General features: G+C 35.1%; 1 protein-coding gene and 1 long non-coding RNA gene across 3 annotated transcripts; one reads left to right on the top strand and one right to left on the bottom strand.

The window, feature by feature from the left end:
* The first annotated feature begins 14,010 nt into the window (after positions 1-14,010).
* On the top strand, positions 14,011-50,485 carry LOC110637666 (vacuolar sorting protein 18). Of its 2 annotated transcripts, XM_021787911.2 has the most exons (23): positions 14,014-14,262; positions 14,353-14,565; positions 14,667-14,806; positions 15,363-15,458; positions 15,745-15,812; positions 16,048-16,149; positions 16,368-16,512; positions 16,730-16,873; positions 16,966-17,085; positions 17,276-17,332; positions 17,840-17,899; positions 18,882-18,989; positions 19,742-19,884; positions 20,961-21,039; positions 21,647-21,709; positions 21,873-22,003; positions 34,109-34,214; positions 34,376-34,564; positions 47,628-47,855; positions 48,151-48,306; positions 48,558-48,719; positions 49,569-49,685; positions 50,028-50,485. In XM_021787911.2, exons 1-23 carry the CDS (start codon positions 14,100-14,102, stop codon positions 50,199-50,201), a joined length of 2,964 nt encoding a protein of 987 aa, XP_021643603.2. In that variant the 5' UTR covers positions 14,014-14,099; the 3' UTR covers positions 50,202-50,485. The 2 variants fall into 2 exon arrangements, with proteins under 2 accessions (XP_058006088.1, XP_021643603.2); XM_058150105.1 differs by lacking the exons at positions 49,569-49,685; positions 50,028-50,485 and having other exon boundaries at positions 14,011-14,262; positions 48,151-48,389; positions 48,558-48,704.
* Positions 41,529-42,194, bottom strand: LOC131181537 (uncharacterized). The gene is made up of 2 exons (XR_009150069.1): positions 41,851-42,194; positions 41,529-41,756 (listed from the first exon to the last, which is right to left on the bottom strand). It is a non-coding gene; the product is annotated as an uncharacterized LOC131181537 (long non-coding RNA).
* Positions 50,486-72,089: the final 21,604 nt, after the last annotated feature.

Genomic DNA, 72,089 nt, shown 5'->3' with positions numbered 1-72,089 from the left:
TTCCAAACAAATGATTAAGTTGGATATGGTATAATTAAAATAATCATAACATGGGCCCTCCATTGAGGCAATTATTTTAAGAAATTTTAAATACTTGCATAAGATGCAATTAATTTAAGAAATTTTCTTAAGAATAATTATTAAGCATGAGATATTATAAATATGTAAATGGTTTGGTGGCCAATATTGGATGTACCTGAGGACATTAAAATTATTTGCATGTTTACTGGCTCAATGGGATCAACTTAACTAATGCAAGATAAGTCAATATTGGATGTACCTGAGATTTTGAGCATTAGGGGCTAGGTAAAGGATTGAACCTCATATGAGATGTAATGGGCAAGGAGTTGCTTACTTATAGTTTATTGTAATTCCAATAATAGATGTACCTAAGGATGACCAATAAGACTATAAGAATTCAATCACCCACTAGAAATCCAACTAACTAGGATTTCCATTTTCTACTTTGGAAGTATAGAATTCGCTAAGTTAGTGGGAGAACCAATTTGATTAAAAGACCATAATCATTTTGGTTAATTACATGATACATTTACTAATTAATCTAGTTATTTTCTGCAGTTAATTTTCTGATAATAATGAGCACAGAACAACCACCACCATCCAATATCCTTGCAAGCATACTTGATCGTAATAGGTTGACAGGACCTAATTTATCTGATTGGCTAAGAAATTTGAAACTTGTCCTGAACCTTGAACATATATGATATGTTCTAGACTCATAGGTTCCTGGTCCCTTACTTCCAGAGGCCACACAAGAGGAACATGAAACTTTAGACAAGTGGAAGGAGCATGATATGAGAGCTAAGGGTTATATGTTTGCTTCTATGAATAATGAGTTACAGAAACAGCATGAGAACATGCAGAGTGCGAGTGAGATCCTCCTTCACCTACAAGAGTTGAATGGTGAGCATAGCAGAAATGCTAGGTATGAGATATCTAGGCAACTATTCCATATGAGGATGTCTGAGGGACAGAATGTTGGGGATCATGTCCACAAGATGATTCGGCTGATTGAGCAGCTGGAACATCTTGACTTTAACATGGATTTCCAACTGCAGACGGATTTGATCCTTTAGTCCCTTCCTGAGTCATTTGGGAATTTTGTGACAAATTTTCATATGACTAAATAGGAATGCACCTTGGTTGATTTACTCAACATGCTGGTTATTGCCCAAAAGAATATGCTAGGCAATAAAGGAAAAGAGGTAGCTTTGATTACATTTTCTTCTGCTGGAAGGTCCAACAAGAAGAAGGGCAATAAGAAAAAGAAACCTCAGATTCCTGGTCCTTCAAGAAAATTGCTAAACAGAAAGGGAATACTAAAGCTGATGGAGGCAAAGGAAAGTATTTCCACTGCCAGAAGGATGGGCACCTGAAAAAGGAACTGCCCATAGTATAGCAATCTAAAATAAAGCAATGTCATGGCGAAAATCAACTCAAGTTCAAAATATATTTGGCACTTAAGGTTAGGTCATGTTGCAGAAGATAGGATTGCAATGCTGGGGAAAATGAGGATTTTATCCTTATTGGGTTTTAGACCTATTCCAACTTGTGAATTCTGCCTTCAAGGCAAAATGACTAGATCACCCTTGTTGGATAAGGACTAAGAGCTAAAAAATATTTTAAATCTAATACATAGTGATGTATGTGGTCCATTTAAGGAAATGGCTAGAGATGTTTTTCATTACTTTATTACCTTTACTGATGATAAATCAATGTTTAGGAATTTGTATTTGATGAAATACAAATATGAATCCTTTGAAAAGTTCAAAGAATTTAAATCTGAAGTAGAAAATCAAACAAGAAAAAGTATTAAAGCTCTTCGATCAGATCGTGGAGGTGAATACTTGAGTACTAAATTTGATGAATACTTGAAAGAACATGGCATTGTTTCCGGCTGACTTCTCTTGGAACACCATAGTTGAATGGTGTATCTGAAAGGAGAAATCATACCTTTTTGGATATGGTACGAAGCATGGTGAGCTATACTGATATCCCAATCTCCTTTTAAGGATTTGCACTAGAATCAGCTTTGCGTGTTCTAAATAGGATTCTATCAAAATCAGTATTTTCCACACCTTATGAGATATGGCATGGAAGAAAACCAAGTCTTAAGCATGTTAAGATTTGGGGTTGTCCAGCTTATATCAAAAAGCTGAACATTGATAAATTGGAAATCAGATCAGAAAAGGGTCTATTTATTGGATATCCAAAAGATAGTTTTAGATATTATTTTTATTTGCCTACATCACAAAAGGTTGTGGTAAGTAGAGATGCCACATTTCTTGAACAACAGTTTGTTCAAGAAGGAGGCAAAGGAAGGCAGATAGAGTTAAAACTGGAGAATTCTGATCAACCAACAGATCAGATGGATATAGATCCATCTAGTCAACCTACACCTATTGATGAAACATCTACATCTGCTCCTCGTAGATCAACCAAGTTATATCACCACCAGTGAGATATGGTTTCCTTCATGAAGAAGAATAAGAGTTGTCTACTCATGAAGAAGTAGATCATGGAGATGATCCACTTACCTATGAAGAAGCTATATCAGATATAGACTCTTCAAAAATGGATTGATGCTATGAAATCCGAGATTGATTCCATGTATAAGAATCAAGTTTGGGATCTTGTTGACCCACCTGAAGGTATTGTACCTGTAGGGAACAAATGGGTTTTCAAGAAGAAAATTGGTTCTGATGGAAAGGTAGAGACCTAAAAAGTAAGGCTAGTAGCAAAAGGGTTTCGTTAAAGGCAAGGAATCGACTATGAGGAGACTTTCTCGCCTGTTGCCATGAATCAATTAGGATTCTATTAGCAATAGCTGCATACTATGATTATGAGATTTGGCAGATGGATGTCAAAATAGCTTTTCTCAATGGATACATTGAAGAAAACATTCTCAATGGATACATTGAAGAAAACATTTTCATGGAACAACCTAGGGGTTTTGAAATCCCAAGATGGTTCCAAAGTGAGCAAGCTAAAGCGATCCATTTATGGGTTAAAACAAACTTCGAGGAGTTAGAACATCCGTTTTTTATGAAGCCATTAAGTCATTTGGTTTTATCAAAAATGAGGATGATCCATGTGTATATAAGAAAGTTAGTGATAGTGTTATCACTTTCCTTGTCTTATATGTAGATAATATTCTATTGATAGGTAATGACTCAGGTATGTTGACAACTGTAAGGGTATGGTTGTCAAATACATTCTCCATGAAAGACTTAGGGGAGACAATCTATATTCTTGGGATTCGAATCTATAGAGATGGAGTGAAAAGAATAATTGGTTTATTCCAAAGTCTACACTTGAAAAAGGTGTTAAAGAGGTTTGACATGCTTAATTCCAAGAGAGGATTGTTACCAGTGAGACATGGTATCCACCTTTCTAAAGAGATGTCTCCAAAGACACCTAAAGAAAGAGATAAAATGGCTAGGATTCCATATGCTTCGGCTATTGGAAGTTTGATGTTGCAATGTTGTGTACTATACCGGATATCGCATATGCTGTTAGTTTGACTAGTAGGTATCAATCCAATCTAGGTTTGGAACACTGGATAGCTGTCAAGAATATCCTTAAGTACTTGAGAAGAACTAAGGATTTATTCTTCATTTATGGAGATGGTGATTTGCAATTGGATGGTTATACTGATTCTGATTTCTAATCATATATTGATGATAGAAAGTCTACCTTTGGATATGTGTTCATTTGTAATGGAGGTGCAGTCAGTTGGAAGAGTTCCAAACAGAGTATGACTGCAGATTCCACTACTGAGGCTAAGTATATTGCTGCATCAGATGGTGCAAAAGAAGCTGTTTGGATATAAGGAACCCCGGTCTCACCAGAAATCCAAACACATAGAAAGGCGCTTCCACATTATCAAAGAGATAGTTGGGCAAGGCGATATAGCCATGCAGAAAATAGCATCAGCTGAAAATCTAGCTGATCCATTCACTAAGCCTATGTCACAAGCTTAGTTAGACTGACATCTTGAGAAGATGAGTCAAGGTATTGTAATGAATGGCTCTAGTGCTAGTGGCAGATTATTAGTAGTATGCCCTAAAGCATATCATTTAGTATATATCTTGTACATATTTTATTAATAAAAGGCATTTTTACTTTTTGTTTGCATAATATATTTATGTGTAATAGAAAATGTCCATTGATATTTTGTTAGAAATATTATTCTTAAATTGTTAAGAATATGAGTGATAGTATTTCTAGCACAAAGTATCATAAATTGGTTCACAATCGAGGATACTTCACAATAAGGACATGACTTATCCAAAAAGATTGTAATCATATTTATTTCCAAGTTATTTATATGAGATGTAAATAAGATGGAATAGTGAGTCTCATGCCATATAACAAACATGATAGGCACTTATACATGATAAGTAGGCTGAACCAGTGACATTTATAACAAGCACATGGAGTTTACTTTTATCAATGTATTATCATAAATCATATCAGGGCATATAATCTTCAGACCTGAGATAGCACAGTTATCTTGTATATAGGTGGTTTGAGTTTCATACTGCTTTCATACTTGTAGTGTGTATGGGTATATAGGCATGTGTTGGCTCCTACTAGTTATATATGGAGATAGTTGTTTATCAAGATGGAATCTGTTACCCTAAGTAAATAGGGATAAAATCCTATGTTCATTTAATTATTCTTGATGTTTCAAGTTCCTGGCCAGGACAAATAGATTTATTCAGAAAAGAGTTTCTGATGAGAAAATCTTTTTAATTAAGAACTGGAATTAAAAGAGAATATAATATTCATAGCAAATGGGGTTTGACATAAGCCAAGACTCCAGCTCGAATTGGGATTTTGTAACAGAGAGATTCTAGTGCATGTTAACATATGATTATAGGTTCATTTAAGGTAAACCTCATTACTAATTGGGTAGCTGTGGCATGCTATGCTAGGTGTTAACCATGGTCTATGAGGTGCATAAAATGATTTAGAGAAATCATTTATGGTAAGAAAGAGTTCTGATAATATTAAGAGTTGATATCATATCTCATTGCCAATTAGTGATGAGCCTAGTAAGTTACACACATACACAAGTAATCATCCAATTAAATATGATTTAATTAATTAATTAAAGAGTTTAATTGATTAATTAAATAGGTTTGATTTGCAATTAGATTGTAAAGTCCCTAGCATGGCTTGAAACTAAATCTAGGTTATTGGATGTATAGTATAAGTTAAATTTATATTTAAAGTGTTTAAATATAAATTTAATTAATGAGAAATTAATTAATAGAGATTAATTAATTAATTTATATTTGATATAAATTGATTAGAAGAAGAGAAATAATTATTTTGTGTTGAGAACTCAAAATTAAGACATAGGGGTATTTTGGTCATTTCATAGGATGACATGTGGCACAATGAGATGGTGACACATGGCACTACACATAATATTGCCATATATCTTTTAATCATGTAGGATGATCAAAGTCAAGATTAAATATAGGTTTGACACTTGGCACAATTTGATTGGGTCAATTAAACCTAGAGCCAATCAGAAAGTGATATGTGGCAAGGGTTTTAAGTGGTGACCTAGCTATATAAGTGTTATTATGAAAGAGTAAAATGTGTGGCTGCTGTTCTTCTTTGGTGCCGCCACCCAAAGTACATCTCCCCTCTCTTCTTCTTCATCTCTCATCAATTCAAAGAGATTAACTAACAATCTCTTGAATTAAAATACTAGAAATCGTTTCTAGTGTCCTATTTACATCTGTAATCTCTCAAAAGGAAAAACTTGATTTTCTAATTGATTGGAAAAGCTTTAGAAGCTATTCAAGGGCTGCCATTAGTGATCTTGGTGTGGACAAGCTAAAGGGACAACATCTGGTGTCCTAGGCGCATCCCGAAGGTGCCAAACACACTGCGGTGCATTAAACAGGTTAGTGCACTTGTTCTTGATCTAATCTAGGGTTCTAATATTAATCTGTTAATTTTAAAATCTTAAATAGCAAATTTAGATCTAAAAATATATTAAAAGATTTTTAATATGTTGTTTATCATTGAAATCAAATAGATAAAAATGAATCTTGCATGATGCATGTGACCCTAGGTGAAAATTTTTTGAATTCAATGATCTAAACTTATGTTTTTCATGCTTCCGATCCTTCATATGGGACCCACTTTCCCACTACACATTAACACAAAATTCTGTTATCACTACATTACACTAAACGAGTATGTGGGACCCACTTTCCCACTACAAAATGACATGAAAAGCCGACTAAGAAGTTACTAATGCTAAATTGCCCAAAGTAAACCTAGGCTTATGTATATTGTATGGATCGATTGGTATACCAATTAAGAAATACAAATAGCAGTACCGCCTACAGGAATAATCACTGATCAACAAAATATATCTAACATAATTGTTCTATAGGCTACATGCCTGACCGTTGGCCATTGTGCCTAACTATATTTCTGGTTTTAAAAGCCTGACCGCTGGCCTAGTGCCTGGCATGACAGTTGTATACATGCAAGACATATGGCTGTCTAACCAGTATACTTCCATGTATCTAGCACTTATAGTCTGTTCTAGGTTACTTGGGCACTGTTATAAATAAATTAAGACTGAAAATATAAGAAATGACTAGAAAAGATACTGTTTAGTTAAATTGCTTCCAAAGTGCAGAAAATTCATAAATAACTTAGAAATTATGGAACTCAGCATAGAATGATTATTTTAATTGTTTAATTACATTTCTTTTAAATTATGCACCGCTAAGCTATCAGCTTAGCGCGTTGGTTTTTCCATCGCGTAGATACTGGAGACCAGGCTCACTCGACACAGCCGCCATATTAGCTTCTAACAGAGCTCTGACCAGATCTGCCACCGTCCAGAGTCACCTCACCAGTCATTTTGTATTTTTAGTGGGGCCCATGTATAGATTAGTATTTTAGTTCATTGTGTATAAACATAATATAATTACTAGTTTGTGATGTAATAAAAATTGTAAGTTTGTATTTTGGATTGTAATTAAAGTTATGAATTTTTGCATATGAATGTTTATATGAATGAATGAATGAACTTGAGATTGTATAAGTAGAAATGAGATTATATGACATGTAGAAATATAAGACAGAAATTATATTATTTTAACAGGTAACTTGTGGAAACTGCCAGATGCCAATTAAATAGAAGGGGCTCTGCCCGGGTATCCACAGAAATAAATTATGAAAAAAAAAAATTCCACACATTTTCTATAAGTTTAAAATTAACAATGAATAGGACAGCATAAGATAGGGTGCTCCAGCACCAAATGTGACACTTCTCGCTCAGCTACACTGTAGACGGATAAGGGGCATCACAGCCTTCCAAATTCTCATTTACAAGGTTGGCAATACACTATTTTTCAAATAAAATTCTCAAAGTCATAATAATCAAAAATTGTTCGCAACATTTATTCAAATAGTTTTTCAGATAGAAACTAAAAATTTTAAGTTTGTTGTGCACAAACCTCTTTTGCTTGCCTTAACTCAATCTACTCTTCCTCCTTCTTTGGAGGGCTCCTTTTCAACTGAAACATATAATTAAAGTATTTCAAATAGTTTTTCAGATAGAAACTAAGATTTTTAAGTTTGTTGTGCACAAACCTCTTTTGCTGGCCTTAACTCAATCTGCTCTTCCTCCTTCTTTAGAGGGCTCCTTTTCAATTGAAACATATAATTAAAGTATTTCAATATCCATCCAAATTATTTTTACTAATTAACCCAACAATTAAATTTTGTATACTTAATTTTACCTATAAATTCTCATAAGGGTTGAGTTCTTTGCATTTGGTGTATTTGAGGTTACTATTCATGCAAAATGTTTACTTTTTCATAATTAATAGATATAAAATTTCTAAACACATGGTCATACTACATTTTGGGTCACAAATTGGTTGGCATTGGTTGCCAATTACAATTCAAGGCTTATTAGGAGAAATTTTAAAATTTTAGATTTCATTGCCTATGTTTACTATTTCATTGAACCAATCTATAGTGAGAATTTGGCTAAACTCTCTTCATCAAAATTATTTCTTAATATCTCTAATTTAATTCTATTTTTGAATCACCCCATTTAGAGTTTTGTAACTCAAGTTATGGTATTTTTACCATAACTAGCCGAATTAGTCATCGTCTAGAATTTATGGGCAAATTTGGTTTTGGCAGTTTTAATGGCTTAATTTTGATTAGCAATTTGATTAGGTTATGGTCAGAATTTGGATTTGTATTCTTCATGAAAGTTGTTCTACTATGTCTAATCTTTCTAATGGTTCAAAAATCAGGTCATTTGGATCTCTCTACACAAAGTTATGACTATTTGAGCATATACTATTCATTTGATCAATTCTGACCAGAATCAGGGCACCAATTCCAAATTCAATCCAATTTTAGACCAACTCATAGTCAGTTTTTGGGCAAGGTTTCTTCATAAAAAATATAATATTATGACCCTAATTTTATCTTCAATTAGTCTCACACCAATTGGAGCAATAAAATCAACTTATGGCCTTTCAACCTAGCTGGACTCATTAGTTACAGAATTCAACAATTTCATAACCACAACTTATCTTAATTCCATTCCTCAATTCCCAATTCAAAACACACTACATGACCAAAATTGAGCATTATACACATCAATTGGTCAACAATTCTAAAAAATCCCCAAATTCCTCCAAAACCCTAATCACTATGAACCCTAATTTTCCAATTGCCACAATTCATGCAATTCAAGTATTCTAATCATATCTACTTACTCATTTAAGCTTGAATACACATTTAGTTCCATCAATTTTCATCAAACCCTAGCCCCATCAAGTTGACCAAATTTTATGGCTTGAGTCTATGCATGAATTTTTTTCAATTCTTAAGTTAATTTCTACTTGCTTAACCTTATTTTCACAAGCATAAACTAGCTTAAGTGAAGATAGAGAGACTTACCTCTATAGTGCTTCTAAACCTTCAATTTCTCTTCCAATTTCTTCAATTTCTCCCTTCATTCTTCTTTTCTAGGACCAATTTGAAGTTTTCTATAATTTACGGCTAGGGTTTATGGGAAGAAATCAAGCTTTGAAAGCTTGAACTCACTTGGTAATGGTGGAAATTTGAGAGAATTTATGAGAGAGAGAGGGACAACAAAATTAGAAGAAGAAGACAATAATTTTTTTCTTTCAAATTTGTCTCATTTTAATGATAATTATCCCCAATTTGTCATAATTTAAAATTATAATTTTAATTAAGTCATACTTGCATCATTGATGATGTCATAATCACTTAATTTTTGGAATTTTCTTTTCCTTTTTCTTTTCTTCCATACACCTCTTTATGTTTTTAATTCTTTTTCAAAATTTTAATTTCTTACATTTTAATGGACATCTAGGCCAAGAGTCACCTCTAATGGTGAATTGACCAAATTGCCCCTTATCGGTCTGATCAGTTTTTCCAATAGCACTAGGTTACTTTCTGAACTCTAATTCAATTATTTGAACTGATTCTCTATTCTTTTATGTGGTTTTCGCATTACCATTAGTTTTGCAATTATCCCTTGGCCTGAGGTGTCATAGGGTCCCGTGTGAAATTAAGGTAGCAACTGAACTCGTAGTCACTTTCTGGTTCGGTCACCCATTGCCAAGACCTCGGCTCATATAACCAATAATGCTTTGTTTTCCTTATTTCTATTTCACCTTCATATAATTTCTTTTAATTTTTATTTATGGCTTTTCTAAATGAGACAGATATAGTTCTAGACATCCTGACTGTCCGGACAGACACTAGTCACCGGAACAGTAGAATGTATAGACTACTTAGTATGGGGATGTTACATTTGGAATTATATAATGCAAATTATAGGCCTATGAATCATTGTTGTCCTAAATTTCTAGTCAAATTCAGATAAACAGGGCAACAAAGTTAAAATTCAGCCAAAAATTCTAGTAACAAGGATTTCATGGCATCTATTTTAGAATTAAACTTTCATATATTCGTTTTAATCTCTACTTTGAATCATTTCAAAATCAGGACTAGAACTCAAGTTATGAATGAAAAAGTGCAAACTGTTCTAAACTCTAGTCATAGTCAGAGTAGTAACAAGAAATGCAAGAATTTCACTATGTAGCCAACAAAATCAATTTTCAGTCATAACTACAAAGTTTTAGGGTATTTATTTAGCTTTCCAATAGTTTAAGAATCACCTTATTTTAAGTTCTGGAGCACAAGTTATGAATTTTCAAATTTAGGTGTCTTGTTTCTAGAAATCATCAGGTTTATTTTTCAGATTTGAGCAATAAAAACTTTTCCCCTCAAACACTATCATAGCAGGGGAATTAGGTCTAGCACAAAACTACAAAGTTTTAGAGCATTCATCAAGGTTTTCATAGACATAAAGATCATAGAAATCTAACTTTCCTAGCTTAAGTTATGACATTTTTAAAATAGCTAGTCCTGCAAGCCTACTGGCAGAACCAGGATTTCATCACCCCTACCAATTATCTTTCTCACTATTTTACATTTCCCCCTTATTCCTAGTGGTATCCTTACTTAAACTTGATAAAAAAAAAATAAAGGTTATAGCACTAACCTTAAGGAAAAACCAGCTGCTACTCTCCCCTTTCTTCCAATTCTCCTCCAAACCCTTTTATGGAATTAGGGTTCTTCAAGCTTGATACACCAATTCTCTTGTTCCCTTCTTGCTTTCCTCCAAACTAGTTTAATCTAGGGTTTTGGCTTGATTCTCTCCGTCAAATTAGAGAGAATATGGCTGTTAGAAGAAGAAAAGATGAAGAGGAGAAGGTTAAACAAGGGTGGCCGGCTAGTTTGGGCTGGAAGAAGATAGGATGGTTATATTTGCTTTTAACTATTGGTTCTTCATCCCTTTATCCATTGGTCCATAGGGTATTTTTTTCTTATTTTTAAATTTTTCCCAAAACTTTATAATCTATTTAAGGTAGTCCTCCAACCTTTTATTTGTTCCGTAACTTATTGATTAATTCACTTTAGTCCTCTAACTCTTAGTGGCCAACTTCCTAGGTATGATAGGAAGCAAGTGTACACCCATTTAGTTTGCCACTTATGTGAATACTTTTACTTCTTTTCATTTCTTTGACTTATTAATTTATAATTATACCTTAATTAAGTCTTAATTAAGATTTTTATAAGGTCCTATACGAATTGAAGGAGTAAACAAACCTAAAATACTGATTTTTAGTCGTTTCCCAGGGGAGTTACTCATCGCTGAGACTTGTGCACATTTAACTAATTTCTAGTCCATTTCTTTTATCTTCCTTCAACCTTACTTAATCTTTATTAAATTAAATTATGACTCCTTACTTTAATTTAAGGGTGGTTCCAGACATTCCAGCCGTCCGAACAGACGTTAGTCGCTGGAATAATAGAATGTATGAAACTACATAAACTGAGGGAATTACAATTACAAGCACGCTTTGTGTTACATTTCTATTATTTGATAAAATTAATGTGGGTGTCTCCTTAGGGTGATTTAGAACTGTGTGCGTGTGTCGACGCGAGTAAGGTGTGGTACTATATATGGGTAGGACGACAAATTGGCTTGAGCTAGCTTGTCAGGGCTCGGTCATTTTTATGATAAGTCAGGGTAAGTATGGCTTTGAATTGATTTCACTGACCCCCGCATTTGGATTATTAAGAGAAAGTCTGGCTCGAGTTGATCTCGCTGACAGATAATGAATTAAGAGAGCTGTATAGAGGATCAACTCCCATATATATATTTGATTGATGTGATACTTGAATGTGTGAGTGCTCCAAATTATTCTTTATGCGAATATAGTTTAAACTTGTTTGAATGTGTTGTTATATGTTGCATTTCATATTTAGGAATGCATTAGCCTAGATAGTTATAGAAATTGTACTTAAAATCAATATTTTACTCTATGAGCCGAACGCTCACTCCTGTTCACCCTATTATTTTTCCAGGTTACAGGAGGTTCTCTTTTTTTGTGATTAACTTGCTTCCTTCATCGTAAATCTACTAGCAGCAAATATCAGTATTTCATAGTATTGATTAAAAATCCAGACTCCGCATGTGCTGGGAATATTATATATGGCGTGGCACTATAAAAGATTATTTATTTTGAAATTGTAAACTTATATTTATACATGTGTTGTTAAATGGGATGAATATATAATTTAGATGAGGGAGCTGAGTTTCCATTTGATATAATTGCTATGTTGAGGATTGTGAGGGCTAGCAGAGCTCCCAAAATTTATATATTTTGTGATCATAGGTCGGGTGAGCTTAAACTCTATGTTGGGTAGTCTAGCTTATAGCTGAACTCTATTCGGTTGATTTCTTGAAAATGGGCTTTAGATATGGGTTGAGTTGGGCTTTAGATATGGGTTTTATGGTTAGGCTAAAACTAGTAAGACTTACTACGAGTTTTGAGGGTCTTATACTGACCCAAATTCTAGTGTCGATCTGGCTTATAATTTGAGTTATGACAAGCTGGATGCTATTTTAAGTAGCATCTGACTACTTGTGTAATTTTTTTACTCTCTCTATTATACTCACAACCATACTATAATTATCTCATTTACATTTAGACCCATACCACAATTATCTCATTTGCATTTAAAAATAATATTTATATTTTTAAATTTTTTTTTCCTTCTGTAATTATTAATATTTTTTATATCACATTATTAGTTAGTCAATAATTAGACTGTATAGGTGTAAGTGCAAGTGAGAGAGTTGTGGTGTGGATATTAGTGTAATGGAGAGAGTAAAAAAAATTATTAAAGTAGCCAGATACTATTTAAAATAGCATTCATTTAACTGCTCTTTTAATGTTTTTTCCCCTACTTTTAGAGATTCTTTTATTTATTAATTTTTTTAATAGTGAGACGCTATGCATATTAGTATTCCTTTCTCTCTCATCTAATTTAGTATAATCACCAATTTTAGTAAATAAATCTAAACTCACCTCATGGTATTTCTTTTTGGATGCACCCTTTTAGTGAATGAAAAATTACTATTTAGTCTCTATATTTTAATAAAATTAATTACTTAATCCTTGTATTTTAAAAAATATACTATTTAATCCCTGTAAAAAGGTTCGTCAAACTATTTAGTCCCTCCGTTAAATTTTTCGTTAGTCAGCATTGGTTAACCAACTATTTAGTCTCTCTATTTTAGAGAAACTAATTAGTTAGTCACTATATTTTAAAAAAACACATTAGTTATTGTATTTGACTCTATTAATTATTTAGTTTCATAATTAATTTTTATACTTAAACTATCATAATTCTCTTTCTCTTATTTCTTTTTTATTCTTTTTTATTTCTCTCTCTATGTTTTTTTCCTCTACACTCATATATTTTTCTCCCTTATTTTCTCTTTATTTTCATCTGTCAATAAAAATGATATAAATGGTCTATATAAAAATATTAATAAGTTTCTTTAAATTTCTAAATGATTAAGAAAAATTATTTCTAATTAGAGAAAAATAAAAATAATATCCTAAGAATTGAAAATTTTAAAAAATATATAAATTAAGATTTAGCCTCCATATAGTAAAATTTTTATTTTTATCTAAAAATATATTTTTCAAAATACATAAACTAAGTAATTAGTTTCAATAAAATAGAATTACTAAATAATAGTATTTTTTAAATCAACTAATTAATTTTTTGAAAATAAAAAAATTAAACAATAATTTAAATAATTTGAATAATAAAAAATTTAACAAAGGAGTTAAATAACTTAATGAAAATTATTATAAAAATTAAATAATATATTTTTTTAAATATAAAATTAAATAATTAATTTTATTAAAATACAGATTAAATAATAAGTTTTCCTTTAGTTAAATGGGGCCATTCGGAGCGTCTAGCTTCTGGCCAGACGCATAATTTGTGGATTCGAGAACGGTGCGTTTTAATAGGAAACCTGGGTAGTAAAGCCAGACACCAAACGACGTCGTAAGCTGGTTGGATTAAGCACACTTGCTGTGTCTTTGTGCACTTTCTCGGTTATCTGCTCAGCTCTGATCAGGAAACTGGTTTTGGGAGCCGAAAAAATGGATCAAGGGAAGCAGGTGTTCACGGTGGATCTTCTAGAGAGGTATGCAGCGAAGGGGAAAGGTGTAATTACTTGCATGGCTGCTGGAAATGATGTAATTGTGATAGGAACTAGCAAAGGATGGGTGATTAGACACGATTTTGGGATCGGTGATTCTTATGGTAAGTAACGATTCTTTTAGCTATTTCGTTGAATTTGATTAAATTAGACTGTAAAATTGTCTAATTTATTGTTGGTGATTTGGAATTTAGATATTGATCTTTCTGGGGGTCGACCTGGGGAGCAATCTATTCACAGAGTGTTTGTTGATCCTGGTGGAAGCCACTGTATTGCTATTGTGGTTGGTAGTGGAGGTGCTGAAACTTATTATACTCATGCAAAGTGGAACAAGCCTCGTGTTCTTAGTAAATTGAAAGGTCTTGTTGTTAATGCTGTCGCTTGGAATAGACAGCAGATCACTGAGGGTAAAATATTTGATTTATTTTATGTTTTCGTATGTTATTTGTTTTCTGGTAAATTTTGGTAAGGGTTTGTGCATATGATTCAATTGTCTGTTTTAATTCAGCTTCTACGAAAGAAGTTATTGTGGGAACAGACAATGGCCAACTTCATGAGATTGCAGTTGATGAGAAGGATAAAAGGGAGAAGTATGTAAAATTCCTCTTTCAATTAACTGAACTTCCAGAAGCTTTCATGGGCTTGCAGGTATTTATTTTTAGTTTGCTTCTTCTTGCAGATAGTTCTTATGGATGCTACTGCTTCTTCCTCTTCATCATAATATATTAAGAAGCAGTAGTACGCCTACTTCATAGTTTTGTTTAGTCTTTTTCTAATATACCCTCCACTCATATTGCTCTATTAAAAATTTAATAATTATGTTACTAAATTATTTTGAAACTAATGGTTTTTATTTGTGCATATTAAATAGGGACATATTAGTAAACTAATAATAAACTACTATTTCAAAAAGAATGTGATATATAACTTGGGACAAATGAAAAGGAAAGTAAACCTATCTTTATGGGCATGGGGAGTTGTATTTTCTTTTTTTTTTTTGGATATCTGATTTGTTTCGGCTATTGGCCAGTGAATTTCATGGATTAATGAATGATTCTCAGAAGTTAATATGGATATTAAAACTTTTCTTTCCCTTATTTCCAAGTCCACGCAAAAGAGATAATTAGGTAGTTTCTGAACGATTGCCTCGTGGATGAAATTGTATGACTTAAAATAAGAAGTTCTTGTGTTATTGTGTGTGCAGATGGAAACGGCCAACTTAAGCAATGGAGCAAGATACTATGTGATGGCTGTTACTCCTACACGACTTTATTCATTTACTGGAATTGGAACACTAGAAGTATGTTTATTTCCAATTCCATACATTGAGGCTTTGAACTGAAATGAGCCTAGTGAAACTATTTATTGTGTACGTTTCTAAAAATTAGTTTTTTCTAGGCCTACAGCAGAATGCTTCAAGCCTCAAACTGACAGAAAGTTCCAATACTTAATTTCTGCTTATATTATGAATATCATTTATGTGGATTATATTTTGCTTCCATGAAAGTTATTAATCCTTTGTTTTTGCTTGATATTGGTAATCATAACATCAATTTAATACTTATTATGTTGCTTTGCATTTGCAGACGGTTTTTGCTAGTTATTTAGATCGTGCTGTGCATTTTATGGAACTGCCTGGTGAAATACCAAACAGGCAAGTGCTTGTCCTCACTTTAATATTATTTTAAGCTATCTAAAAAAGAAGCTTAGATAATCTGGTTATAAGTTATTAATTTATGTAGAAATTATTTTGCTTTTTTTTTTTTTTTTTCCCTCTAATCAGCAATCTGTGGTTTATAAGTGGCTGGAAAACTATTATTTACTAATTTCTCATAAACTTTCTGACATTTTTTTTATTCAAATTTCCTGCCATTTTGATAAACTCTTAGTGAACTACATTTCTTTATCAAGCAAAGAAGAGCCGTGCATTTTGCATGGTTATCTGGAGCAGGTATCTATCATGGTGGTCTAAATTTTGGAGCACAGCATAGGTAAAGGATAACATTATTTTCTCTTTCTTCCTTGATATCCACATAATCAATTTGTCCTTCAGATTCCTTTAAGTTTCACCTTTTTTCTTTTAAAAAAATATGTTGTAGTTCACTATTTGTTCATACATGCAGTTTCTTAGTCCCAAGTGTTCTATCAAAATGTGATTCTGTTCTTAAATATTTTCTTACAATCGTTTTATGGGAAACTCATTTGCTAGTTATCCAAATGGAGATGAAAATTTTGTGGAGAGCAAGGCTCTTCTGGACTATTCAAAACTAAGTGATGGTGCTGATGCAATTAAACCATCTTCTATGGCAGTATCTGAATTTCATTTCTTGCTTCTTATTGGAAATAAGGTTAAGGTGTGTTGTAAGAACATTATGAATAATTTTGCTTTTGATGATGCTAATTGTTTCTCTACTTTATGCATGAAGAAAATGAATTTTCTTTAATTATTTACCATTTAATAAACTATTGCTTATAGCTCCAACTGGCTTCCATTTTATTTTGGATTTTATTTATTATGCATTTTCTCTGCCATTAAGACTGTAAATTTATTTTCTATGTTATTTTTTTTAGGTTGTGAACAGAATTAGTGAGCAAATTATAGAGGAACTTCAGTTTGATCAAACATCTGAATCAGTTTCAAGGGATGTTATTGGATTATGTATCGATGCCACTGCTGGCTTGTTCTATGCATATGACCAAAATTCTGTATTTCAGGTTTGTATGGATTTCATCTTTTCCCGTTTTGTTTTCTTGTTGCAAAAGAATGTAATTTTTCATTCATGCTTCTGAATTGGTAAATAATATAGGTGTCTGTTAATGACGAAGGACGGGATATGTGGAAGGTGTATCTAGACATGAAGGAATATGCTGCAGCTTTAGCAAATTGCCGTGACCCGCTGCAGAGAGACCAAGTATATTTGTTGCAGGTAATTTCAAAAGAACCTCATCGCAAGGAAAGTAAAGCTGTTTTATTTGTAACTTTTGGCTAAAGTCTCATTAGTTTCTTAATAAAAGAAATTCAAATTATGCCAGCTAAAGTTCAGACGCATCTATGCAAAGTTTTACAGTACTTTTCTTGAACCTTAAATTATATAACTAGAGTGGTTTCTGATGCAGGCAGATGCTGCATTTGACTCCAGGGATTTTTTGAGAGCAGCATCCTTCTATGCAAAAGTAATTCTTTGTTTCTTAATTTTAGTTTTTATCATCTTTCTTTCATTATGTTAATATGTCCGTTTATGTGTTGTTGTCCTTATTGAAGTTCTCTTGCTGTAGCTTTATATTAATGAATTATCTCTTGAGTACATGGTTGACATCATGTATGCATGCCTAAACTCAATTCTCTCCTTTCCCTCACTTTTGCATGTTGACATCCTCAATTTGGTCTCTTGGGGCTCAATCAAATAAGATAGGAGTCATAAGAATTGTGCATAAAAGCAACAATCTGTTAAAAGTTCATTTTCCTTTTGTGAGATTCAATACATGAATGCAAGAAGCTTTGTTTAAAGAACTACTGCTTTTCTTCAATTAATATTATAAATATAGTAATGTATGTATGTGTGTGCTGGAGAATTGGGAGGGGCCATTGAAGTATTGTCTCTAACTGTGATTTTGAAGTGGTTAGCCTTTTTTCCTCCTTGTTTGCAATACAAACTTTAACTGATGGGAGCTGTTCTCCAGGTTAATTATATATTATCATTTGAGGAAATCACTCTGAAGTTTATTAGTGCAAGTGAACAGGTAATTGCATTATTATTCATCTTTTCAGTATAATTTGCATGTTATTGCAAATGTAATAAACTGCAGATGCTTTTTACATATTCAATAATATTTTTACAGTATATGTATTACTTAAAGCTAAATTAGGGTTTGAGAAGGATGTTGGTATCGTGATTTGTTTAATAATCCACAAATTTTATTTTTTCAAATTGTCCATACATTTTTGCAATATTGGTAGCAAAATTCATGTTTACCTTTGTTAATGGTTAGCCATATAAAGCTCTTTACTTCTAAGACAGATTGGCGATTGACAAAAAGGTTGATGATGCATGTTAAAATTATGATCTGAATTTCTCATTATAATAGTAATGACCATAGTCTTTGGAACTACTTACATAGGGGGATTGAATATAGATGTATTTTAACTGAAATGTATTTAGCTATATAAAGCTCCTTACTTCTCATACAGATTGGCACTTGACAAAAAGGTTGACGATGCATGTTAAAATTAGGTAAAATGTTCAATTTTGCCCCTATACTCATTAGGCAAGTTCAATGTAGCTTTCTTTAACTTTTTGTCAAAATTAGCACAGAAATTTCAATTTAATCTCAATTTAGCCAAAATATTAAAATTTATGGTCTAAATTTCTTTATTTCTTAATTTAAATTAAAAATTAAGAAGTAATCAAGAAGTTCAATTTCTTGATTTTTAGGCTAAATTTCTTGATTTCTTGATTTAAACCCAAAAAATAAGAAGCTAAATGTCTTTATTTACTTATTTTTTGGCTAAATTGACTTTAAATTGAAACTCCTTGGCTAATTTGGATAAAACGTTGAAAATGGGCTAATCTGAATTTCTCAGTATGATATTAATGACCATAATCTTTGAAACTGCTTATGTAGAATGATTGAATTATGCGTAGTTGTATTTTAACTTAAATGTTTTGTTTTGCGTTTGCATATGCGCATCTGCATATTCTTAGCTCACTTTGCTTACTTGCAGGATGCTTTGAGAACTTTCTTATTGCGGAAACTAGACAATCTTGCAAAGGATGATAAATGCCAGATAACAATGATTTCCACGTGGGCAACTGAATTATACTTGGACAAGGTTTTATTTCTTTCCATGCATTACTTTTGATGAGTAATCTGGTTACCAGTTTGATTTGTTCCGCTCTCTGTATGCTGAATGGCATTGTAAACGTGGAAGATGTTCCTGGCACAAGAATAAAAATTGATTAGGTTTGATTTGTTGGATCCTACAGCACCAGGACATTGAGCCAATTTTTTCTTCAACTTTTCAATTTCCATTTGCATGTCTACATCAATGAAAACTTCAAAAGAAATTAATTGCTGAAATTACATCAGAATACATGAGATGGCAAAGGTGCACCTTTTCTTCTTTTTATATTTTTTTGGGCATAGCTTTTTATGTTCTTGAAATTTTATGCAATTAGACATTATGCTTCTTGGATGGAAACCATGGCATTTACTGTAAACTTCTTTTCTTTCTGTTTTCCACATTAAAAGCCTGTGCATACCAAGCAATATGAGATGATTTTTTCTAGAATGTTAAACAAAAATTAGTATAAAAGCATCAAGAAACTCAGGTAAACAATCTTACACATTTTGGGACATTCCTTAATTACTTGCTTCATTTATTGTACTCTCTGTTGTATATTTTACAAAACATTAGAAACTTCAGTTGCTGCGTAAACTGTATCGCATGAGGGTGTGAATTATTCTGATTCTGAAGGCATTTTCTAATTGGTTCAAGAAACTAAGCCACTGTAATTGATATCTTGTAGTGAATTTAACATTATATTTTATATATGTGTGTGTATATATATATATATATTTAAGATAAATCGGCTACTTCTGGAAGAGGACAGTGCTTCAGAAAATCACAGCTCTGAGTATCAATCAATCATTCGAGAGTTCCGTGCTTTCCTTAGTGACAGCAAGGATGTCTTGGATGAGGCAACTACAATGAAACTATTAGAGAGGTAAAGCATTTTGTAATTTCTGGTTGCATCGCATATGCCAGTTCATATTTTCATTTATCGGTATTGTCTGCTGTAAATTGTTTCATTTTTCCATTAAATTTATTAGTAGTGTAGAAAATTAAGAAATAAAAACAATAAAAACATGATATATACATACATACATACATACATACATACATACATACATATGTATGTATGTATGTGGGTAGGAACATTGGTTTAGTTAGAAACTCTATCTATAGGTGCTGTTAAAAAACCATTTGAAAATAGATGTTTAGTTGTGTTGGAGTTTTTATGGCTAAAACATGTCAAGTTTAACTTTGAACTGATTTTTAACACCCTCTAACTAAGGTGCTTTTCTCAACAAGAGCTCCGCTCGAACAACAATGCCAAATTGACCCTAAGTTGTTTATCTATTCCAGATAAATAAGAGTGTTGTATGATTGATTCTTGGTATCCTAGAACATCGTTTTGGATGTTTACCTTCTTATGACATTTTTTTAAAGATAGGAACAATTATTCAATTTTGTTGAGTTCTTGGTGTAAAAAGAAGTTGTAGACGGGCATATTGATGATTTTATTCTCCTTTCATTTACCATGGTCATTTTTTCTTGAAGATGCTATTGTAAGGCTTACAATTTTGTTATGCTATTATATTTTATGGATGTCTGAATTGCCTAAGCATTCAGTAGCAAGGATTAAGGCTTTTGTCAATTGAGTTGATTTACATTAGAATTATGAATCACAATAAAAGTATTAAATTTGGTTGCTGCATTTTGTTTATATTGTTATATGGCTCAACCGTTTTACTTCAGATGTTTCCCAAATTATTGTACCTTGTGTGATATGTGATATGCAAGGACTTTGTCACTTGGCATGTATTAATTATCTGTTGCAAGGTGGAGGGAAATTGTTTACTACATACGATAGATTTATTTGATCCAAAACCATCTGGAGTTTCAAGATACCATTATACGTAATTGTTCAGCGTACATGTCTCTTTCATCATTTTCTCTTCAATATTCCTTTGTTGAAATATGTTCAAATAAGTTTCTAATTAATATATTCTTCTGCAGCTATGGTAGGGTTGAAGAACTAGTATATTTTGCTTGTCTGAAGGAGCAGTATGAGATTGTAATTCACCACTATATTCAGGTGCTTTAACAATCTTTGCGCGTATATATATATATACACGCGTGCGCGCAACAACAACGTATGCATGCTAATTTTTTGTAGTGTTAGTTATATACTTGAAATTCTCCATTTTGAGTTTATCCATCCAAATCTTGCTCTATGTTGTCTTAAATATTTTTTTGACCACTGAAATTTCTTTCTGCATTTTTAGGTATTCTAATTCAGAGTTTAATCTGTTTTATGTTATGCAAAACAGAAGGTTACCATTTCGTTGGGAATTTTATTACTTATTTCCATTAGAAACTAAAATATTTGGTCCTCCATTTTCATCTATTTCATATTGTCTTAATAAAGTAGGATGGCAACAGAAAAGGCTTCAATGTCATTAGAATAAATCATTTTAAATTCTAAATATTTTCTTTTGTTTTTATGAACAATTTTAGCACTGTATCAGAATTGTATGCTAATTTCTTGATTTTGTACTTACAGTTTTACTTGGTTTTTGACTTATTAGATAACTGGACTTTGTTCTCTCTCTCTCTCTTTCTCTCTCTCTCTCTTTTATTAATCTCTCTCTCTCTCTCTCTCTCTCTCTCTCTCTTTTTGGGGTGGGTGGTGTTTGATTCAGCAAGGAGAAGCAAAGAGAGCACTGGAAGTGCTTCAAAAACCTGCTGTTCCTATAGACCTTCAGGTACATATGAAGTTCACAATTTATAATATGGCCAATTTTCTCAGCCTCAAATTTGGAATCAGATATCTGCAATGCTGTTTTTTATGCTTTAAAGAGTCTGTTGGTTCTTATGTTCAGTCATAATATTTTGAAGGTAATAAGTGAGGTAGTTTTTACTTTGCAGTACAAGTTTGCTCCAGACCTTATTGCGCTTGATGCATATGAAACTGTGGAATCATGGATGGCCACAAAGAACCTAAACCCAAGGAAACTGATTCCTGCAATGATGCGTTATTCAAGTGAACCCCATGCAAAGTAATGTGGATATTTGTTTGAATTTATTATGTATTTCTCTCTCCACTAAGATGAGTGCTTATTCTTGCTCTAAGCATTAGCATGATTTATTTATATTACTATATATTTTGCTTCCTAATTAAACTTGCAAATGCTGCTGGACAGTGTATCAGTTTTGAGCTAGGATTACAGTTTCAAAGCTTTTTATGATAGCATTTGACAAAGTTGCTCATACCAGTTCTCGACTTCCTAATTCGTTGGCCTTCTTACTTGATTCATCATTTTATACATCAAGTTGTGCAGTTTATTGTGATCAAATTTTTAGTGTCATCATTTGCAAATTCTGTTATATTAATTAGAAGGGTGAATTACAATTTCATCCTTTAAGGACTAGGTCCCTGTATTTTGGAAACCAAGTTAAAAGATCCCTGAATATTGATTCTGTTAATACATAGGTCTATCTGTTCAATTTTTTCAGCATATTCTGCTAGTGAAGCCATAAAATAGCTGTCAAATGAGAGAGAGAACTTTTTTATTCTCATAATTGATGATACTCCCATCCTCCCACCCTCCAGATGCTCTGTACAGTATACACCCTAACCCCAACCCTCCCACCACCCCATCTGATGCTATCTACATTGCCCCTTCTCTACGTTGCTCTCTCTCTCTCTCTCTCTCTCTCTCTCTCTCTCTCTCTCCTCCTCCTCCTTAACCCTCACTGTCACACTTCTTTCTCCAGGTTGATTGGATCGAATGGTAGATAAAGTTAGTCTTCTTGCAAATTCATTGTTGCTACAAGCATTCCTCAACGCTAATCCTTGTTTGAGCAAGTTTTGATTCTCTTCGTCTTCCTCTCCCGTCATGATATGAGGGTTAATTTAAAGCTTCAGAATGACGAAGGAACTTGAAACCCGATCTGGAGTGGGTGGAGAAGATTATGGCCATATGTGTCTCTCTCCTCTCCCACAGTTTCTCTCTGTAGCTACTGGAGAGTTTCTTTTTTCCTATAAAGCTCAGATTTGTGCTGAAAATTGCCTCAATTTTCCATTAGGGATTCTAAATAGCCCAACCTGAATCCTTCTCTTCTCACAGCCTAAATTTGTTGAGGCATCAAATAGCCCAGGTTATAGTTTATGATCATCCAACTTTCTTCAGTCATTATGGATTCAGATAATAGGGGATTTTTTTTTTTTATTTTAAATTTCATATTTTGGGTCTTTTCTTTCATTGAAATTTCAAGTTTCCTCTCTTTTGCAATCCCTATTTTTGTTTCAAATTTTGGATTTGTTGATTTGGATGAGGTTGATGGACTTGAGTTGGGAAGGATTTGGATGAGAGATTGGAAGCTTTGATTCTGGTTGATGGACTTGAGTTGGGAAGGATTTGGACGAGAGATTGGAAGCTTTGATTCTCTCTCTCTCTCTCTCTCTCTCTCTCTCTTTTTAAAGGGCAACAAAATTCAAGAGAGGGAGTGGGAGGGGAAAACTATGGTGAGAGAGAGAGAAAAGGAGGGAAAGAGAGACAAAGAGAGTGAGTGATAGAAGAGAGAGAGAAAGAGAGACAGAGAGATCACTGCTAGAGAGAGGAAGGAGGGGGGGGGGGGGGGAAGGGGAGCTATCCTTGGTAAATTTGGTTTAATTATAAGGGTAATAATGTCTTAGCACTAAGCATGGAACATGTGCACTCTTTGGACTGAGGATGGAATCAATATATGGCAATTTACGCATTAATATTGACAAACCTAAGGGACAAAGTTGTAATTTACCATAATTAAAGATGATAGGCTTGCTGATTTGTTTTACTAGCAACATGGTATAAATTTTAGACTAATTATTAAGAGGGGGCACTTGGTGTTTATACATTCTCTCTCACAAAACACACAAGACCCACCTTCCACAATCAAGAAAGAAATTGCTTTTTATTTCTATAGGGAGCACTATTTTTAGTGCTTAGTGCTCCCGGTGTATTTTAGAATCTTCAAATTACTTATTATCTGTTTGTGGTCTAGATGCAATGTCACTCACCACCTTTTCATCTTCCATCAACGCTATAGAGCCACTTACCCTAACAACATCAAATGCTTTGTTCATGAAGATCAGAATGATAAATAGTTTTTTTTAGTTCTCTAGGATAATTCCTTGAGAAAATAAGGTGCAATTTAATTTTTCATATGCTATTCCTTTGATGTGTGAGAATTTAGAGAAATAGAGAAGAAAGGAGATTTTGTGGAAAAATTAGCTTTATTTTTTTTCTCAAGCTATGATTGTACATATATATACGCAATTATAATCTCCTGTTAGGGAAGGAATACACAATTTTAGTAATCAAGGGATTCCTTGATTATAGGGATTTACATCAATCTAATCTAGACATTCCTATTATAAAACTCCCCCTCAAGCTGGGGCATATATATTGTATGCTCCTAGCTTGTTATAGACATACTCAATTCTAGTTTCTCGGAGAGATTTAGTGAGAATATCAAATAACTAATCATTTGAACTAACAAAACTTGTAGCAATACATCTCGACTCAATCTTTTGTCTACAATCTATCTCTATTTGCTTTGTCCTTTAATGAAACACAGGATTAAAAGCGATATGTAACACAGCTTGATTGTCACAAATCAGTTTCATTTGTTTATCACCTCCACATTGTAACTCATGAAGTTGTTTTAACCATATAAGCTTGCATCTAGCCAAAGCCATAGCCTGACACTCTGCTTTTACACTTGGTCTGGCCACCACATCTTGCTTCTTACTTTTCTAAAATGTTAGATTCCCTCTAATTAGAATGTAATACCCTGAATCTATTTGAAGGAAATCCTGCCTAGTCTGCATCAGAATACCCTACAATCTGTGTATGTCCCCTATCTTCATATAACAGACTCTGTACCGGGATTCCTTTAATATACTTGAGAATCCGAACTACTGCGCTTCAGTGACTATCACAAGGGGGTTATAGGAGTGGGCTAACCACACTTATTGCGAAAGAGATATCTGGTCGTGTGATTGTGAGGTAATTGAACTTACTAACAAGCCTTTGATATTGGCTAGGATCTTTCAGAGGCTACCCCTGTCCAGGAACAAGCTTAATATTTGGGTCCATGGGAGTATCAACAGGTTTTAAAATCTAGCATGCCGATTTCTTTCAATATATCCAATGTATATGTCCTTTGTGAACTAGCAATATCATTGCTAGATTGGGCAACCTCAATGCCTAGGAAATATTTTAGCATTCCTAAGTCGTTGGTTTAGAAATGACTGGTCAAATGCTATTTGAGTTGGGCAATGACTTCATGATTATCACCTGTTATAATAATATTATCAACATAAACTATCAAATAAATACACTTGCCATGAGAAGAATGTCTGTAAAAAGCTAAATGGTCTACTTCATTTCAATGCATCCCAAATTGTTGAATAACAGTACTGAACCAACCAAACCATGCTTTCGGGGATTATTCCAGACCTTAAAGAGACCGGAGCACTTGACACACCAATCTAGACTCCCCCTAAGTAACAAACCTTGGTGGTTGCTTTAGATATACTTCTTCAGCAAGTTTGCCATGTAAGAAGGCATTTTTAATATCAAACTGATGAAAAGGCCAATGAAACATGGCTGCCATAGAGATAAGAAGACTAACAGAAGCAATGTTCGCTACGAGAGAAAAAGTATCACCATAATCAAGGCCAAATATCTGAGTATAGCCTTTGGCAATTAGTCGAGCTTTGAGAATCAATTTTCTCATCCGATCCTACCTTAATTGTAAACACCCAACGATATCCAGCTATAGTTTTGCCATGTGATAATGGAACTATCTCCCAAGTACCATTATTATAAGAGTAGTCATTTCCTGAATCATAGCTTGCCGCCAACCATCATGATACATTGCTTCTGACACAATCTTAGGTATTGGTATAGTGGATAAATTGGTAACAAAAGCATGATATGAAGGTAACAAACGATGATAACTCAAGAAATTATAAATGGGATGAGGATTGTGAGAGGATCGAGTACCTTTTTGAAGGGTAATAGACCATCATGATACATTGCTTCTGACACAATCTTAGGTATTGGTATAGTGGATAAATTGGTAACAAAAGCATGATATGAAGGTAACAAACGATGATAACTCAAGAAATTATAAATGGGATGAGGATTGTGAGAGGATCGAGTACCTTTTTGAAGGGTAATAGAAAGGGTAGCATCATTTGTAAAGGGCTCGAACGGTGTAGGAGATGGAGTAGGCAATGAGTCACTGGAAGTAATCTATGGACTTGTATCATAAGAAGAAACATCAATTGGGTTAGTAGACAGAGGATTTGATTAAGGTTGTCTTGAGTAAACCTAAAGTGGAGGAGAAGACTTTTGGTTAGGAAGAATAGGAATAGGAATAGGAAGTGCCATGGAAATGGAAGTTTGGTTAGCTGTATTTGGTGAAAAGTATGGAGAAGTCTTGAAAAAGGTTACATCTGCTGAAATAAAATATTTATTGGTAGTTGGATCGTAGCATTTGTAGCCTTTTTAAAGACGATAGTACCATAGGAAAACATATTTGATAGATTTTGATTGAAGTTTGTCTTTTCCTAGGTTGAGATTGTGAACAAAACTGGTACAACCAAATACACGTAGCGTAAGAGGAAATGGATTTTGATTTGGATAGAGAACTGAATGAGGACTTTGATGCTGCAAAACAAAAGAAGGCATATGATTAACCAGATAGCAAGCAATAAGGACAACGTTCCCCCAAAAACAAAGGGAAGCAAAGTAAGAGTTGTTTCAATTAGATGTCTATTCTTACGCTCAACTACTCCATTTTGTTGAGGAGTATGAGCGCAAGAAGATTGATGAATGATACCTTGAGAAGACATAAGGGTTTAAAAAGGAAGAGAAAAATATTCTTGTGCATTATCACTACGGAACACTTTAATAGAAGTACAAAATCGAGTAACGTATCTCAGCAAACAATTTTTTGAAAAATAAAAAATAACTCAGAACGATTGTTCATTAAAAATAACCTTCATTAAAAATAACCAAGTGCAACGAGAATAATCATTAATAAAGGTGACAAAATAATGAAAATCCAAAGTTGAACTGACTCGACTTGGACCGCATATGTCTGAATGAACAATGTCAAATGTGGACATAGCCTGATTATTAATGCTTCTTGGAAAAGAAGAATAATTTTGTTTGCCAAGTTGACAAGATTCACAATTTAAAGAGGATAAGTGGGAAAGAGAAGGAACCGGTCTCTGGAGTTTGGAGATATTTGGCCTAAACGATTATGAAGAAGATTAGGAGTGGCATCAGAAGTAAAGGCAACTGGAGACTTTGAGTTGGAGAGATGATACGGTCCTTATGACTCACGGCCGATGCCAATCACTTTTTCTGTACCCCGGTCTTGCACAAGAACAAAATCAACAAAAAATGTTGCAGAATAGTTTAGTTGTTTAGTTAACTTGCTAAGGAATTTCAAATTATATGGACATTCGAGTGCAAATAAAACTGAATTTAAAGGTATGGAAGGAAAAGAGTGAGCCTAACCTGTTCCTTTAATTACAGTTTTTGATCCATTAGCTAGGGTAACATTAGCAAAATTTGGAGAACTAAGAATAGAGAAAAGAGTTAGGTTACCAGAAATGTGATCTAAGGCACTAGAATAAAAAATCCATTACTCATTAGATGAAGACTATGTCAAACGAGCATGGTTTTAAATAAAGGCCATTATATTACGTAATGACCGTTATTTATTGGTTTTTAGAGGGACCGTTACCCGTTAGGCCGTTATTTAAAGACATATCTTGATTTGCACAGATAATAGCCGTTACCATTATTATATAATGGTAACGACCGTTATTTATCATTAAGTAATGGTAACGGCCATTACCCTAACAATACTTTCTAATTTAAACTATTTTTTTAGAATTAATTTTACCAAAATACATTAATTTTATTTGTATTTATTAATATTTACTTATTTCATAAACTTTGCAAATTTTTCAAAAAAATTTGTGCAACACCAGGCTGTTACCGTTACATTACGACCGTTACAGGTCTGTTTCCGTTATCCGCAAGAGCAACTGCCACTGCGACTGTGACCATGATTTAAAGCCATGCAAATGAGTGAATGTATTACCATGTTGGACTGCAGAGACAATAGATGAGGACGATGACTGCTGTTTTATTGCTTGGTACTGTAGATACTCATCGTAAGTAGCCCCAGTTAGAGTAACACAATACAAGGAAGTAGTACCTTTTTCAAGCTTTTTTTTAGTAGCTCTTCATAAGTGTCGAAGACCTAAGAGACAAGAGGTGCTTGATCTTAAAAGACCCAAAGGCAAGGAACCACTTGGACAGAGTCGCCTGGCCTTGGTGAGTTTGACGAAGAGACTTCTGGTGAGGAGTGATGCTGGAAAACTGGTTCTAACTCGCTGGTAGTCAAAGAATTGATCTGGATTGGTGGTGTAGTCCACCTCCCTTTGGCAGATGGTGAACTAAGAACGATGGTTTTTTTTTTTTTTTAATTAACAGACAGAAAAGAAAAGCAGAACAACAGAAGAAAAATCAGGCCTTTTTTAGGCTCTGATATCATGAGAATTTAGAGAAATTGAGAAGAAGAGAAAAGGTATGGAAAAATTAGCTTGATTTTTTTTTTCTCAAGTTATGATTGTATACACAATTACAGTCTCCCATTAGGGAAGGAATGCACAATTTTAGTAATCAAGGGATTCCTTTTGTAGAAGACATAGAATTTAGAGAATTTCTTTTATATTTCTTCATACAAAAATGATTTACAAGAATTCTAATTTATATACAAAGGCTAGGACTAAATAGGAAACTAATAAATACAATGATTCCTAATTATATTTTAATTTACAGCTAATTTACACTAATTAAGGGATTCTAACACTCCCCTCTCAAATTGGTTTATGTATGTTGCATATGCACAACTTGCAAACTAGGGTATGAAACCCCTTACAGCTTAATCCCTTAGTGAACACATCAGCTAACTGGTCTTTCGACCCTACGTAAGAGATATTTAATGAACCATTGACAACTTTTTCTTTTATAAAGTGTCTGCCAATCTCTATATGCTTGGTCCGATCATACTGAACTGGATTGTGAACTATACTAATGGCAGCTTTGTTATCACAGAACAAGGACAAACCACTAACTTTCAGCAATTTTAATTCCTTCATCAACTTTCGTAACCACAATAGTTCACAAATACCTTGAGCCATTGCTCTAAACTCAGCCTCTGCACTAGATTTATCTATCATATTTTGCTTCTTGCTTCTCCAAGTGACTAGATTACCACCAACAAAATATAGTAACTAGATGTCGATCTCTTATCATCAAGAGATCCAGCCTAATCTGCATCTGTAAAGACGTTAATCTGAAGATGACCATGCTTTGAGAAAAGAAGTCCATTCCTAGATGCAAATTTTAAATATCGCAAGATGCGGAAAACAACCTCTAAATGAGGTTCACGAGGATCATGTATATACTGACTCACTAGACCCACTGCATATGCTATATCTGGTCTGGTATGCGAAAGATAAATCAGTCTGCCAACCAACCTTTAATATCTCCCTATATCCACTGATTTCCCAACTCCAGCTTGCAATTTGTGATTTGTCTCAATGGGAGACTTTGCTGGTTTACAACCTAGCATTCCTGTTTCCTCCAACAGATCCAGTATGTAATTCCTTTGAGAAATAAAGATTCATTTATCTGATCTGGCAACTTCTATTCCAAGAAAGTACTTTAGCCTTCCCAATTCTTTGATTTCAAACTTCTAGGCTAGTTGCTCTTTTAGATGAGCCATTTCTTCCCTATCATTACCAATTACCACAATATCATCTACATAGACAATAAGCATAGTGATCTTACCATTATAGTGTTTTATAAACAAGGTGTGATCAGCATTCTTTTTGGCAGTATCCAAAGAAAACCATAGCCTTACTGAACCTATCAAACCACGCCCTAGGTGACTGTTTTAAGCCATACAGTGCCTTCTTCAATCTACAAACTTTTTTTCTGGTCTTCTCATCCTTAAATCCTGGAGGAATTTCCATATATACTTTTTCTTCCAAATCACCATGTAGAAAGGCATTTTTTACATCAAACTGTTGCAAATCCCACTCAAGATTTACTGCACATGATAGTAAAATTCTGATGGTATTCATTTTAGCAACAGGAGCAAAGGTTTCCCGGTAATCTACCCCATACGTCTGTATGAAGTCTTTTGCTACCAGCCTAGCCTTATACCTTTCAATTGAACCATCTGCTCTATCTTTCACAGTGATCACCCATTTGCATCCAACTAGTTTTTTTCCCAGTGGAAGAGTAACAAGTTCCTATGTCTTATTCTTTGCCAGAGCTTTCATCTCCTACACCATGACTGCCTTCCATTTTGGATCAAGACATGCTTTATTCCAATCCTGTGGGATAGAAACAGAGGAAACAGACAATAGAAAGGCTCTATAGGATGGAGACAAAGAATCATAGGAAGTGAAGTTAGAGATGGAATGTTTAGTACAGGTTCTAACACCTTTTCTGAGAGCAATAGGAATATCAAGATTATTATCAGAAGAAGGAAAAGTAGATTGAGAAGTAAAATTAGACTCTTCAGGAACCCAAAGAGACTCATCACATACCTCAGGATGTTCAGGAATTGAATCCAGAGATTCTAATTGATCAACGGTCTCCTGCTCGATGGCTATATCTGTCTTGTTTCGTCGAGTATAGATTCTTAAATCTGATCTATTTAGTTTCCCTCGAGATTTAGGTGACTCCTCCCGAGTATCATTATTAGGTATAGGCTTTAAGCCCTGATTTTTCCTTTGAAGTTGAAAGTTGGGAGAAGACAAAGAAGAAGGGAAAGACACATCTTCTTTCTTCCTATGCTCCCCCTGAGGAGGTGGATGAAAATAAGATTCAGATTCCCTAAAGGTAACATCCATGCTCACAAAATATTTCCGTGTAGGAAGGTGGTAACACCTATACCCCTTCTGAGTACTGGAATAACCAACAAAGACACTTGAGGGCTCGAGGTTCTAACTTCCCCCTATTAGGCTGATGAACAAAGCAAACACAACCAAAGACCTTTGGAGGAACAGTAGATGAATTTTTACCTTACAAAACTTCTAAAGGAGTCCTAAACTCTAAAGTCCGGAGTGGCATCCTGTTAATAAGATATGCAGCAGAAAGAATAGCATCTCTTCAGTAAGGTTTGGGAATATTCATTGTAAACATAAGAGACCTAACAACCTCAAGTAAGTGTCAATTTTTTCTCTTAGATACTCCATTTTAAGCACTAGTGTTAACACAACTAGTCTGATGCAAAATTTTATGTGACTTCAAATATTCCTGAAAAACTCCAGTCATATACTCTGTGCCATTATCAGTTCTCAGGATTTTAACATGAGCATCAAACTGGGTGCTAATCATTTTGTGAAGCTGCTGAAAACATGAAAATACTTCATTTTTCCCTTTCATCAGATATACCCAAGTTAACCTACTGCAACAATCAATAAAGGTCACAAACCATCTATAAACCGATAAGACACAGTTTGAGTAGGCCCCCACACATCAGAATGGATAGTTATAAAAGGAACTGAATCCTTATTATTTATTGTAGGATAAGATTCCTAGTATGTTTGGCAAACTCACAAGCATCACATACTAACAATTTAGTTTTGCATTGCTTAAACAAAAGAGGATAAAGTTTCTCTAAAACAGTAAATGAAGGATGTTCAAGTCTCCTATGCCACTAGATAATTTCTTCCTTAGCACCCATACACTGTCCCAACATGGCCTGATCAACACAATCATTCAATAAATATAGCCCATCTTGCAGTCTACAACTGTCAATCGTTCTCCTTGTTATTAATTCCTGAAATACACTCTGAGTGGGAAAAAAATTCAATTTTGCAGTTGAGAGCTTTTGTGATAGAACTCATAGACAGAAGATTAATAAGAAAGCTAGGCACATGTAAGACAGAACTAAGACTTATAATAGGAGTGCATTTAACAGAACCTTTTCCAGCAACATTAGATGAGGATCCATCCGCAGTGCGGACTTTTTCTTTGCCTGAACATGGAGAATAGGATATGAATTTATTCGAAGAGCCTGTCATATGTTTGTTTGCTCCAGAATCTATAACCCAAAATGAATTATTATGATTGGCAAGAAAAGTATTATCTGAGTTGACGAAGCTAGAAGAGGCAACTATAGTGGATTGTGATTCAAGCTGTGACAGGAATCGCCTTAGAGTCTGTAAATCTTCATTGGAAAACATTCCAGTGATAGTAGTATCTTCAGAAACACTCATAGCCTCGGATACATTTGCTTGTGGTCTAGCAGAGCCCATCATTTTTAGTCCACGCCCTTTAGTTAAGCGGCCATGCAGCTTCCAACATTATTTTTTGGTGTGCCGGGATTTCCCACAGTAGTCACAATGCAAGTGATCCTTATCTGATGGACTATGCGACTGTTCTCGTAAGGAGTTAGCAGTCAGCCAAGCCTTATCAACAGTTGTAGAATTGATCATGACACTCCTTCTGCTCTCTTTCTGCTGAACATAAGAATATATTTGCCTTAAGGTGGGCAAAGGATCCTTCCTAAGTACTTGGACCCGAATCTGATCATACTCCACATTTAGCCTAGCAAGAAAATCATATATGCGCTCATTCTCAATCAATTTCTGGAACTTAACTGCATCAGCCAGACATGAAGCCTGAAAATCTTGATAGAAATTCAACTCTTGCCATAGACCACTCAATTCCGCATAATACTGAGCAACAGTCAACTCACCTTGTTTCATTCCATGAACCTTATTCCTAAGCTCATGAATCTTATTCCTAAGCTCATAAACTTGTGCATCTTTCCCAACTTGAGAATAAGTCTAAGAAACAGCACTCCAATTAGTAGCTGCACCGTCCAACAGTAAATACCCGCGAGCTATATGAGGTTGTATAGAATTGATAATCAATGACATAACAAGAGAGTTCTCCGACTCCCACTGATTGTAGGTAGAACTAGCACTTTCTGGCTTTTCCTTATCTTCAGTGATATACTCCTGCAGTCCTCTAGCCTGAATGAACAGTAGACAGGATCTAGACCATGCCAAATAATTAATTTCATCCAACTTTACAGGACTAATTTGTAAAGAGGGATTATCACTGACAAATCCAGCCTTTGTTTCAGAGGCTTCCTTCTTTCCATTAGTCATTTTTCAATTAAAAAAATAGGCAGAAAGTAAAAAACTGGGCAATAGAAAGTACTAAAAAAATAAATGTGCAAACCAGGTGTGGAAACACGTTAGTCAGAGGCTCGTCAGACAGGGAAGGTTGTCGGCAAGAGGCACGGCTGGAGAAATCACTGGAAAAAGGGTGCACGCGCCGGCGTGTGAAGAATGACGCAAGGCTTCTGGAGGCGCGTGAGCTCACGCGCTTCACCGGACGGCGGTGGGACTCCGAGCGTAGGCCGATCTGCTGGTGTCCTTCCTCCTCAGGTGGGTGGTGACAGTTACCTCTCTACCTAGAACGACGTAGAAGCTTGACCCACAAAAGAAAACTACCCAGAACTACACTGTTCACACCAAAAAATTTTGGCACAGTTCTGATACTATGTAGAAGACAGAGAATTTAGAGAATTTCTTTTATATTTCTTCATACAAAAATGATTTACAAGAATTCTAATTTATGTACGAAGGTTAGGATTAAATAGGAAACTAATAAATACAATGATTCCTAATTATATTCTAATTTACAGCTAATTTACACTAATTAAGGGATTCTAACACCTTTATTATAGGAATTAATCCCTTGATTATAGGAATTTACATCAATCTAATTTATACATTCCTATTCTAACAATGTGCCATACGTATTTTTGTCTGAAGAGATCTGATGTGTTGCCATATATCCTTTTTCAAGAGAACTTGCATCTCACATCATTAGACAGGACTGCTAGTTGATAGATTAGCAATTTGAACATGATCTTTGAATGCCAAAGTTCTATTCCCTCTTTAGATGTTGAAGTATAGACATGGAACTTGGTATGTGTTATTTCTTATAAATTGTGGATTGATCTTCACAGCAACTTCACATCACATACAGGAATGAAACCCATGAAGTCATTAAATATTTGGAGTTTTGTGTTCATCGATTGCATAATGAGGATCCTGGAATTCACAATCTGCTTCTTTCTCTGTATGCTCAGCAGGTCAGCTTGTTTGCAGTACTTTTGATGAATATTTGTGACTGATTTTAGATAAAAAAAAAAAAAAAATTGAATCTATCTTTTTATTTGTTGTCTCATATCATAGATCACACTTCATGCGTGGATTATTTAGATGAGATTTTTCCTTCTTTGTTTATAATCAGGAAGATGATGGTGCACTCTTGCGTTTCCTTCAATGCAAATTTGGAAAAGGAAGAGAAAATGGACCTGATTTCTTCTATGATCCCAAGTATGCTTTGCGTCTTTGCCTCAAGGAAAAGCGAATGCGTGCCTGTGTTCATATATACAGCATGATGGCCATGCATGAAGAAGCGGTTGCTCTTGCTCTGCAGGTGATAGTTTTGCGATTACACATTGTTTTCATTGTATTACCTAAAGCCAAAAGCCTAGAATCTGGTTCTGGATCAGATTTATGCAAGTTTCAGCATGGATGGCAAAACCCACAGCCATGCGTTCTTCAATATACCCTAGAAAGAAATAAAATTTTGCATTGAAATTTTATTTTTGGCAACCTAAGAACATGCTGTTAGGTGAGAACCCTAACAACTGATACTCGACAGAAGAAGAAATAGAATAGAGAAGAAGGAAGAGAGAGAAGAGAGGAAAGAGTAGGAAGAAGATGGGAGAGAGATGATATTATTGATTAGAATCTTGAATGAATATAGAATTACTCTCAGCACCCATTTTATACAATCTTCCCTCCATCTATAACTGCTTAGTAACTGCTCAATAACAACTTGCAACAGTTACAACCAGTTTTTTCTCCAACAGTTCCCTCCAGTTACAACCTATACATTTCTATTTCTATACTTTCTCCTACCATATGTAACAATACCCCTCCATGAGAGCATGTTTGTCCACAAGGATGCTGAAAATCAGGAAATTGGGCTAGTAGAAATGCCCTATCTTCCCAAGTGGCTTCTTCAGAAGTAAAATTAGTTCACTGCACCAAATCTTGAACCACTTGCTGGCCATTCCTGTCAATGGTTCTTGTTTTTAGAGTAGCAGCGGGCACCAAAATGAATTCTTCCTCAGTCATAGCAGGTAGCTGTGATTGTGGAACCGCATTGTCTCCTATTTTCTTTTTAAGGAAGGGGACATGGAAGACAGGATGTATAGTTGCATTGTAAGGCAATTGGAGATTACAAACAACCTGTCCAATCCTTTTCTCCACTTGGAAAGGCCCATAATATTTAGCTGCCAACTTCAAACTTTTCCTGACAGCCAAGGATGTTTGCCTATAATGTTGCAACTTAAAGTTGACCCAATCCCCTTCATCAAATGCCCCTTCCCTTCTCCCCGTGTCAGCTTGCTGCTTCATCCTATTCCTTCCAAGCTTCAAATTAAACTTCAATAGCTCATGGATGTGCTGCCTCTGACTGAAGAAATCAGCTAATGCCTATACTGTTGTATCAGGAGGCACAATGGCAGGAAAAGCAGGAGGATGATACCCATAGAGAGTCTCAAAAGGTGTCCTCTTAATGGCAGTATGGTAGGTAGAATTATACCACCATTCAGCTAAAGGCAGCCACTTCAACAATGGGGCTGAAGGTGACACATGCACCTCAAATAGGCGCCCAAACGCTGATTCAAACGTTCTGATTACCCATCTGATTGTGGATGATAGGCACTACTATAAAAGAGCTGTGTTCCCAAATTCTTAAAGAATTATTTCCGAAACAAACTTGCAAAAATGTTATGGGCTCCATGCAACTTATAAATGTTGTCAATGAAAATTCGAGCTACTGCAGAGGCAGTAAAAGGATGAGATAGGGAAAGAAAGTGAGCATACTTTGTATACCTGCAGATAACTATCATAATGGTATCCTTGCCGTTGGACTTGGGCTGCTGCTCAATAAAATCCATGGTAAGGTGCTGCCATGCTTGGGACTGGCAAGGGTTGTAGCAACCCTGGATAAGCAGAAGTCTCATTCTTACATTTGGCACGTGTCAACACCTTTGAATACATCCCACACAAGTAAAAATGTTTCTGCAGCCTCAAATAAGTGGCGTGAATGCCTGAGTGGCCTCCAATAGTACTATTGTGATACTGAGCAATCAATTGCTGCCTTAAATTTCCCTGAGATCCCACAAACAATCTGTCTCCATAATATAACAGACATTGGTTCAATTGAAATTTGGGATGAGCAGCCCCATCTACTGATAATCGAGTTATTAAAGCAGTTGCCTTGTAATCACCTGTTAAGTAGTAGCCCTAACAATAGATATTCCAGGGAAGAAAATAGAAGAAATAATAGAATAGAGAAGAGAGAGAGAGAGAGAAGGGAATTTTAGAGAGAAGATAGAGAATATTATTGATCAAAATTCAGAATGTCTAATACAGGTATTTCAACTCTCTTTTATAACAGATTCTCCTCCAATTCTCTAATAACTGCGCTTTAACAACTAACAACTGTCACTGCTCATAGTTTCTCTCTAAAACAATTAATAACTACTCAATAGACTTAACAAACTTTCCCTTCACAATTCGAATTTGCTCTACTAGCCCAATTACATATTCCTTTCCTTATTTCTATATTTTCTTCTTCTCTACGTAACAATACCCTCTCCATTAGAGCATTCTTGACCCCAAGAATGCTGGAAGTCAGGAAATTGAGCTTGGATAAATGTGGTATCTTCCCAAGTGGTATCCTTAGCTGGCACTTAGAATCAGAATTTCTTTCTTTCTTGCTTTCTTTCTTTTTCTTTTTCCTCTTCTAATATGATCAGATTGGAGAATTGCAGCAGATGTCAACTGGCCCTGGTTGCCAATGAGTGAAATCATAGGTTGTGAGAAAAGATTAGGTCTGAACTTCCATTTGAGAAAAGACGCATGAAAATATGAACTATTAATTGACAAAGAGCTAACTTTCTTTCTTGTTTTCTCCAAATTTCCAATTTTTGTTCCTTTAAGATCACCATACCACTTGATGTCCAGCCATAAATGGAAGCCATCTCATACTTTTCCTTAACATTTTTAGCAAAAGGAAAAATGCTCTCTGCAGAATTCTTTTTATCAATTCTCATAACACTTTTGCAGTTTACTTTGTCATTGTTGCACTAATTTCCAATGCAGTCATCCCTCGACAGGGAATTCATTTTTTTCCTGTGTCTTCTCCAGATCTCAAACTCATTCTCCTTGAGTATCGATATGATTACAGGATCTCAACTTAAATATACTACCACCAAGATTCCAATACTTCTCTTCTTCATAAACTTCCATGTCTTCTCCTTTAATAAAAACATTCTCAGCAAGGGGAACAACCTTTTTTGTTTCCAGAAATTTTGACAAGTCTAGGGCCAAGAAGCATACCTTTTAAGATTTCAATATTTTTAACAGCACTATTGATACCTATGTCATCTTGAATCCCAAATGATTCCTCTTCAAGGCACCCATCTCTTATGGAAGAACTCAGGTTGAGGGTAGGATCTTGATCATTATTACCATCTGATTGACTATTGAAATGCTTAAGAGATCTTGAAATTTTCTCTTCGAACTTTTGTTCATCTTCGTCCTTAATCCGAGAATCAGTATTAATTGCTTCTTGGGCAGGAGTGTAATGCTTTGAATGCCTGATTCCATGACAGAACTAGAACTTCCTTGAAGATTCAGAGTTTCCTTTGGCATTGGTAAGGACATCTTACTTGTCACTCCATTGGAATCAGAATTGATGATTTCTTTCCCCTTTTCTCCTAAAAACCCTGACATCAGGATTTCCAATCTTTTCCCCTCATTTGAACTACTGCTCTCCTTATTCATTTCCACCACATGAGTGATCATTATTTGTCGCAAGTCCTCCAGAATGGCATTATTTATTAAAGAAGTCTTGTTTAATTCCTCCTTCATCTCCTTCTTGAAATCATTTAGTTCTTCGACATTTCTTTGAGTTGCTTCCTGCAAATTCCTCATTGTTTCCTCCAATTCTGCAATCCGCAACATCTCTGGCCCTATCACAACAGATCTAGTCATGGCTGCAACCCGTAAGGAAAATTTACCCACTAATTTCTTGGATGCAAAACTTTGATGCCAATGTTAGGTAATAGCCCTAACGGTAGATATTCAAGAGAAGAAAATAGAAGAAATAATAGAATAGAAGAGAGAGAGAGAGAGAGAGAAGGGAATTTTAGAGAGAAGATAGAGAATATTATTGATCAAAATTTAGAATGTCTAATACAGGTATTTCAACTCTCTTTTATAACAGATTCTCTTCCGATTCTCTAATAACTGCTCTTTAACAACTAACAGATGTCACTGCTCATAGTTTCCCTCTAAAACAATTAATAACTACTCAATAGGCTTAACAAACTTTCCCTCCACAATTCGAATTTGCTCTACTAGCCCAATTACATATTCCATTCCTTATTTCTATATTTTCTCCTTCTCTACGTAACATCACCCTCATATAGCTAGCCAACAAACTATTTTTCTAGGTTGGAACTACCACAGAGTGCATAGCATAAAGATTCTGCCTGTCTGAATGAGGTCTCCTGGACAAAGCATTAGCAGCCTTATTTTCAACTTCCTTCCTATGTAGAATTCTATAATCCTGACCCAACAACTTAGAAATGCCCTTCTACTGCAAGTTATTGTGAAGCCTTTGGTCAAGCAAGTACTTGATACTCTCATGGTCAGTCTTTATGTAAAATACACCCTGTTCCAAATAATGTCTCCATTTGTTCACAGCATAAGTAATAGCCAACAGCTCTTTTTCATACACAGAAAGAGCTTGATTCCTTATTCTAAAAGCTTTGGAAACATAAGCAATGGGGTGGTATTTTGCTGCAAAACAGCTCCTATATCCAAGCTACTAGCATCAGTCTCTACAATAAAAACTGAGTAAAATTAGGAAGGGATAATACAGGTGTTGAAGATATAGCTTTTCTCAAGGTCTCAAAGGCTGTTTGGGCAGCTGAAGACCAATTAAACCCTTCCTTTCAGTCAAAGGTTTATAAATGACTCCATAATTTCTGATAAATTTCCTATAATACCCTGTAAGCCCAAGAAAACTCCTTAACTTCTTAACTGAACAAGGAACAGGCCAAGAGTGCATAGCTTGAATCTTTTCTTGATAAGCAGCTACTTCCTCTCCAGAAATGATATGGCCAAGATAATCCACCCTTGATACTTGGACATCTTAGCATATAATTGTGGCTCCTGAAGAACTTTAAAAAACAACTTCTAAATGCACAAGATGAGTTTCCATATTAGGGCTATAGATAAATATATCTTCAAAAAACACTAACACAAACTTCCTCAGAAAATGCTGATGGAAATGATTCATTGACCCTTGAAATGTTGCCGGGGCATTAATTAATCGAAAGGGTATCATTGTGAACTCATAATGCCCATGATTTGTTTTGAAAGCTTTTTTAGGAATATCCACAGTCTCCATCCTTACCTGATGATAGCCAGCTTTCAAATCTTAGAAAACATCCTAGCCCCATTTAATTCATCTAACAACTCTTCAATCATTGGAATAGGAAACTTATTTTTGATAGTACTATCATTAAGTCTCCTATAATCAATGCAAAATCTCCATGTGTCATCCTTTTTCTTTACTAATAAAACTGGAGAAGAAAAAGGATTAGAACTAGGCTGAATTTCCTTGGATGCCAACATCTCATTAACAAGTTTCTCAATTTCACTCTTCTGATTATGGGGGTACTGATATGGCCTTACATTAATAGGTTTAGTATTTTGCAGTAATGGAATACTGTGATTGTGAGATCTGAAGGCTGGTAAGGACTGAGGCTCCTAAAAAATTTTATGGTACTCAGGGTGATTATCACCTTGAGAGACTGCATAATAAACACCTGCATTCTCCAAACTCACAGAACCTGCCACGTAAGAATTCCTGGCTAGAATACCCTTTAAAGGAGTCACACAGAAAAGATGAGACTGAAAGTTAGTGTCCTGCTTACAAAATAATTGCCCCAAACTAGTATATTCTTTGCTATTCTTGGTTCCATGTCACCCTATTCCCATCCTTTTGAAAAGAAATCTGCAGCCTTTCAAAATAAAAAAAATAGGATTGACACTCTTCATCCAATCTATTCCAAAGATAATGTCAAATCCCCCCAAATCCAATATCCTTATTGGAAATGAAAATTGGTGCTGTCGGGCTTGCCATTGGAATGCAGGACACATAGTTGAACTGGTTACAATTCTTCATAAGCCACTTTAAGTTCTGCAGGAGGAACTTGCATCAATGGAATCTTTAATTCCTGTCATCTAAAAATGTATTAGTACTACCACTGTCTGCTAAAATCACCAGCTTTCGATTCTTGTATCTCCCAAGGACTCTTATAGTGTCTACCCCCTGACTTCCCTCAATAGTACGCGCTGAAAGTGTCATTTCAGGCTGCTCAACTGCTAACTCCTCTTCAGGTAGCGCAACTAGCCCACCATCCACGCATTCCTCAGTGCCATCCTTCACTTGGTCCTCTAATTGGCTAGGGCTGTTTTAGGCTTACATTGGTGTTCTGGAAAGAACCTGTCTCCACATCTACAACAGGTCCTAGTTGCTTTAAGATTGGAAGTGGGTTTGGTTTGATCGACTTCAATTGAGTTATGGTTGACAGAACTTGTGGATGCTATAGAAGTTGGCTTTGGAGGATTGGTCGTAGTAGTTTTCACCGGAGAATTGTCATTTGGTTGTTGTTGAATAAGGCAAACTTTGATGCAACCGAGAAGTCTTGTAGGTTAGATTTGGATTGGTATATGAAGAGGCAGAATTGGTACCTGAATTGGCTGGTTTATAAGGACTAAACATAGGCTTAGAGGGCATAATTGGTCTCCCACTATACTGAAGCAACTATGCCTGCAACCCTGCTATCTCAAAAGCATGAGCAAGGGTAAAGTTGAGCATTTGGCCTAAAGGTGAGCATTTGGTCGGTCCGGTTTCGAACCGAACTGAAATAACCAATAATCGAAAATCTCATAAAATATAGACCGATCTGAACCATTTGTTAGAGAAAAACCGAACCGAACCGAATCAGTCATTATCGGTTCGGTTAATGAAAAACCGAAATTTCATTTTTTTTATTGCCAAACCTGTTTTGACCTGTAAATTGCATATTTGCATTTATTCACACTTCATACTATACAATTCATATGAAATCAATTGGGTAGCATCAAATAAACAATCACTTTAATAAAATGCCACTATGCCAAATAAACCATAAAATAAATAAAAGTATAAAACCACTAAATCAAATAATAATCCAAGCACCAAATGCCAAACTATAAAACAAAACATAATTGAAATAAAAGCTAAAATAACGACAACCATACTCTAAATACAATTTAGTTCAGTTTTCATTAAAATCCATAAAACAACATAATAATAAATTACCAAATCTCCAACTAGATAAAAATTAAATACAGTCCATATTAAAATCCATCAAATAACTACAGAATTAAACATAATATTAAAATCCATCAAATTTCCAACAATTTGATTTTGAGCAGTCCGACCAAATCCAAAAACATCCTCAAATAAGGAGGCAGCAGCTTTTGGTAACCTGCACAAACAATGTAATATAAAAAAAAGATAATCAATATATAATAAGTAATGAAAGCATAAAACAATATAAAACTTTAGACAATCAAACTTACATCTAAGAGTTAAGGGTAGAAGTTGAACAACTTGATCCCCCTAATTGGGTTAGGCCAACACTTGGTAGTACTGAAAATTGAATTATATAATGGAAAAAAAAATCAATCCATATTGAAATGAAAATATTAAAAGATAAAAATGATCTAAATACATGTATTTATTGCATACCCTTTTTCAAGCTTTACAAGTTTCTCTAAATCTTCCTCAACATTTATTGGACAATTTGAGGAACGTATCCAATCTTGTGCACATATCAAAGCCTCCACAATTCTGGGAGTTAAAGAACTTCTAAAGGGATCTAGTACTCTCCCACCAGTACTGAAAGCACTCTCTGGTGCAACAGTTGAAATGGGACTGCTAATATGTCTCTTGCCATTTTTCCAAGGATAGGAAATCTCTCAGAATTGATTTTCCACCATTTCAAGAGATCAAAATCTTTCTTGTCTTCTTGAATTGCCTCATTGAGATACACTTCCAACTCTGTTTTTGAATCTAAACCTCCATTTTTTTTTTTTTAACTTTTGCTTCTTGTAGTGATGCTTCAAGTACAATTTAGGCTTCAGATTTATAGTACTACCACAACCACTTGAGAGCTGTGAGCTAGTGTTATCACTTGTTTGCTCACAATCAGTTTGGTACATTTTCTTATACTCATTAAATAAGTCAATCAAAGATGACTTCACCTTCTGGAACAACTGCTCACCCTTTTCTTCACCCTGCATTTGACAAAATTGAAACTCCATATACTCAAACTTATCACGAGGGTCAAGAACAACAGCAAAATAAATCAATTTATTCATTGTATCTATATCCCCACAGTACTGGTCAAATTTTTTCTTCATTTTGTTCTCCATATTTTTCACCTCAGTATTAGTGCTATCCTCCCATTGATTCAAGATAAAACCAAGTCACTTATCTCACCAAAAAACATGTTAGATGTGACATACTGAGAACCAAAAATATGCAAAGTAAGCTCATAAAAATGCGATAGCATTTTAGCCATTTTCCTACACTCAGACCAATAATGAAAATCAAGCACCCCATTCTCTCCCAATTCAAACCTAAACATAGGTTCTTGTGACTCATACCTCTCGAATGCCCTTTCATATTTTTGAGCTGTATTCAACATCAAGTAAGTTGAATTCCACCTAGTTGACACATCTAAACACAAAGAAGACTTGCCATCAATTTTTTCATATTCAACACACTCAAACTTTTTCAACCTAGATGGAGAACTTCTAATGTATCTCACTGCATTCCTTACTTTCAACACTGACTCACTAACATCTTTTAAGCTATCCATAACAACCAAATTAACTATGTGTGCCATACACCTCATATGAAGGTAATCAGAATTAGAAATAGTGACGCCCCAATTTGCAAGCTTTTTTTTCAAATAAGAAATGGCTATATCATTTGAACTAGCATTGTCAACTGTAATGGTGAATATCATATCTGGCCCCCACTCTAGCAAACAAGTTTCAATATCTCTACCAATTGCATCACCTTTATGACTTGTAATAGGAAAAAAATTGATGATTTTCTTATGTAACTTCCAATCATTATCAATGAAATGAGCAGTGATACACATATAATTAATTCGTTGTAATGATGTCCTTGTATCCGTAGTAAGACTCGCCCTTTGACAATTCCTCTTCAAATAAGACTTCAATTTTGACTTCTCCTCGCCATACACTGAATAACAATCTCGTGAAATAGTCCAACGAGAGGGAATCTTAAACTTAGGACATACAGCTCTCATAAATTTTTGAAATCCCTCACCTTCTACAAATTTAAATGTCAACTCATCAATGATAATCATGGAAACAAGAGCCCCCCTAATTGCATTTTCATCATATTCCAAGTAGTAAGTGTGCCTACTTCACTCTCTACATTGTTTGAATTTGGTTGCAAATCCAATAATGCTTGCATAGTCTCAATGGCATGTGGATGCTTTTTGCAAATATTCATATGATTCCTAAGTACAGTGGTTCCATTTCTCTTGGGATCACAACAAAATTCTTTATTACAATAATTACACTTCCTTTGGTGTCGCCATCATCAGTTTTAAACTTGTTGAAGTGATCCCAAACTATAGACCTTGGCCTGACTGGCTTTCTTTTCACTTTTGATTTTGAACTTATTGTAGTTTCTTGTTCACTTTGATTGGAATCAGTTGTATTTATTGGATCATTTTGCCCGCTAGAACTAGAATCCATGTTCAGCTGCTATAAGAGTACACAAATAATTAACATTAGAACTCTAATCAATATTATTGTGGAGCACAAGCTATCATAGAAAGAGCAATTTATTAATAAATTTTCATATATATCAATGATTGATTTATAATTTCTTTTAATAAGTATTAAGAATTTAGGTTTTCATAAAGATCAAAATTTGATTCATGGCCAGCTTTTAACCCAAAATAAGCAACTTTTTATAACCATTGCTTCTGTCAAAAGCATTAAATGCAAGAAAGTGACCAACTTGAGGAATAATTGAGGAATAATCAGTTAATTATAGCAACATTCAGCTATAATAAGCAAGAGACAGTTAGTAGTTAGACAACTTTCTAAAACTGTTCAACCATAATAACTAATATATTACACTAGTCAAATGAAAGCAAAAGGAATGTTTCAACAACACTCTTGTTCTTTTCTTGTTCATATTTCATTTATTCTAAAGATAAATCTTCATATGCTTGATCATGTTTCGTGTCAGCAAATATATATATAACTACAAATTCTTAATTGAGAAACTAAGAATCTCAAATCAAAAAAGGGAAATCTCTCAAGAAAGCTTACATATATGATATATCAAGGTCTTCAATGGATGAACAAAGTTTTTAGGATCTGGACTGATGAAAAACAGCTTTGGCAAACCTCTAACGTGAGGCACATAAAGTTCTACGTATCAAAATTTGACTTTCATGAAATTAAGGTTCTTGAATATTCCTATGGCATCACATCACATGTTGCACAGAAACTTTACTGTAAAAGATATACACACTAGACAGTAGCTTCTGAATAACTTTAATAAGAAAAAGATTTACTTGATATATGAAAACTTTGTTTGAAATTGTTTAGCTTATCATACAAGTGAAAACCAAAATATTTTACTTGACTGAATTTAACATGTCTAATTAACAAAACTGAGATGCATTAAAGACTGATCTAATTAGTAAAGAAAATTGATATTTTGAATTACTTGCATGTCGCGTGCAAATTCATACTCATCATCAATGTCAACCTTAACTATCATTGCATTAGAGAGTCAAATATGTAATCCACAGCCTACCGGCATTAGATATGCCTCATCAGAATTTTTTAATAGAAAAGATTGCATAAATTTGTTCTTCATTGAGGCATCATTAATATCTCTCACTATCAATCTACCATCACAGCTATGCCTGAGCTCTATATATTAGTTTATTAGATTATTTGAGATTACAAAGTAGGCTTTGCTTTTGATTGATGTTTATAAAACTCCTAAAATAAAATTCCGTCGGTTTCAATTTAATTAATATAAAAATACTTTAAATAATCAATTACCAAGTAATATTTGCTAATATGACACTTATAATATTAAAAAAATAATTTGACACTCATCATAGCAAGCTGCAGAAGTTAACTTTGAGTTATGAGAAGTCCATAAAATAAAATTAAGCCAACATCACATGTCAGATTATAACAAACAATTCAAAGTATAGATTAGCGGCGGCAGTACGCAGACAGGAAGAAAGGTTAGGGATTTTAGTTTTAGTTTTAGGTTAGGGAATCAAGTATGGGCTGGGTTGTGTGAAAGAGTTGGGCTTAAATCTCTATACTCCCATAAAATTATAAAGGCCTATGTTGATTTCGATTTTATTGGTTTCTTTGGTTATAACCGATAACCGAAAATTTTTGAAAGTACTAACTGAATCAGTCCTGTTAACCGATTAATCGAACTGAACCACTAATTTCGGTTCGGTTCGGTTCGGTTAATCGGTTTAACCTGAAAACTGCTCTCGCCTAAGCAAGGGTGGTTGGCCTAAACATTCTCACCATAGGCATAATTTCATCCCTAAGTCCTTCAATGAACCCTGACAGAAAATAATCCTCCCCCAAAGTAGGCATTACCCTTTCCATTCTAACCCTCAAATCCTCAAATTTATCTTGGTAATCCTCAACAGTGCTCTTTTGTCTTATCTTCATTCCTCCACAATATTCCCCAATCCTTGTTTCCTAAATCTTTTACATAGATTTGCCTCAAACTCCTCCCAAGGACTTACTTTTCCCTTAATCCAGTTATGATACCCATCAGCTTTGTCAACCAAATACAAACTAACTATTTCAATCCTCTTTTCCTTAGGACCTTCATAAACTTCAAAGGGTAAATTACTATTTAGTTCCTATATTTTGAAAATACACTATTTAGTCTCTGTATTTTGTTTCTGTAAACCTATTTAGTCTCTCAATCAATTTTTTCGTTAGTCAATTCTCGTTAAACTACTATTTAGCCCTTCTATTTTAGTAAAAGTAATTAGTTAGTCCCTATATTTTGAAAAAAAAATATTAGTTAGTCCCTATAATTTGACTCATTTAACTATTTAGTCCCATAATTATTTTTTATACCTAAACTACCATAATCCTCTCTTTATTTCTCTCTAATCTTCCTTTATTTTTCTCTCTCCATGTTTCTTCTCTTCTAAATTCACACCCTTCTCCCCCTTATCCTCTCTTTGTTTTCATGTGCTAATAAAAACGACATTAGCTATTTACACCAAAAAATTAATCACTTTTCTTAAATTTCTAAGTAATTAAGGAGAATTATTTCCCTGTAGAGAATACAAAAATAATGTCTAAGGAATCGGAAATTTAAAAAAAAAGTTATAAATATAGATTTAGTCTACATATAGCAAAATTTCTATTTTTATCCGAGTATATATTTTTCAAAATACTGTATTTTACAAAATACATGGACTAACTAATTTGTTTCATTAAAATAGAGGGACTAAATAGGAGTGTTTTTTAAAATACAGGGATCAACTAAATGTTGATTTCCGATAATAGAGAATTCCATGTGAAATCATGTAATAATCTCCTTATAAGGAGATCAGATTATGAATAAAATATCAAGCAAAATTATCTCAATTATTCTATGAGGTTTGAGACTCTCTCTTAACGAGTCTTGAGGTTTTCGGCTCCCTCCGATGAGTCCTACTTTTCTGTCACCATAGGTCCATCAAGAGGGAGAAACTGCAACAAAGGAAAGGCTGCAGGTTCTGAAGAAGACTTCGTAGTTCATTGCCCTGTGACTTGATCCTTGACTTATGAATATAACAAAAACCCTTAATTGCTTGGTGCAAGTAAACTGAATAAGAATGTTACCCTTTTTTTTTGAAAGGAAATCATCTTGATACAAATTTTTCCAAAGCAAAAAAAGAAACTTTGATTTGGAGCAATTTGGAGCCAAAAAAAACAAAAAAAAACTGAGAAGAACACTCGATTGTAGATACGTATGCTATTCGTGTGGTACCATTTGTAATTTTTTTTTTTTGGTAGCTAATAGCTATACCTAAGAATCTAATGAAAATCCAACTTGATTGTGTAGATTCCTTCCAATCCTAAGAGATTAAAATCAAGTTTGACAATATGTTACTACAATTACTGTGGGTATCAAATGTATTTAGTTCCTTAGCCAGAAATGCAGTTCTATAACATATTCACCCCTTGGTAGTTTTTTTCCTAGCTTTTATGCTATCCTGAATTCCTGATATACATTTCTCTTCCTCTAGGTTGACCCTGAGCTTGCTATGGCTGAAGCTGACAAGGTTGAAGATGATGAAGACTTGAGAAAAAAGCTTTGGCTAATGGTTGCCAAGCATGTTATTGAACAGGAAAAGGGAACTAAAAGGGAGAACATACGGAAAGCAATAGCGTTTCTCAAGGAAACTGATGGCCTTTTAAAGATTGAGGATATATTACCTTTCTTTCCAGACTTTGCCCTAATTGATGACTTCAAGGTAAGATCTTATTAACTCTGGTGTTGGTTTTGTTTTCCCCCTCATTAGCCCTGGACAATCATTTTAGCTACGTCCTGCTCTTCTTGCTATTACTCAGTACAACTTCCTTTTAGATATATGGAGTCAAAGGTCTGGGTTTTGTGGCCATAAGCTGGTCATTGAAAATTTGAAATATAGATATCTTTTGGATAGGGCTTCATAGAGTGTTAAGTTTTTATGTTGGTTTTCTGACTCCATATTTCATCTTCAACGATATCTTCAGCCGCCATTACGGTTTGACTTTCTCTAAATGTAGGAGGCTATTTGCTCATCATTGGAGGACTACAACAAGCAAATTGAACAACTAAAACAGGAGATGAATGATGCCACACATGGTGCTGACAACATAAGAAATGATATTAGTGCACTTGCTCAAAGATATGCTGTCATTGATCGAGATGAGGAATGTGGGGTACGACCTTCCAGATATTTAGCTGGTGTTGATAAGCTATGCAGATAAAGCTACACTTCTCTGTTTTTGAATATATGTTTTGGGTGATCACTTATCCATCACATACTGAAACTCTAAACACAGCTTCAAATCATAATCCAACATAATGCACTTATTATGATGCTGTCTCTTTTAGTTGGCATTGATTATATTTGAGCTTACTTTTCCAAGATCTGAAATAGAGAACTGTTGGCTTCTAATTTTATTCTCAGGTTTGTAAGCGCAAAATCTTAATTGTGGGTGGGGACTACCGCATGTCTCGGGGCTATACATCAGCAGGACCAATGGCTCCCTTCTACGTATTTCCATGCGGGCATGCCTTCCATGCACAATGCTTGATTGCCCATGTGACACGTTGTACCAATGAAACTCAGGTAATTTTGGCTATTTCTTTCATGGTACTGTATTAGGCTATGCAAGTGAAAATTCTCTAGCATAAATATCTTTTTCTGGGTTATTTCATAAAATTTCTGAGACTGATCCATCTTGAGAGTCAAAATAGATGCCTAATGTGTTGAAACAGTATGAATGTGCTATCATAAATATTTGTTAACGAAATTGTGTTCTATTTAATATCAAAAGACAAAACCATTGGTCTCTGTAAAACTGGCAAAATCAGAAACTGGTGTTAGGGAATGTGAGTTTCAATTTACTTTCACAGAGATTGTTGTGACAATTAGGTCAAACTGTCAGTTTGGTGAAGTCCACTACCTTTGCTTTTTGTGAAGATGGATGAAAAACAAAAGCAATGTGGTTATATAATAGTTCAGGGCCTAATTATCTGTTGAGACTTGAGACAAAAATTTATTCTGCTCTACAGAATTTTGAAATGCAATAATTGAGCGACAACATTGTTGAGAAAAAGCTACATGATATATTTTTATTGTTGAAGGACTCTGTTCATTGGCCTAAGTACGGTTCATATTTGAACTAATTAATTTCTGCAATAATGAGATGATAAATTAAAATCAACATTAGTGCAAGAAAATTTGTATGGCCTAAGAATTACAATGACTAATTCCAAGTTTTTATTGTCATTTCTGAACCGAGTTGAGTTACATATATGGTGGAGGCAGCATACCACTGTTGTTTTGTCATAAGCTTCTTAATCTGCTTATATCATTGAAACATATCTCTGCTCATTCATTTAGAATGAATTACAGTTATGGTACTTCTCTAATGATCTAATTCCTTTCCCTCTGGTTTTTGAATGGATGATGCAGGCTGAATATATACTGGATCTGCAGAAGCAACTTACTTTTTTGGTTGAGGGAAGTAGGAAGGACTTGAATGGTGGTATAACAGAGGACTCCATTTCTAGCACAACCCCGGCAGATAAGGTCAGATCAATGTTGTTTCTGATCAGCAAAACCTGTAGTGGTAATATGGAGCAGTATGCTATAATTTTGAGGGAGAAAATTCTGCATTGCTTTACATCACGTACACTGGTAGTCTATTGTGTGTTCTGTAGTTGGTATGAGCCATCCATAGGCTTTGTGGTGTTTATTTTCAATGCTGATTGCTGAATATAATTTCCACTGGTTTTGTTGCCAATTCTTTGTTATATATTTTGCTGTTTTTGCATATAAACTTGAAATGCACCATGTTATGCGTTTAATTCATTTATGAACTGAAGCATCCTAAACTGATATTACTTTGAATTTCTTACATCGGAATTACAGCTCCGCTCACAGTTGGATGATGCAATAGCAAGCGAATGCCCATTCTGCGGTGAGTTGATGATTAATGAGATCTCTTTGCCCTTTATTCTCCCCGAGGAAGCACAGGAAGTCAGTTCGTGGGAGATAAAACCACATAACCTTGGAAGCCAGAGGACCCTCTCTTTGCAAGTGTGATCATATTCTATTTGCAAGTGTGCTATGTAATTCCAGATGCCAGTGTGTATATGAGGAGCTTGAGTCCCTGTGATGTGGCTCTGCCCGAGTCTCGGTTTTAATTGGGTCATGTGACTCCCTATAGAGACGTCATTTTTGTTTTCTTAATTTTTTTTTTGTTTATTGTTTTCCTTTGAGTTAGCACTTGGCCTTTCCTCATAATTTAATTATCAAAAGGACTGAGTTGTTCTACTGTAAACGATAATTCATTCATATGGAATGCCCGTTTCCTTGTATTGTTTAAATGTGATTTATGAAACTTTTGTAAATTTAGTTTGTTGAACACCTAAAATACTAAGTAAATTAATGATTTCATTCGGTTATTTGTGCCAAAATAAATGATTGAGGAACTAGCAAATAAAGGAGAGAGAATGAGGTGAAAGCGTTGATTTTAATAGATGGTACAATTAAGGACTAAGCTGTATTTATTTAAGACGAGGAAGGAGTGTCAGGAATATTTTATCTCTCCCACTCAACAAGTGACACTCGGCAGTTTGTGAGCGAAGTTTTGAAAGTCAATAATGGGAAGAAAGGCACTTTGGCCGGCCATGCCAAGGAAACATATATCTCTTTTTCTCTGTTTTAGATAAATTATATAGGCAGTATTATTTTAACTTAAGAATATGTAGTGGTAAGTTACATCATCTTTAATTTCTAACATAAAATTCTTAATTTTTAATTTAAATTATATAAAATAATTTTTTTTTTGAAAAAATTGTATAAAATAACTTATAATCTGTAACGATCAGTTTTTAGATTATTTTTATTGTTGTTGCATTTATTATATTAAAAGGTTATATTTTTGTCTCCTCTAATTTAGCACTTATAACCAAAATTTTAATTAATTAAAAGTAAGATTTTATAATGAATCTCTCCAGCCTTCTTCCTCCCTTTTCTCTCTCTCTCTCTCTCTCTCTCTCTCTCTCTCACACTTGCATCACACTTGCAAACTGTGAACTTGCAGTACGAAGGCAAGTAATTAACTTCACTTTTTCTTTAACTTATATTCTGTTTATTCTATAGAAAATAATTTATATATAAAAAATATTTTTTAACAAGTATTTTTTCATTATTTAATTCTATGATAAATGAATGATATGTATTTACATAATTTATATATGTCTTATTGCATTTTAATAAGATTATTACTGTAACACCCTCCCGGTAACTACTCCGTACATCCTACTGTTCCGGTGACCAGTGTCGGTCCGGACAGCTAGAATGTCCGGAAAAATATTTAAACTAAAGTGAAGAACCATAATCAACTCAAATATTGATAAGAAAAATTTAGTAAAAATTTTAGAATTAAAATACAACCAAATTAAACGAGCCGGTGCCCTAGCGATGGGTAACCCAGAGGGAAGTTGCGGTTCTCGCAACTAGGAGCCCTAGACTCGGGGGAAAAATTATAAAATAATTTTTGGGACTCCAGAGAAGGGTTATTGAGGTTCCTATGGCATTAGAATTTAGAATGCCAAGAAAATACCTAGAAAAATTTTTCAATCGGTACAGACAATTTTGGCCCGTTAAGCCAAACGGAGGGCATTTTGGTCATTTCGCCTTCAGAGGTGATTTTTGGCCGACTTGTCCAGTTGAGTAAATAATTAATATGACATAAAATATGAATAAACATTTCTAAAAATTAAATTAAAAATGAGTAGTGATGAAAAGAAAAGAAAAATGAAATAAAAAGCAAATTATGACATAATGTGATGTCATTAAAAGTTACAACCAATTGCATTCAAACAACCAATTAACTAACTAATAAAAAGAGAAAAATATGACCAAAGAAATAAAAAAAATACAGCAGCCATCCTCTTCCCTCTTACCAGCCGAAACCTCTCCCTCTTCTCCCTCCATTGATGTTCAACCAAAAAGCTTCATTTCTCCCTTTGTTACACCACTAAACCCTAAACCCCTTTAATTAAAACTTGACCACACCTCTTGGGGAAGTGTTTGGCAGCCTAGAAAAGGAAGGAAAGTGAAGTTAAGCTTGGGGAAAATTCTGCCACTTAAAGGTTAGTGCACCTATCTATTTAAAACTCTTATTTTCTATGTTAGGGACTTGAAATCAACATGAACTTGTGACTTAAATGAACAAAAGTTAAGTGTATGTAGCCCATGGATTTCGACTGCCCCTAAGTAAGGAACAAGATTGAGTGTTTTGATGGACTTGAAGTGCACTAGAGATTATGTTTAAAGTATGTAAATATAAGTATAATGGGTTAGTTAGTTAATTAAAGCATGTTGTGAAAACTCATATGGGAATTAGGGTTTTGAGAAGTGAAAATTTGGCTTGGCTTAGGAAATTGTTAGAGAAAATTTTAATGGTCAATTAGTGACCATTTTAGGTAAGTTGACCATAATTTGGACTGAAATATAGCATGGCAAAGTGAATGAGTATGCTGCCTAGGGACAGCAGCAAGGGTGGCTGTGATTCCAGCCCACTTAGACAGCCATAACTTTGGTTGTGTAGGTCCAATTGGTGTTTGGCCAATTGGACATGAAACTAGGCTTATAATGGCACATTTTTGCTGAAGAACCATGCCTAAAAGACCAAAGCAAGAGGACCAAAAGTTGGCCCCAATCCGGATACCCTGCAACAACACCTGCAGAAATGACCAAATGAACAGTGTTCATTTGGCCATAACTCACTGTAGATATGGTCAATTGACCTGAAATTTTTACAGCAACAAGTTAAGACATAGACAAACAACTTTCATGAAGGAATCTACCCCAAATTATGACCAGAACTTAACCCAAATGGCAGTCACAGTCACTGTTAATGGTACTGTAGATTTGGTAATTCTGCAGACAAAATAAATTCAACTAGACAAAATAAGGAACAACTTTCATGTTTACCATTTCCTCAAATTCCCACTGCAACAGTGCCCAATGGAACAGTAAAGTTGGGTCACAAAAACTGAAAATTCTGCTCTCTAGGTTTTAGGTTTGGAAATGGATTTAGGGGTTAATTCCAACAAGTTTTAAATGTAAAATGTGGTATGTTGGGAGTGTCAAAACCAATATACCTACTTTCTATCCAAAAGTCAACATTTTTTTTTGACCAATGGGGTGAATAGTGACACCAAAACTTGAAATTCATAAATTGAAGAATTTAAAAGTTTCAAATGCCCTAGTATACCTAACAAGATTGGTTTGGATAGTTTGGCATGCCAATAGGGTTCAGTTAGCAGTACTGCGCATGGCAATATACCATTCTGTGATTTCATGGCTTTTAGCCATTCTGACCTTGTATTGAGATTTGGCCTTGTGCCTGATGTTATCACAGCTTGTTAGCTGTTTTGTTGCACACCGGGAGATGCATATGTGACCGATGGTGTGACGGCTCGAGGTACTTGATACCCAGTGCCAGTTTACCCATTTATCCAGTCCAGTCATCTAGTGTAGGTTACTTGGGCAAACAAATGAATGAAAGTGGACAAAGTTAATGATATACAAATTCAAAACAAATAAAACATATACATTCACTACATATTTATTTTCTGCTATTTTCTTTTATTTTATTATTGCACCACTAAGCATTATTGCTTAGCGCGTTGCTTTTGCCACGCGTAGGTTCTGGAGATACAGATCGTGAGCCCAGTAGACCTCAGACTGGGTGAGTCCATGCTGCGATTACACTTGCAGTGTTCGTGTCACCTCAACCTGCGATTGCATTGGTAGGGCACTAGGTGTCATTTTGTCATTTTGTAACTAAATTTTTATTTTCTCATATGTATTTAGAATTATGTAATATATTTTGATGTTCATGTAAATTATGAAAATTGTATTTGTGAATGGAAAAGTAAATATATAATTGTGATTTATACTTGATTATCACATGTGATGGATGATTGAGAACTGAAATTGAGAAATGTTGTGGAGATTTTGATATTGGAGTTTGAGATGTTGAGACATGAATATTAGAAGTGTTTTTCACAGGTTCCGAAGAACTGTTTTCTCCATTTTTAGCCGGTACTCTGCTGGATTTTCTTTAAAATTTTCGGAACCTCAAATAAATAATACTTTTGATAAATGGCTTAAATAAATTATATTTCATAAACTATATTCAAAACTATAACAAAAATTAATTAAGGTAAAATAGAGTATGCTTGTACACCGTGTGACATATCTTACTATGATATACTGTAGCCGTGTAAGGGGTGTCACATTTAGTGGTATCAGAGCACGGTTTAGGCGTTTCTGGGCCTATAATGAGTCCATACCATGCATTGCATTTGTAAGAGTCGAGGTGACACTAATGCAGATCTGTTTGTCTTTGTTAAATAGGATATGGACCCTTCATCTCAAAGAGCAGTCGAGGAGGAAGTGGAGAGTCATGCTCCACCTGCAGCAGTGAGGCTGGGGCATGGGAGAACACTGCTCGCCCGGCTCAAGCGAGCACCTTTCGGCCTCCACAGCCATGTTCGAGAAATGGCCGACTTCTTTAGACAAATGGCCGAGTAATGCCAAGACCACCACCACCTCCACCTCCACAGTAATCGCTTTGAAAAGGCTAAGAAAGTTTGGAGCAGTGGACTTTTTCGGTAAGAGAGAAGATGACTCTGTTGCAGCCGAGAATTGGTTAAACAGAACGGGCAGAGTTCTAAAACAACTCCACTGCACTCCAGAGCAAAACCTAGAGGCTGCCATATCCCTGTTGCAAGATGATGCCTACGAATGGTGGGACACGGTATCCAGTGAAGTGCAGCCAGAAGCTATAACTTGGGACTTCTTTCTCTCAGAATTCAAGAAGAAATATGTGGGTACTGTATACCTGGAAGAGAGAAGAAGAGAGTTTATTAACTCGAGGCGAGACAGGTTGTCGATGGCGAGTATGAGAAGGAATTCGTCCGATTAAGCCGCTATGGAAGGGAGATAGTCCCTAATGAAGCTGAAAGATGTAAGAGATTTGAAGAGGGACTAAATGACAAAATAAAGATTCAGCTCACTGCCTTGGGAATCACAGAATTTAGCAAGTTAGTGGAAGCTGCAATAAGGGCTGAAAAAGTAAGAATAAGTGAGCAGACCAGAAGGAAGAGACAGCAAAAGAGGGGACCAGGTCACTCTAGCTCATCTCCTGCACCTGGGAAGAAGTTCAGAGGTCCATCTGCACAGAGTTTGGGTCAGCCACAAGGTCAGGGTCAGTCTCAGGGGCCCAGGCCACAGTTTACCCCTAGGAGAGGTCAGTCCACACCATCAGTGGGCAGCTATCCAGGGATGGGGTTCAGGGGACCAGCCCCAACATCTTCTACATGTCCACACTGTCTGAAATGGCACAAGGGGGAATGTTGGAGAGTAACTGGTGCCTGCTTAAGATATGGGTCGACAGAGCATCAGCTGAGGAACTGCCCACCTTGAGAACTACTCTGTTGCTCCAACACAAGCAGACAGACTGCTCCCCACCACGAGAGGGTAGAAAATCTGCCAAGTCGAGGCTAGGACCATCACAGAGGCACATCTGAGCCAGAGAGGCACGGCGAGCCACCTACAAGAGCTTATGCTATTAGAGCTCGGGAGGAGCAAGATGCCCCAGGCGTCATCGAGTGCGTTCTCCTCTACAATACACCTGTGCATGCATTGGTGGATCCAGGATCCACTCATTCATAAATCTGCATCAACCTACCCGTAGAAAGGGGGATACTAGTAGGGGAGAGTGACCAAGACACTTTGGTCACTAATCCATTGGGCCACAGTGTAGTGGTGAACAAAGTATACAAGGGTTGCCCGTTAAGGATTCAGGGGTATGAATTCTTGGCAGACTTGATTGAGTTACCCTTCCACGAGTTTGACGTGATTTTGGGAATGGACTGGTTGTCACGTCATCAGGCAATAGTTGATTGCAAATTGAAGAGAATTTCTCTAAAAACTTCAGAGGGTAATGAGATCACTGTTGTGGGTGAAAGGACAGATTTCTTGTCCAATGTCATCTCAGCCACAGTTGCAAAAAAACTGATGAGAAAAGGCTGTGAAGCCTACCTAGCACATGTGGTGGATACTAGGCAGGCTAAGCCAAACCTGAGTTGTATACCCACAATAAGAGACTTCCCAGAAGTATTTCCTGAAGAATTGCCTGGTTTGCCGCCAGATAGGGAAGTTGAATTTGCTATTGAGACACTGCCGGGTACAGCACCCATTCCATTACTCCTTATAGGATGGCACCCAATGAATTGAGGGAGTTGAAAACTCAGTTGCAAGAGTTACTTGATAAGGGGTTTATACGCCCCAGTGTGTCACCATGGGGAGCTCCAGTGCTGTTTGTGAAAAAGAAGGATGGGACTTTGAGGCTTTGCATTGATTACCGGCAGTTGAACAAAGTGACTGTGAAGAACAAATATCCGTTGCCTAGAATTGATGATCTGTTTGATCAGTTAAAGGGAGCAGGAGTATTTTCTAAGATTGATCTCAGATCAGGGTACCATCAGTTGAGGGTGAAGGATGTAGATGTGCCAAAGACTGCATTCAGGACCCGATATGGGCATTATGAGTTTCTAGTGATGCCCTTTGGCCTAACAAATGCACCAGCGGCATTCATGGACCTTATGAACCGTATCTTCCATCCATACCTAGATCGGTTCGTAGTGGTCTTTATTGATGATATTTTGGTGTATTCCAAGACCAGGGAAGAACATGATGAGCATTTGAGGATTGTTCTGCAAACCCTGAGAGAAAAGAAGCTGTATGCTAAGTTGTCCAAGTGTGACTTCTGGTTGAATGAGATTGCATTCCTTGGACACATAGTGTCAGCTGATGGGATTAGGGTGGATCCCAAGAAAATAGAAGCAGTGATGGAATGGAAGCCTCCCAGAAATACAACTGAGGTTAGAAGCTTCTTGGGGCTAGCTGGGTATTACAGGAGATTTGTGAAGGGATTTTCCTTAATAGCTGCTCCAATGACCAAGTTGTTACATAAAAAAGTTAGATTTGACTGGAATGACAAGTGTCAGACCAGTTTTGAGAAGTTGAAGGCTATGTTGACAGAGGCACCAGTGTTAACACAACCGAGGTCGTGAAAGGACTTTGTGGTCTACAGTGATGCCTCTCATAATGGGTTAAGGTGTGTATTGATGCAAGAGGGGAAGGTGGTCGCTTATGCTTCCAGGCAGCTAAGGCCACATGAACAGAACTACCTTGCCCATGATCTAGAGCTTGCAGCAATTATCTTCGCACTGAAGATATGGAGGCATTACTTGTATGGTGAAAAGTGCTACATTTACACGGACCACAAAAGCCTAAAATACTTGCCAACCCAGAAGGAGCTCATCCTTAGACAGAGGCGATGGATTGAGTTCCTGAAAGACTATGATTGTGTAATTGACTACCATCCTGGGAAGGCAAATGTAGTTGCTGATGCTTTGAGTAGAAAATCCATGACAACTTTGAGATCATTGAATGCCCGTCTATCTTTGGTTCGAGATGGAGCTATTTTGGCCGAGTTGCAAGTGAGGCCAAACCTGTTACAGCAGATTTTAAATGGGCAGAAGGTAGATGAGAAGCTAATGGCTATTATGACCAAAATCTCAAAGGGAAAAGCAACTGACTATGAGGTGAAAGCCGATGGGTGTCTGTATTACAAAGGAAAACTGTGTGTACCAGATGATGGGGAATTGAAGGCCAGTATTCTAAAAGAGGCACACACCAGTGTATATGCTATGCACCCAGGAAGTACAAAGATGTATCATGATCTGAAGCTTCAGTATTGGTGGCCAGGTATGGAAAAGGACATAGCTAACTACGTGACTAAATGCTTGACATGTCAGCAAATCAAGGCAGAACATCAAGTTCCACCAAGTTTGCTACAGCCTATACGCATACCTGAATGGAAATGGGATCGGGTCACCATGGATTTTGTAAGTGGTCTACCTCTCACCCAGAAGAAACATGATGCAGCATGGGTGATAGTTGATAGATTGACAAAGTCAGCACACTTTCTCGCCGCTTAGGAGACTACTCCTTTGAGAAGTTAGCGAGTGTATATCGGTGAGATAGTTAGGCGCATAGAATCCCACTTTCCATCATATCCGATCGAGACCCGAGTTTACATCGAGATTTTGGAAGAAGTTGCATGAGTCCTTGGGTACACAACTCCACTTGAAAGATGCTTTCCATCCTCAGACGGATGGGCAATCAGAAAGAGTAATCCAGGTAAACAATTGAAACCAATGGAATTGATACAAATATTGAATTAAAATGATAACAATAACATGAAAAATATGTCGGTCCTTGAGGATATCTTTGAGGAGTTGTGTTGAGTTTTTGAGAGAAGGATAGATACCTTCTTTTCTGGATTTTTTACATACAACAATAATAGCTAGCTAGCATCCAAATGGCCCCCATGAAAACCTTGAATGGGAAAAAAAGAACTAAAGAGTGTCTTTGGAAACTGAGCGAAAAAAATGGGTGGGGGGGTGGGGGGGTGAACAAGTGAGGGAAAAGTGAAAAAAATCAAGCATCAAAGAAGTTGCCTTGCATCTGCATGAAATCTTCTTAAAAGAAAAAGAAGAAAAGAAAAAAAATAAGTGGTGTTAAAGTGGTTCCGTGGAGTCAAAGTGAAAGGAAGAAGGAAGTTGGAAGGAAAGGTAAGTTAAGCCCTAGGTTCATTGGCCCATATGAAGTCATTGAACGTGTGGGTCTAGTGGCCTATAGGCTAGCTTTACCTCCAGAGCTGGACAAGATCCACAATGTGTTTCACGTATCCATGCTCAGAAGATACCGCTCAGATCCTTCACATGTCATCTCCAGGGAAGAAATTGAAATACAACCAGATTTGATATATGAAGAAGAACCTCTACGGATCCTAGCTCGGGAAGTGAAAGAGTTGAGAAATAAGCAGATTCCACTGGTGAAAGTGCTTTGGAGGCACCACAACACCGAGGAGGCAACTTGGGAAAGTGAAGAGATGATGACGCAACAATTCCCTCAACTGTTTGCATCAGGAAATTTCGAGGACGAAATTTAAATTAGAGGGGAAGAGTTGTAACACCCTCCCGGTAACTACTCCGTACATCCTACATCGGTGACGATGTCGGTCGGACGGCTAGAATGTCGGAAAAATATTTAAACTAAAGTGAAGAACCATAATCAACTCAAATATTGATAAGAAAAAATTTAGTAAAAAAAAGAATTAAAATACAACCAAATTAAGCGAGTGCAATGCCCTAGCGATGGGTAACCCAGAGGGAAGTTGCGGTTCTCGCAACTAGGAGCCCTAGACTCGGGGGAAAAATTATAAAATAATTTTTGGGACTCCAGAGAAGGGTTATTGAGGTTCCTATGGCATTAGAATTTAGAATGCCAAGAAAATACCTAGAAAAATTTTTCAATCGGTACAGACAATTTTGGCCCGTTAAGCCAAACGGAGGGCATTTTGGTCATTTAATTTGAGGTGATTTTTGGCCGACTTGTCCAGTTGAGTAAATAATTAATATGACATAAAATATGAATAAACATTTCTAAAAATTAAATTAAAAATGAGTAGTGATGAAAAGAAAAGAAAAATGAAATAAAAAGCAAATTATGACATAATGTGATGTCATTAAAAGTTACAACCAATTGCATTCAAACAACCAATTAACTAACTAATAAAAAGAGAAAAATATGACCAAAGAAATAAAAAAAATACAGCAGCCATCCTCTTCCCTCTTACCAGCCGAAACCTCTCCCTCTTCTCCCTCCATTGATGTTCAACCAAAAAGCTTCATTTCTCCCTTTGTTACACCACTAAACCCTAAACCCCTTTAATTAAAACTTGACCACACCTCTTGGGGAAGTGTTTGGCAGCCTAGAAAAGGAAGGAAAGTGAAGTTAAGCTTGGGGAAAATTCTGCCACTTAAAGGTTAGTGCACCTATCTATTTAAAACTCTTATTTTCTATGTTAGGGACTTGAAATCAACATGAACTTGTGACTTAAATGAACAAAAGTTAAGTGTATGTAGCCCATGGATTTCGACTGCCCCTAAGTAAGGAACAAGATTGAGTGTTTTGATGGACTTGGAGTGCACTAGAGATTATGTTTAAAGTATGTAAATATAAGTATAATGGGTTAGTTAGTTAATTAAAGCATGTTGTGAAAACTCATATGGGAATTAGGGTTTTGAGAAGTGAAAATTTGGCTTGGCTTAGAAAATTGTTAGAGAAAATTTTAATGGTCAATTAGTGACCATTTTAGGTAAGTTGACCATAATTTGGACTGAAATATAGCATGGCAAAGTGAATGAGTATGCTGCCTAGGGACGACAAAGTGGCTGTGATTCCAGCCCACTTAGACAGCCATAACTTTGGCTGTGTAGGTCCAATTGGTGTTTGGCCAATTGGACATGAAACTAGGCTTATAATGACACATTTTTGCTGAAGAACCATGCCCAAAAGACCAAAGCAAGAGGACCAAAAGTTGGCCCCAATCCGGATACCCTGCAACAACACCTGCAGAAATGACCAAATGAACAGTAAGCCATAACTCACTGTAGATATGGTCAATTGACCTGAAATTTTTACAGCAACAAGTTAAGACATATAAAAAAAACTTTCATGAAGGAACCTACCCCAAATTATGACCAGAACTTAACCCAAATGGCAGTCACAGTCACTGTTCATGGTACTGTAGATTTGGTAATTCTGCAGTTTTGGTAATTTTGCCAGCTGTGGTTTTTGGACCATATCTGGAGTTACAAAACTCCAAATGGAGTGATTCAAAAAAATAAATTCAACTAGACAAAATAAGGAACAACTTTCATGTTTACCATTTCCTCAAATTCCCACTGCAACAGTGCCCAATGGAACAGTAAAGTTGGGTAAAAAAAACTGAAAATTCTGCTCTCTAGGTTTTAGGTTTGGAAATGGATTTAGGGGTTAATTCCAACAAGTTTTAAATGCAAAATGTGGTATGTTGGGAGTGTCAAAACCAATATACCTACTTTCTATCCAAAAGTCAACATTTTTGTTGACCAATGGGGTGAATAGTGACACCAAAACTTGAAATTCACAAATTGAAGAATTTAAAAGTTTCAAATGCCCTAGTATACCTAACAAGATTGGTTTGGATAGTTTGGCATGCCGATAGGGTTCAGTTACTGCGCATGGCAATATACCATTCTGTGATTTCATGGCTTTTAGCCATTCTGACCTTGTATTGAGATTTGGCCTTGTGCCTGATGTTATCACAGCTTGTTAGCTGTTTTGTTGCACACCAGGAGATGTATATGTGACCGATGGTGTGACGGCCCGAGGTACTTGATACCCAGTGCCAGTTTACCCGTTTATCCAGTCCAGTCATCTAGTGTAGGTTACTTGGGCAAACAAATAAATGAAAGTGGACAAAGTTAATGATATACAAATTGAAAACAAATAAAACATATACATTCACTACATATTTATTTTCTGCTATTTTCTTTTATTTTATTATTGCACTACTAAGCATTATTGCTTAGCGCGTTGCTTCTGCCACGCGTAGGTTCTGGAGATACAGATCGTGAGCCCAGTAGACCTCAGACTGGGTGAGTCCATGCTGCAGTTCTGCACAGTGTCCGTGTCACCTCAACTTCTGCAGTGCATTGGTAGGGCACTAGGTGTCATTTTGTCATTTTGTAACTAAATTTTTATTTTCTCATATGTATTTAGAATTATATAATATATTTTGATGTTCATGTAAATTATGAAAATTGTATTTGTGAATGGAAAAGTAAATATATAATTGTGATTTATATTTGATTATCACATGTGATGGATGATTGAGAATTGAAATTGAGAAATGTTGTGGAGATTTTGATATTGGAGTTTGAGATGTTGAGACATGAATATTGGAAGTGTTTTTCACAGGTTCCGAAGAACTGTTTTCTCCATTTTTAGCCGGTACTCTGCCTGATTTTCTTTAAAATTTTCGGAAGCTCAAATAAATAATACTTTTGATAAATGGCTTAAATAAATTATATTTCATAAACTATATTCAAAACTATAACAAAAATTAATTAAGGTAAAATAGAGTATGCCTGTACACCGTGTGACATATCTTACTCGAATATACTGTAGCCGTGTAAGGGGTGTCACAATTACATTTTAATAAGATTATTAATATTTAAAAAATAAAAAATAAAAAATAAAAAGAGAAAAATGACTTAACTTTCTTTTTTTTATTAGAAAAATATTTTTTATTGATATTAAAAAAATATAAAAAATAATTTCGTAATATAAACATCGATTGTTTTGTTGGGCCCAACAAATTTATTGCCATGGAAAAACACTGTCCAAGCTTTGGAGTTGAAATTCCATACACGACAATAAATCCAAAACTAAGCACCCTTAGATTTCCAACTGTTATTCAATGATTAGACTGAGAACAACTTCAACACTCTTCAGAAACCTTCCCTTATCTCGCAAATTCTTTGCTGTAGGAGTGCTAGGTGATTTCCATGACTGCTTGCTTCCCAAATATAGGCACGCCTCTTATGCTTTAAATTGGCTCTCCCAGATTCCTGAAGAAGTGATGGACCCTAAATCCTCTATCTGGAATAAGAACGCCATCTATTGCACAAGATTTGCAAAAGAAGTGGCCAAATCATATTGGCTTAGTTTGAGAATGATGTGGACACATTTTTGAATGCTAAAGCATGAGAACTGGTGGCAGAAGGGTTCTTGGCACCCATAAATAACAAAAGGGGAAAAAGTTAAATTATAAAAAGAAAGAAGATTATTCTTTTTGTTATTTATTTTTTTTATTATGGGAATGAGAATCTTGAGCCCTTGGTTTAGGGAAAGTGACTTAGTGGAAGAAATGTGATTGTAATAACAGTACTTCGATTAAAGAAGATGGTAAAATATTTAGGTGTTTGCCTCTTCCTCTGCACCTTAAATAATATCAGTACTTTTATTAAAGAAGATGATATGAACCTGCCTAACTCCGCCTCAAAAGCTAGCTCACAAGGGGAGGTTTGCAAACTCATATATATAACACCCAAGACCTCCCTGCAGAATCGATGTGGGACGCATCATTCCTGACCCTTTTAGACTGAACATCCTCGTGAAGTAACCGGGGTCATGACTCGTTCACCCCGACCTCTCCCGAATAACGTCAGGGAACCTTTGTACATGGCCCACCAACCCATACAGAGTGAGGCTCTGATACCAAATGATATGAACCTGCTTAACTCCGCCTCAAAAGCTAGCTCACAAGGGGAGGTTTGCAAACTCATATATATAACACCGAAGACCTTCCTGCAGAATCGATGTGGGACGCATCAGAAGATGAGGAACTACAGCATGAAAAGATCAAACCTTACACCGAAACATGGTGATGATGGTAATGAGTCGAAGTCTTAGGTGGTTAGAAATAGTGAAGAAGAGTGGCTGAAGATAGTGACATACTGTAGGTTGAAGGGAATTTATTAGGGTGCAGGTAGAGAGAGAGAAAACAAGGGGAGGGAGAAATTAATTACAAATTATTATTTTTAATTAATTAAATTTTTCTTGAAAAGTATCAAATCAAGAGAGAAAAATATTATTTTTTAATTTGATAAATGTCACATCAATTAAAGTAATTTAGAAATTAACTGCTACAGATTAGAGGAGATTTTTATTACTTAAATATAAGATAAGAGGATTTTATATTATAAATTGAAGAGGAGGAACTGCCTGCGTAATTTACTTTTTTTTTTTTAAATTTTTTTTATGCATCTATCTTACATTCCATGCTCTCAAAAGCACTTTCCTCTTCCTCATTCCCCAAATCAAAAATACATCTTCATATCTCCATTTTCTTTCCTCTTACACTGTGCACTTTTTCCTTTTTGTTTCAAGAGACAGATATTTCAAGAAGGGTGAGCAGGTCAAGCTGGTGAAGGAAAATCCTTAGTAAAAATTTTCAACTAAGGTGTTGAGGAAAAAGGAAAAGAAACAAATTTCAAGCTTTGGTTGGCCTTGGAATTTTGGCCATCATAGGTACATGAAGTTTATTGCTAAATTCTTCTAATTTCCTTTTGAATACCCTACTTAAATAACCTTAATTGATTAGTGAAAACTCAAATTTTGTAAAAAGGAAGCAAGTTGGAGAAGGAAATTTCCCTTGGATTTTCGATCAAGTATAAGAAGAAAGTGTAACACCACTTACCCGATCTACAGTGTAGCCGAGCAAGACATGTCACATTCTGTATCAGAGCACCTTATCTTATCTTGTTTTATTCATTAGTAATTTTAATTCCATTATTATTTAAATGGCAATATTTAAATGGAGAAACTACCAGAGTTTTCTCTGTTTTATTAATGTAAAACCTGTTAAACAATTACCTATTTAAAAATTTCATCATCATTTCAATAATTTCCAATCATAATCTTATATTCATCCATGTAAATTTCCATTACAATTTCAATAATTTCTTCACATTGATCCATATCTTCATTTTGAGCTCATTCCATACATGGAATTTACAAAATTTATTAATTTACATGATGTACAAATTATTACACAAATTCTTTAGTAAAAAATTTCTATAACTTATTGGGCCCTACCAAAATACTCTGCTGAGATGACACCCACTCTAGTGCAGATCTGTAGTCCCAATCCAAGTCCACTGCCCACTGGGCTTTATCTCCAGTACCTACGCGAGGGAAAATCTATCGCGCTAAGCATATTACTTAGTGGTGTAATAATAAAATGAAAATAAACTAAAAAAATGAAACTACATGTTTCATGTGTGTAGTGTCATGAAAGAAATGCATTTTCATTAATTATGAGTCATTGCACATTTTTGTTGATCTTTAGGAGCAATTTAGTTCATTTGGATCTTTTCCATTCATTTGTTGGACATCCAATCTTCTTAATTCATTACAATGCCCAAGTTACCTATAACAGACTGTTAACACTGGATACACTAAAGTATACTAGTTAGACACCCCATGTGCCTATCAGGTATACATCTGTCAGGCATAAAGCCCGCAGGCAAGCATAAAAGCCAGTAAAACATGTCAGGCATAAAGCCAGCTAGCAAGCATAAAGCTAGAAGAATAATCATATCAGATATACATTGTCTATCAATGATCATTCGTGAAGTAGGCTTGAAAGCCATGGTTGGTGTTGCATCTGTGGTCCCTAATTGGCATATCAATCGATCCAACATATGCACTGATGTCTAGGCATACATGGGTAACTTTAACATCTTTAGTTAATCATAATTTCATTACATATATTATTCATGCTCATAGCATTTTCATTTCATTCATGATAGGAACATAAGTTCCAATTACATATTCATGTGATTTATGTATTCATTAAACCAATATGTTAATTACATATCACATTCCAATTCTTTTTTATGAACCTTTCATAGGTCTCAGAATTTGTACTTTGACTTTCCTCTTAGATTTGACCAAGTTACAGTGACAGTTTTGTAATAACCCTATATTCGGTAGTGCGTTCTACTGTTCCGGTGATCAATGTCTGTTCGGATAGCTAAGATGTCTGGAATTATACTTAAATATTAGTGAGAAGATATAAAATAATGAAATACAATAGAGGAAAATACAAGAAAAATTAAGGAAAAATAAAAGAGAGAAAATGAAACTAAGTTAAACGAGCCGAAAACCGTAGCGATGGGTGACCGCATCGGGAAGTTGCGGTGAGGACTGTTGACTAGCCCTAGACTGCGGGGAACCGTGGGAAATATTTTTAAGACTTAAATTATCATCTATTGAAGTATAAATGACATTAGAAATGTCAAAGAAAAATTAATTAATTAGTACAAAGAAAAATGAAAAATCGAGAAACCGACAAAAATTGGTGTTACCCAAAAATCAGGAATACAAACTAAATAGGGGCATTTTGGTCAATTGACCCCCTGAGTTGACTTTTAACCTAAATGTCCACTAAAATTAAGTAGTGTTGAATTTTGAAAATGCCATAAAAAAAAAAAGAAATTCCATGTGTAGAATAATTAAGAGAAATTAAGGGGTAAAACTTAAGATAATTAAAAGTTTAATTATATGAATATTTAATTTACATTAGTGGAGCACTATGGAGTATTTAAATGCTTAAGTGGACAACCATTTCCACTTTAATTCTCTCATCTTCAACCTCACATTCACCTTGCCGAACCAAGCTTTCTCCCAGACTCTCCCATGGCCGTCCACCATGCAATGGCCAATCCACCATCTTCGAGCCACCAATTCTTCTAAGTTTCTTCACTAAAGTTGTCCTATACAACTTGGGCAACACTTAGGGAACAAGAAAGAAGGGTTTTAGTGAAGTTTTGGTCAAGCTTCAAAAGAGGTAAGTGTGTGTTTTCATTACTTGTTTCATTAAAATTGTAACTAAGGTTATTGTGAGTTAGATTATGGAAGAAGTTCAAGGATTTGTTGAGTTAATGAATTGTTCAAACTTTAGCAGCCCCCATGTCCACGGAAGTTGATTTATTTCTACATGTAAATGGTAGTTTGAGGTGTTGAATTAAGTGTTTAAATGTATTAGAGTTGATTTCCATGTATAAAGTTTGATTTATAAGTTTAAAAAGTTAAAATGGAAAGCTTAATGTATGTGTATTATTTTGGCAGACTCATGATGAAGATTTGAAGTGTTTAAATTCATGAAAAGGTTATTGAATTATGGTACTAAAAGTGGCAGCATATGTGTATGATTTAGTGGAGAATAAATATGTGATTTGATGATGGAAGTTATGTGTAATAACTAGGAGTGTTTATGTGTATATATTGTTGGGTTTGTACTTTATGAATTATGATTGCATTTGGTGTATTGTGAAGTTGTTATATTCTGCCCAAGTTGATCTAAATGTGATGTGTCGAGTGGTTATGGTATGGTACAAGTGCATAATTGTGTGGGAAGTGAAGATATAATTGGTTGAATGTGTATTTGGATTGGTGCTTTTAAAATTTGTTAAGGGCAATATATGTTTTAGGCTATAAATAGAATTGTGAGACTCCAATTGGTATGAGGCCAATAGGAGGTGAAACTAAGCACAAAATGTGCCAACTTTCATGAATAAAGCCTACCTAAATTCTATCCAAAAAGTGACATGAGAATTGACCAAATCTGGATTAGTGACTTTGCAAATCTAAAAATTGACCATTTGGACAGCAGTCAGTATTTTGGCCATAACTCACTCAAAACAGGTCCAAATAACCTAAAATTTATACCATGGATAGCTTAGACATAGAGCTACAACTCTTATGAAGACACCAAAACCCAGAAATGATCATAAGGAAGTAAAAATGCTTGCACAAGTTTGGGTATGAAAACTGCCAGAATCGAAAATGACCTAAAAATGACCTAAGTTTGCCATTTTAGTGCAATCTGTCCAGCAATAGTAAAATGACCATAACTTGGTCTCGTAAACTCCAAATGATCTAAAATTTATGGCAAAAGTTCACTAAGACATAGACCTACAAGTTTATAATTCAGACCAGAACCCGAAATGTAACACCCTCCTTGTAGCAACTCCGTATATTTTACTGTTCTGGTTACCAGTGTCAGTCTGGACAACTAGAACATTCGGAAAAATATTTAAACTAAAGTGAGGAACCATAATTAACTCAAATATTAATAAGAAAAATTTAGGAAAAATTTTAGAAATAAAATACAACCAAGTTAAATGAGCCAGTGCCTTAGCAATCGATAACCTAGTGGGAAGTTGCGATTCTCATAACTAGGAGCCCTAGACCCTAGGGAAAATTCATAAAATAATTTTTGGGACTCCAGAGAAGGGTCATTGAGGTTCCTATGGCATTAGAATGCCAAGAAAATGCTTAAAAAAAATTTTCAATCGGTACATACAATTTTAGTCTGTTAAGCCAAACGGAGGGCATTTTGGTCATTTCACCTTCAGAGGTGATTTTTGACCGACTTGTCCAGTTAAGTAAATAATTATTATGACACAAAATATGAATGAATATTGCTAAAAATTGAATTGAAATTTGGTAGAAAAGAAAAGAAAGAAAAAGAAGTTAAATTGGGAATTATGATGTCATGCTTATGTAATTAAGAGTTTCCACCCAATCGCCACTTAACAAAATGACTTAAGAGATAAAAGGGACACAAAATAAGATAAAAAAAAAGAAGAAAATTCCAGCAGCTATTTTCTTTCCAAACTAACGGGAATATTAGAGAAAGAGAAAGAGAAGAGAAACTCCATGGAAGCTTAGGAAAGCTTGAAATCACCCACTAAATTACCTTGAAACTCAACTTTGTCTTCACAAAAAATTGTTCATACATCTTGGGCAAGCTAAAGACAGCAAAAGGAAATAGAAAGGAGGAGCTTTGATAAGCTTGGAATTTACTTTATTAAAGGTTAGTGACTAAACTCACTCATTCTCTTTTGATTCATGTTAAAGGAGTGGAGTGGAATGTAAATTTGCATGAAAATTAAAAATATACCATGTGTAAACTTTTCTTAAAATTATAGCAGCCTTGGGCTTGGTAGGGTTTTGAAGATTTTCTTGAATTAAAATGGTACCCTAGCTGCCCTTAACACTAACCTATTGTTTAGGATGATGAAATGCAAGTTAAATGCATGATTTGAGATGTTAAGGTTAGGGTTTGGGGTGGAAAAATGAGACTTTAACCATGTGATGATAAAAGTAGGTTTTAATGGTCAATTAGTAACCATTTGGTTTGGTTTGAATAAAAAATGAAGTGAATTGTGTAGTGAGATTGGAGTTTGGTGTGGCTGCCCTTGGTGACCTGTAGGACTGGACATGAGTCTAGCAGGTTTGGGCAGCCATAACTTGAATTGTAGAGGTCCAATTGGTGCAAGGCCAATTGGACATGAAATTAGACACATAATGGTACAACTTTGGTGAGGAAATCATGCCCAGAAAACCAAACCAAGTGGACCAAAAGATTGCCCTAATCCGGGTGACCTGCATTCTGCATGGGCAAAATGACCAAATGAACAGTATTTGGTCATTTGGCCATAACTCAGTGTAGAAAGGTCCAATTGACCTGAAATGTTACCAGCAACAAGATGAGATATAGACCAACAACTTTCATGAAGAAACCTAACCCAAATTATGACCAGAACATATTCAAAAAGTGAGTTGCAGTCACTGTTCCAAGTACTGTAGATTTGGTCAGTCCAGAAATTCTGGACAAAATTTTAATCCGGCCAGTTGTGGTTTTTGAGCCATAACTTGAGCTACAAAAATTCAAATGGAGTAATTCAAAAAAGGAAATGCAACTATACAAAATAAGGAACAACTTTTGTGTTGATCATTTTTCCAAATTCCCACTGCAAAAATGACTAATGGAACAGTAAACCCAAAGCATGAAAACTGAAAATTCTGTCCAATTAACATTAAGCTTAGAAATGGTATTGGCAACCAATACCAACAAGTTTAAAATGCAAAATGTGGTATGTTGATGATATTTAAACTAATATATCTATTGTCAATGCAAAAGTCAACATTTGGTTGACCAATGAAATGAATAGTAACCATAAAATTTCAATTCCAAAGAATTACATAAATTAAAAGTGTTAAATGCCCTAGTAGGCCTAATGTGATTGGTTTGGATAGGTTGGCATGCCAATAGGGTTCTATTAGCAGTACTGCATATGGCTTCATGCCATTCTGTGTTTCATGGCTTCCCATGCCATTCTGTGACATAATAGCCTTTGGCTACGTTATTTGAGTTGATATACTTGGGTTTTAACCTTGATAATTATTACAGCTTATTAGTTATTCTGTTGCACACCGGGAGACACAATGTGACCGATGGTGTGATGGTCCGAGGTACTTAGTACCCAGTGCCAGTTTATCCGTTTATCCAGTCTAGTCGACTAATATAGGTTACTCGGGTAATGATAATAAATCTTACCAAATTTTATTTGAATAACACTGCAAATAATATCAGAAATTAAGTCTACTAAAAAATATAAACATACATTCTGCATACTTATTTTTATTATATTTTATTTTATTTTATATTGTCACCAATAAGCAGAATTGCTTAGCACGTCGCTTTTGCCACGCGCAGGTACTGGAGACCTAGCTGGGGAGCCCAGCAGACATCAGACAGGGTGAGCCATCAGAGTTGCATCAGGGGTCCGGAGTCACCTCACATCTGCAGTGCATATGGTAGGACATTAGAACTTTGGGGTAGCATTTTGCATTTTGTATTTGATATTAGTTTTGGGATTGTAACTATAAACTCTTGAAATTATGTAATAATGTAAATATATGAAATTTCATGCTATTGAAATTTTCAGTATAATGTATGTTGATAAATGAAATGTTGAGAAATATGAATGTGCTTTCAGTGATGATGTGAAGTGAAAAGAAAAAAATTCTGAAATAATGTTGTGATTTGAGATTGAGATTTTGAGATTGATTTGAAATGTGTATAATGGAGTTTGGATTTGGAAATTATATTGGAAGTGTTTTTAAATAGGTTCAGAAGAACTGTTTTTCCAATTTACAGCCGGCACTCTACTGGATTTTCTATAAAATTTGTCGAAAAATTAAGATTTATCAAAAATTGAAAATAAATGAATTAAAAGGGATAAATTGTAATAGAAACATAAATTGGTGCTCCGGCACACTGAGTGACATAACTTGCTTGGCTATACTATAAACGAATAAGGGGTTTCACACGAAAATCGAGGAAACTAGGTCATCTGGCTAGGTCAAAATAGCATACCAAAATCCAATAAATTGCATTAAAATGCAATACACTTGAAAAAGAAATTTGTAACATATACCAATACTAAAGGACTATAAAATATGACATATTGGTAACATTAAAATTAATTCACCTAGAGTGCATCAAATGTCAATATTATATGTTGATTAATGAAAGCAATAGTAGTAAATAAGTTAATTATTGAATCTTATTGTTAGAGACAGTTTAAATGAGTATTGAAACACTTTAAATTGTGTGTTTCAGTTAGCAAAGACTTAGGGAAGGGGAAGGAAACACTGAGTCAGGGCCAAGAGGTTACTTTTCAAAGGTTTGTGCACAATAGTTATTTCTTTTGAATTTTCAATTGAAATAAATTATGACAATTTGTATGTTATTGCTTAAATTATGAAAAAATTATTTGAATGGAATTTGATGGATACTTATTGCTTGAAAAATATTGCAAATGGTTTGAAACCATAGTTATCATGTATATTTGATTGAATTTCTCGCTAGCTTGTCTAGTGGGATGAATTGGCTTTGAATTCCCTCTCTGACTGAAGTGTTGAGGTGTGTGTCAGTTGAGAACGAATATGATGAGTACTCATATAATTGCTAGCTAGCTATGTTATTCCTCACCAGCCATCGGCTTTTGGGACGAATTGGACTATGGAATCATGATTAAGCTGTTTGTGTGATTTATTGATGTTTATTGTGATATTGTGAAATAAAGTTTAATTCTTTATGACATTCACTGTCTTTTGAATTCAACTATGATTTTAAGTATCCACAGTTTATATGATTTATGGTTTATGGTTTTAAATTACATTTTCTTAATGTTGTGCACCACTGAGACATTGGCTCAGTGATAGCTTTTTCATTGCTATCGCAGGTAGACAGATAAAGAGAGCAGCAGAGTAGGCTGCTTGTGCTATATTTTGGGATTCTGCCGGGTATATTGAGTATACCATATTTTTGTAATTTTTGTTGTAATGTATGTGCACTGTATGTATATATTGTACTTGGTCTCGAGCAGTTGTAAACTAAAATTGTAAATTATTTTGGCCTGTAAAAATATTGTGACATATTTCTCCTATCTCAGCTTTTGGAAACATTGGAAAATTGATGTTGAATTGAGTTGACAAATGTTGAGAAAATTATTGTGTTGAACTATTATTGGAGTTTGGGATTGAAAAAATATATTGCAAGTGCTTTTTACACGTTTTTGAAGAACT

The sequence above is a fragment of the Hevea brasiliensis genome, chromosome 7, assembly GCF_030052815.1.
Source record: "Hevea brasiliensis isolate MT/VB/25A 57/8 chromosome 7, ASM3005281v1, whole genome shotgun sequence".
NCBI lineage: Eukaryota > Viridiplantae > Streptophyta > Magnoliopsida > Malpighiales > Euphorbiaceae > Hevea > Hevea brasiliensis.
The sequence above is the reverse complement of the archived record's forward strand: the minus strand, read 5'-3'. Positions and strand labels throughout refer to the sequence as shown.

Bases quoted from the DNA above. Each gene is read 5' to 3' on its own strand.
- LOC110637666 (XM_021787911.2), top strand. From the start codon at position 14,100: ATGGATCAAGGGAAGCAGGTGTTCACGGTGGATCTTCTAGAGAGGTAT. The intron at 14,263-14,352 runs GTAAGTAACGAT...TTTGGAATTTAG, and splicing joins TGGGATCGGTGATTCTTATG to ATATTGATCTTTCTGGGGGT. The intron at 14,566-14,666 runs GTAAAATATTTG...GTTTTAATTCAG, and splicing joins TAGACAGCAGATCACTGAGG to CTTCTACGAAAGAAGTTATT.